The sequence below is a fragment of the Phyllobates terribilis genome, unplaced genomic scaffold, assembly GCF_046119375.1.
Source record: "Phyllobates terribilis strain yellow unplaced genomic scaffold, ASM4611937v1 Scaffold_331__1_contigs__length_2093441, whole genome shotgun sequence".
NCBI classification, from domain to species: Eukaryota; Metazoa; Chordata; class Amphibia; order Anura; family Dendrobatidae; genus Phyllobates; species Phyllobates terribilis.
The window spans coordinates 362,672-434,760 of record NW_027363091.1 but is presented as its reverse complement, the minus strand read 5'-3'; positions in this window follow the sequence as shown (position 1 = coordinate 434,760).

Here is a 72,089-nt window from a genome sequence, read left to right as displayed (position 1 = left end):
CTGACGCGCCCCCTGGGACATATTCCTTTTTGAGGGGAATACCCGGCACCGGATCAGATGGGGGGTTGTAGTCTCCGAGCGGCTGTGACCCGGCCCCGTGCCCAGGGCGTCAAGCTCAGTGTTATGTGGCAGTCCTACAGATGTTATTAAGAGTTCTTTTGTGTCGACTACGCCACCCGTTGTGATGCGGTCACTGTGGCCGCCGCTGCAGCAGGGTCCGCTGAGGCTGATGGTGGGTGCGCAGCTTGGTGGGATAACCCCCAACGGGAGGGGTATAGCCTCAGGGAGGACAGGTGCAGAGGATGGGGGTTGTGGTGGTGCAGTGCAGACGGCAATGAAGACAGAGTCGGGTTGTGCAGTCAAGGGTGTTTACTTACTGCAGATGTTGTACTGGTCACTCCAGCTCCGAGTGACCACCCGAGCCGTGCTGCGTCCACCAGGTCCTGGATCCAGCCAACCCCCAAACAAGTCCGGAGCGTGGCCCTGAGCTCTCCTTCTGTCCTTTCTCTGGCCGTCCCCACTATTGATCCACCCAGGTCCAGCTCCCTCGGGCCTTCTGTTGGGACACCCTTGGCCTTGGGTTCCCTGACCCTTCATGTGGTGTGCCTTCGGGGTGGATGTAATGGGTGACCGTGACAAACGCTGCCCACGGTCTCCGGTCTCTGGCTAGGGTGTGTTTTCTGCCCCCACCAGCTTGGGTTCCGGTACCCTGTGCCGACTCCTCACCCAGTGCTTTAATTTGGGTTCTTGGGTCCTCTCTGTTTTCCCCTCTGGGTACTCCTTCTTTGCTCCTCTCTCACTCAGGGTCTCTCTCTTGCTGCAGGCTGACTTCCTCTCTGCTTGCTGTCTGCTCCTCTGCAGCTGTCTTGCTGTCTCCAACTGACTTGTTCTCTGCATCTGACCCTGATCTTAGTTGGTGCCCACCTTATATACACCCTCTATGTGTGAGCTCAGGTGACCAGCACCCAATGAGCTCCTATCTTTACCCAGGCTGCTCCCCCTATCTGCCCCTACACTACATGGGATGTACCACCCCCCTCCCACTCCAGCCAGGAACAGGCTCGGTTGTACCTGCACATTTCTAAGTGGGAGTACCGTCGGCCTGCTCCTCTGGAATGGGATGTATGTAGTGCATGCAGTCTATCTGAGCTCAGTTCCACACTCCTTCCTTACCCGGGAGTGGAATATCACACCTCTGGGTTGAGGTGCAATACCCCTGTAGCAGCCGAATCCTCAGGGTGCTACATACCCAGTCAGTTATGTGAAATATATAATAAAATACACTTTAGTACAATATTAGTGTTTTGTCCCTTTAAATCTGCTGCTACTTCTGTCACCATGGTAACTGCATTCATACTCAGCCAATAGGATTGCTCGGTTTGAATTTGGAAAAAAAAAAAAAAGTCCTATATCGTCAGTTTGTTCCTTCTCATCTGAGTGTGAAGACAGACACCTGCGATCAGCGAGAGATTATAGGTATAAGACGTGATATAATATAACGGACGGAGCCACATCCCATCACACGCACTCAGCGACCACAACTGACAGGAATCAGCACATTTACCAGACAATAAGTTATTATTCCCCAACACATAATACGCTGAGACACCAGTGGGGGGCGCCGCACTCGTTACATCTCCCATCTGGATGGATCCAGCGACGAGATCCTGATATTTACCCCCAGCTCCGCTCCTCCATAGGGAATGGCCCAGATGCACGCAGAACGGACCGAAGTGTAATACTGCTAGAACTCTGCATGATATCACATCCTCCATATATACCACATAATAAAGGGGTGCTCCCACTGGGACAGGTCATCACCTATCCAGAGATCAGTGATAACTTGTTCCAACTAGACATCCCCTTTAATGGAAGAGATCACATCTCTAACAGTCAATACGCTATTCATTCCCAATCTTCCCTGGCCCCAGTAATGCCCCTGAGTATATCGCCAATATGAGCCAATCATCAAACCCTCTGCTGACTGTTCCCGATGTCTTATAGAGTTTGGAGACGTTGCTACAAGAGAAGATATCAGCGGACACCATGGGGGTGGAGTATTCTGCCAGCGATGGAGCAGGTAGTATCCACCAGTCTGTGATATCTGACCTTCCTCCATATTCTGCTCTTACATGCGTTTCTTCAGCTTTACCCCTTCCCGACATAACCAATTTATGTTTTTTTTCTGTTTTTTCCTCCGCTTTTTCCAACTTTTCTAACTTTTTGATATCTGTCCACATAGTGTGAGGTCTTGTTATTTTGTAGGATGAGCTGTCCTTATAAATGACACCATTCATTTACCACATAGTCCTAGAAAACGGGAAAAACATTCCAAGTGCAGTAAAAGTGCGGAAAAAAAAGCCTGACATTGTTTTTCTGGGAACGGTTTTAACGGCGCACATTGTGTGGTAAAAATGACCTGGTAATAGGATCCTACTCCTCAGTGTGATTACAGCAAGACCAAACTTCTCCAATAGTTTTGGCAAAAGAAAAAAACTTTTTTTTGATGCTGTCACCATTTTTTCTGAGACCCGAAACATTTTCAGTTTCCGGGTTGATGGAGCTGTGTGGGGGCTTATTTTTTGAAGGGCAAGAGGACTTTATTGATAACATTTTGGGACACATATGTCATGGTCATCGCTTCTTACAGGATTTTCTGCAGTATTGAGGCGAACGAAAAAATGCAATTTTGTCTTTTTGAATTTTTTTCTGTGTTCACTGATCGTTTTTTTTTTTTATATTTTGATAGATTGTATTTCTCTGAAAGAGACCATACCACAAAATGTGTATATTTTTATTATCTTTATTTTTAGTGGGAGGTGAGTTGAACGTGTGGGGTTTTAATAAATATATATATACTTTTTTTCACTGTATTTGTATACATCATCTGATTGCTTGTGCTATATACAGCGATACCACAGTAATGCTCCATATAGCAAAACCACGGTCTTCTTTACAGCCCAAATGAAGCTTTATGATGACAGGCACGGAGGCTTCAGCAGACCCCCGGATGTCATAGCAGTCCATCGGCGCCCTATGATCGCGTCACAGGAGCGCCGGTGGGCGTATGGAACGACGCGTCCCAATGCTGGCGCACTGTTAATGCTGCTGTTAGAGATTGACAGCAGCACTGAACAGGTTAACAGTGGTGGGCAGATCTTCACTCCACTCGCAGCTGTTAGAGGCAGGTCCTGGTTGTTTGTCACAGCCATTATCTGCCATGTACGCGGCGAGCTGACCCTGCTCCATACACCCGCTACTGACTTATACCATACATGTACGGCAGATGTTGGTAAGGAGTTAAAGCGGTTGTCCAGCTTTGGGGCCATTTTTTTTACTTTAATGCAAGTATTTGGGGCTAAAATCGATTTCTGTAATTGAGTTTCATTAAAAATGTTGTCTTCTGTAGCATCTGTGCTGCACTGTCTATTGCTGGCTGCAAAATTAGCTAACTGAGAATCTATCAGTGAGCTCCTTAGTCTTAAGGGAGAGTTTGTAGATCTTTAATCTGTTTTTTTTTCCTGAGTGCCTATTAGCTGATCTATGCCCAAAGAAAACACAAAACTTGAATGTGCAGGGAAACAATAAGTCTGTAATAGTCGGTGTAAAACACTTAATGAAACCTAAATGTAAAAAATTACTTTTAGTAATAAATACATGACATGAGAAAATATACACTGCTCAAAAAAATAAAGGGAACACTTAAACAACAGAATATAACTCCAAGTAAATCAAACTTCTGTGAAATCAAACTGTCCACTTAGGAAGCAACACTGATTGACAATCAATTTCACATGCTGTTGTGCAAATGGAAGACAATAGAGGGAAATTATTGGCAATTATCAAGACACACTCAATAAAGGAGTGGTTCTGCAGGTGGAGACCACAGACCACATCTCAGTACCAATTCTTTCTGGCTGATGTTTTGGTCACTTTTGAATGTTGGTTGTGCTTTCACACTCGTGGTAGCATGAGACGGACTCTACAACCCACAGAAGTTGCTCAGGTAGTGCAGCTCATCCAGGATGGCACATCATTGCGAGCTGTGGCAAGAAGGTTTGCTGCGTCTGTCAGCGTAGTGTCCAGAGGCTGGAGGCGCTACCAGGAGACAGGCCAGTACACCAGGAGACGTGGAGGGGGCCATAGCAGGGCAACAACCCAGCAGCAGGACCCCTACCTCTGCCTTTGTGCAAGGAGGAACAGGAGGAGCACTTCCAGAGTCATGCAAAATGACCTCCAGCAGGCCACAAATGTGCATGTGTCTGCATAAACGGTTAGAAACCGACTCCATGAGAGTGGGATGAGGGCCAGACTTCCACAGATGGGGGTTGTGCCCAATGCCAGACCTCATGTGACTGGAGTATGTCAGCAGTTCCTGCAAGATGAAGGCATTGAAGCTATGGACTAGCCCGCCCGTTCCCCAGACCTGAATCCCATTGAGCACATCTGGGACATCATGTCTCACTCCATCCACCAACGTCACGTAGCACCACAGACTGTCCAGGAGTTGGTGGATGCTTTAGTCCAGATCTGGGAGGAGATCCCACAGGAGACCATCCGCAACCTCATCAGGAGCATGTCCAGGCGTTGTAGGGAGGTTATACAGGCACGTGGAGGCCACACACAATACTGAGTGTAGCGCTGGCGTCCCTGCCCTCTGCTAGGCAGGGACGCTGCTCCCCTCACCGCTCTGCTCCGTGCCCGGCGTCCTCTCCCCGCTCTGCTGTCAGCGCGCGCTCCTTCCCGGCGTCCTCCTCCCGCTCTGCTCTCAGCGCGCGCTCCTTCCCGGCCCCTGTGCTTAGGGCGCGCGCGCGCGCGCTCCCCTCCTCTTAAAGGGGCCGCGCGCGCCGTCCTAAGGAGTCCCCGGCCAATGGCCGGAGGACTTCATCATATATAAGGCACCTCCTCCAAAATGGAGGTGCCCGAGCAATGTTGTTTGCACCTGTGTCTCACCTGTGCTTCAGCCCTCAGGTCCCGTTGCCAGTTACCTGCCAGTTACCTGCCAGTTTCCTGCCAGTTTCCTGCTAGTTACCTGCCTGATTCCTGCCTGAATACTTGTTACCTGTCTGCCAGCCTTAGGTCCGACGGTCTGCCTTTCTACTCCTGTCAGTCTGTCTAAAGGACCAGCCTGCCCGCTCACCTGGGAGCGCATATCAGCTACCTGCCTGCTTGCCTGAGGTCCGACGGTCTGCCTTACTACTCCGGTCAGTCTGTCTATGGACCAGCTTGCCCGCTCACCTGGGAGCGCTTCTCCGTTATCTGCCTGCTTGCCAGCCCGGAGGCTCCGTTGTCACGTGCTGTGACCACCAGCTATCTCAGAGACTCTTGCCCGCTCACCTGGGAGCGCATCTCCGTTACCTGCCTGCTTGCCAGCCCGGAGGTCCCGTTGTCACGTGCGGTGACCACCAGCTATTCCAGAGACTCTTGCCCGCTCACCTGGGAGCGCTTCTCCGTTACCTACCTGCCTGCCAGCCCGGAGGTTCCGCCGTCACGTGCCGTGACCACCTGCTATTCCAGAGACTCTCGCTTGCTCACCTGGGAGCACACATCTACCATCTGCCTGCTAGCCTACCCGGAGGCTCTGCCATCACAGGTCGTACCTACCCCTTACCCAGAGACTGCCCTGATCACTTGCCGTAAGTCCCTGTCCGTTCACCCAGAGACTGCCACCCGCTCCCTTACAAGGGCCGCCCCCTTGTATAGTAGCTCAGAGGTTCCGCCTCCCGGACCCGTTACAGTTTGCTCGGGCCATGGAACCCGGTGGCACCCAAGCTCCCTCGCTCTCGGACCTCTGTCTTGAACTGTCCCGTCAGAGGTCCCAACAGGAGGCCATCCTGGGTCACCTGCGGAATGTTAATACTCGCCTGAACACTCTGTCTGATCCACCAACAACCTCCGCCAGTGCCATATCTTGCAATCCGGCAGCTCCGCTGCCCACTAATACTATGGTATCCTACCCCGGACCCCGGCTTTCTGCACCTCCTCGCTTCGGAGGCGACCCCGTCCAGGCTCGGGGCTTCATAAATCAGTGCACCCTGCACTTTGAACTTTTGTCCCATCAGTTTAATTCCGACCGGGCCAAAATTGCCTTTATCATGTCCCATCTCACCGGGGAGGCCCTGGCCTGGCTAAATCCTCTATGGGAGAGAGGAGACCCCCTGGTGTCCAACTTGCCTGCTTTTCTCTCGGCTTTCCGGAAAGTCTTCGACGAACCCGGACGGAAGACCTCATCCGCATCCTCTCTGCTACGCCTCCGTCAGGAGGGTCTCACCGTGGGCCAATATGCCATACGGTTCCGCACCCTTGCCTCGGAGCTGGCCTGGGATAACGACGCTCTGGTATCCGTCTTCTGGGAGGGTCTGTCCGGTCGTATTAAAGATGAACTTGCTGGTCGGGACATTCCTACCTCTCTCGATGATCTAATAACCCTTGCCACCCGGATTGACCTACGGTTCCAGGAGCGTGCCAAAGAGGTCACCCGTGAGAGAAGGATTCCACGTTTAGCTCCTACTTTCCAGAAACCCGTCATTCCCTCCATCTCTCCCCAGGTACACTCTCCTGAGCCTATGCAGGTCGACCAGACCAAGATGGTCAAAACCCGTCAGGACTCACGCCGTGCCGAGGGGAGCTGCTTCTACTGTGGCAGTAAGGAGCACCGGATCCGTGCCTGCCCGGAGAGGTCGGGAAACGCCTGTGTCTAGGTTCGCTCAGAGAGGTCCACCTAGACAAGAATAAATCCTCTCCATCCCTGCTGTTGTCAGTTTCGATCATCTACGGGGAGAACCGTTATTTCGAACTAGCCCAACTTGACTCTGGAGCAGCCGGGAACCTTATTTCACAGTCCCTGGTTGAGAAATACCGCATCCCCACCAAACCTCTGGCTGTACCCTTGTCTGTCGCTGCCGTGGATGGGGGCCTCTTACCTCGCCCCATTCAACTCATCACCGAATCCATTACCCTGCAGGTGGGAATGCTGCATTCTGAAAGTATCTCCTTTCATGTTCTGCCTGGACTCTCTCACGCCCTCTTGCTAGGTCTGCCCTGGCTCCAGAAACATGCACCCGTGCTAGACTGGCAAACCGGAGAGGTCCTTCGCTGGGGACAAGACTGTCATAAAACCTGCCTGGTTCCCGTCCATCCCGTCCGTCCCTCTCCTACCCCAGCTAATCTACCTGGACTTCCGATTCCTTATTGGTCTTATGCAGATGTCTTTAATAAAAAGGAGGCAGAGACATTACCACCACATAGACCATACGACTGTCCCATCGATCTGCTACCCGGTACTACTCCTCCCCGTGGGCGTATCTATCCTTTATCCGCTGCTGAGACCCGGTCAATGTCCGAATATATTGAGGAGAATCTGGCCAGAGGATTCATCCGGAAATCTACCTCCCCGGCGGGAGCAGGCTTCTTTTTCGTCAAAAAGAAGGACGGCTCTCTCCGTCCCTGTATAGACTATAGAGGCCTAAACCTGATCACGGTGAAGAATAAGTACCCCCTCCCGCTCATTCCAGAATTATTTGATCGCCTGAGGGGGGCTAGGATCTTCACCAAACTGGACCTTCGTGGGGCGTACAACCTGGTTCGTATTCGTCAGGGGGATGAATGGAAGACGGCATTCAACACCCGGGACGGCCACTATGAATACCTGGTAATGCCCTTTGGTCTCTGTAACGCTCCTGCCGTCTTTCAAGAGTTGGTCAATGACATCTTCCGGGACCTTCTCTACTCCTGCGTAGTGGTGTACCTGGACGACATCTTGGTCTTCTCTCCGGATCTCCAGACTCACCGGAGGGACGTTCGTCAGGTCCTGCTCAGGCTAAGGCAGAACCATCTCTACGCTAAATTTGAGAAGTGCCTCTTTGAGCAGACCTCGCTTCCGTTTCTGGGCTACATTATCTCTCAGACCGGCCTACAAATGGATCCTGAGAAACTGTCTGCCATCGAGAAATGGCCCCGACCGGAGGGGTTGAAGGCCATTCAGCGATTCCTGGGCTTCGCCAACTACTACCGCCTCTTCATACCACACTTCTCTTCCCGGACGGCCCCAATTTCTGCGCTCACCCGTAAAGGTACTAATCCCAAAGAGTGGCCACCCGAAGCAGAGGAGGCCTTTCTTTCCCTTAAACAGGCCTTCTCTTCCGCCCCGGTGCTGCATCGCCCAGATGGCAACAAACAGTTCTTCCTGGAAGTTGACGCCTCCTCCTCTGGAGCCGGAGCGGTACTCACTCAAAAATCATCTTCCGGGAGGATGGTAACTTGTGGCTTCTTCTCTAAACTCTTCTCCTCCTCTGAGCGCAACTATTCCATAGGAGACCGAGAGTTATTGGCCATCAAACTGGCATTGGAGGAGTGGCGTTACCTGCTCGAGGGGGCTCTTCACCCGGTAATAATTTACACTGACCACAAGAACTTGGCTTACCTCCAGCATGCCCAGAGACTTAACCCGCGCCAAGCCCGGTGGTCCTTGTTTTTTGCTCGTTTTGATTTTGTCCTTCATTTTCGCCCGGCTGACAAAAACGTCAAGGCGGACGCCTTGTCTCGGTCCTTTCTGGTGTCTGATCTCGAGGAGGATCCGAAACATATCATCGATCCCGCCAGAGTAATGCAGGTGGCTCCCGTGAGTCTAAATCGTCTTCCTCCTGGTAAGACGTTCGTACCAGTACCTGATCGGGAGAAGATCCTACACTGGGGTCATTCTTCTAAACTAGCTGGCCACGCCGGTCAGAAAAAGACCCTCCAGCTTATTACCCGGCACTACTGGTGGCCTAACCTGCACAAGGATGTAATAGACTTTGTTTCTGCCTGTGTGTCCTGCGCCCGCAACAAAGTTCCGAGACACCTGCCGGCCGGCCGCCTCCTACCTCTGCCAGTACCTGCTGCCCCCTGGCAGCATATAGCGATGGACTTCATTACTGATCTACCCGTCTCTGCCGGTTGTACGGTCATTTGGGTGGTCGCTGACCGCTTCTCCAAGATGGCTCACTTCATTCCACTGCCAGGTCTTCCGTCTGCACCCGAGCTGGCTAAAGACTTTATCCGCCACATCTTCCGTCTTCATGGCCTGCCCCGTCACATCGTGTCGGATCGTGGGGTACAGTTCACTTCCCGTTTCTGGAGAGCCACTTGTAAATTGCTGGACGTCACCCTGGACTTCTCCTCCGCTTACCACCCACAGTCTAATGGTCAAGTGGAGCGGATCAATCAGAACCTGACCAGTTACCTTCGGCACTTCGTTAATGCCCACCATTCTGACTGGGTGGATCTCCTGCCATGGGCCGAATTCTCGTACAACAATCACGAGAGCGAGTCTTCCTCCAAATCCCCGTTTTTTGTAGTCTACGGTCAGCATCCTCGGATCCCGTTTCCCGTCTCCACCTCGGCGGACAATCCGGCTGCGGAATCTCTTGTTAACAAATTTTCCTCCATATGGGAGAGTACCCGGTCCGCACTCCTTCTGTCATCCGAGCGTATGAAAAGACACGCTGACAAAAAACGTCTGGACCCTCCTCAATTCCGCCCTGGGGATAAAGTCTGGCTCTCGTCCAAATATGTCCGGCTCAAGATCCCTTCCTATAAGTTAGGGCCTCGGTTCATCGGCCCACTGGAGGTCATCAGTCAGATCAACCCGGTGGCCTATAAATTGAAACTCCCGGCCAACTTACGGATCCCTAACTCCTTCCATGTGTCTCTCCTCAAACCTGTGGTGCTTAACTCTTTTTCCAAGTCTACAGGTACGCCTCCTGCTCCGGTTTCTGCTGAGGACGAGTTTGAGGTAGAGAACATTCTTGCCACCAAAAGGGTAAGAGGAAAGACCTTTTTTCTGGTAGATTGGAAGGAGTTTGGTCCTGAGGAGAGAACGTGGGAGCCCCGGGAGAACATCCATGCCCCTCTCATCCTAGCTAAATTTCTGTCTGGCCTAAAAAAGGGGGGGCCTAAAGGGGGGGGTACTGTAGCGCTGGCGTCCCTGCCCTCTGCTAGGCAGGGACGCTGCTCCCCTCACCGCTCTGCTCCGTGCCCGGCGTCCTCTCCCCGCTCTGCTGTCAGCGCGCTCCTTCCCGGCGTCCTCCTCCCGCTCTGCTCTCAGCGCGCGCTCCTTCCCGGCCCCTGTGCTTAGGGCGCGCGCGCGCGCGCTCCCCTCCTCTTAAAGGGGCCGCGCGCGCCGTCCTAAGGAGTCCCCGGCCAATGGCCGGAGGACTTCATCATATATAAGGCACCTCCTCCAAAATGGAGGTGCCCGAGCAATGTTGTTTGCACCTGTGTCTCACCTGTGCTTCAGCCCTCAGGTCCCGTTGCCAGTTACCTGCCAGTTACCTGCCAGTTTCCTGCCAGTTTCCTGCTAGTTACCTGCCTGATTCCTGCCTGAATACTTGTTACCTGTCTGCCAGCCTTAGGTCCGACGGTCTGCCTTTCTACTCCTGTCAGTCTGTCTAAAGGACCAGCCTGCCCGCTCACCTGGGAGCGCATATCAGCTACCTGCCTGCTTGCCTGAGGTCCGACGGTCTGCCTTACTACTCCGGTCAGTCTGTCTATGGACCAGCTTGCCCGCTCACCTGGGAGCGCTTCTCCGTTATCTGCCTGCTTGCCAGCCCGGAGGCTCCGTTGTCACGTGCTGTGACCACCAGCTATCTCAGAGACTCTTGCCCGCTCACCTGGGAGCGCATCTCCGTTACCTGCCTGCTTGCCAGCCCGGAGGTCCCGTTGTCACGTGCGGTGACCACCAGCTATTCCAGAGACTCTTGCCCGCTCACCTGGGAGCGCTTCTCCGTTACCTACCTGCCTGCCAGCCCGGAGGTTCCGCCGTCACGTGCCGTGACCACCTGCTATTCCAGAGACTCTCGCTTGCTCACCTGGGAGCACACATCTACCATCTGCCTGCTAGCCTACCCGGAGGCTCTGCCATCACAGGTCGTACCTACCCCTTACCCAGAGACTGCCCTGATCACTTGCCGTAACTCCCTGTCCGTTCACCCAGAGACTGCCACCCGCTCCCTTACAAGGGCCGCCCCCTTGTATAGTAGCTCAGAGGTTCCGCCTCCCGGACCCGTTACACTGAGCCTCATTTTGACTTGTTTTAAGGACATTACATCAAAGTTGGATCAGCCTGTAGTGTGTTTTTCCACTTTAATTTTGGGGGTGACTCCGAATCCAGGCCTCCATTGGTTAATAAATTTGATTTCCATTGATGATTTTTGTGTGATTTTGTTGTCAACACATTCAACTTTGTACAGAACAAAGTATTCAATGAGAATATTTCATTCATTCAGATCTAGGATGTGTTATTTGAGTGTCCCCTTTATTTTTTTGAGCAGTGTGTATATATAATATAAATAATTACTGCAGCTTTAATGCTATTTATTACATCTCAGGAGGAGGACGGAAGAGGAAGAGGACGGAAGAGGCGGAGGACGGAAGAGATGGAGGACGGAAGAGGCGGAGGACGGAAGAGGAGGAGGACAGAAGAGGAGGAGGATGGAAAAGGAGGAGGACGGAAGAGGAGGAGGATGGAAGAGAAGGAGGACGGAAGAGGCGGAGGACGGAAGAGGCGGAGGATGGAAGAGGCAGAGGACAGAAGAGGCGGAGGACGGAAGAGGCGGAGGACGGAAGAGAAGGAGGACGGAAGAGGAGGAGGACGGAAGATGAGGAGGACCGAAGAGGAGGAGGACGTAAGAGGAAGAGGACGGAAGAGGAAGAGGACGAAAGAGGCGGAGGACAGAAAAGGCGGAGGACGGAAGAGGCGGAGGACAGAAGAGGCGGAGGACGGAAGAGGCGGAGGACAGAAGAGGAGGAGGACGGAAGAGAAGGAGGACGGAAGAGGAGGAGGACGGAAGAGGAGGAGGACAGAAGAGGAGGAGGACGGAAGAGGAAGAGGACGGAAGAGGAGGAGGACGAAAGTGGAGGAGGATGGAAGAGGAGGAGGACAGAATAGGAGGAGGAGGACAGAACTGCACCTTAAGATCCCTAGGGGGAAAGGGATGGTAGTAATATAGTTGTAGTATATCCGTATTAGTGTAATATGAGTAATAATACTAGTGATAATAGTAAGAAAGTAATAAAATAACAGTAGTAATAGTAGTAGGTAGAATAGCAGTGTGATCCAGGGTCCTAGGACTGATCGCCTTTTCTCGGGGTCAAGAAGGAATTTTTCCCCTGTGACACAAATTGGCTGAAGGTGTCCTGGGGTTTTTGCCTTCTTCTGGATCAACACTGTAGGTATAGGGCAGTATTAGTAGTGATAGGAAAGAAGAATAATACTGTAATAAGATAGCACAATGTAATAATAACCATATCAAATAGATTTATAAAAACAAATTAAAATAACTCCAGTAGTACAATACTTAGTGTAATATTATATAACTTGTAATAACATTAATAGGTTTGATCCAGGGTCCTAGGACTGATCGCCTTTTCCCGGGGTCAAGAAGGAATTTTTCCCCTGTGACACAAATTGGCTGAAGGTGTCCTGGGGTTTTTGCCTTCTTCTGGATCAACACTGTAGGTATAGGGCAGTATTAGTAGTGAAAGGAAAGAAGAATAATACTGTAATAAGATAGCACAATGTAATAATAACCATATCAAATAGATTTATAGAAACAAATTAAAATAACTCCAGTAGTACAATAATTAGTGTAATATTATATAACTTGTAATAACATTATTAGGTTTGATCCAGGGTCCTAGGACTGATCGCCTTTTCCCGGGGTCAAGAAGGAATTTTTCCCCTGTGACACAAATTGGCTGAAGGTGTCCTGGGGTTTTTGCCTTCTTCTGGATCAACAGCTTTAGGCATAGGGATTTTAGTAATACCATTATTAGAATCACAAGATTAATAAAAAAAAATTAGAATTACATTTTTTTAATTCGTTTTATAACAGTTACAATTAATTGCATTAATGCAATAATAATAAATAGTAAAAATGGTGGTAATAATAATAATACAAAAAACTAGTCCCAGTTAGTAAGTTAGTGTAATGATAGTGTAGGGACCCATCTGAAGAGGTCGCCTTGACGTTGGCAGATGGGCTCGCACAATTTGCTCAAAATGTGCGCTAAGAACCTCATATTTCTATGTACAGGAGATCTAGCAGTAATACCATTCAGGAGATAGATATCTGTGTACACACATTTTGTTATATACTTTTGTGCAGCACACAGGGCAGGTATACAGGTACAGGGCGAGAGTGTTACAGTGATATTATAACTCGGCCTTAAGGATAAAATGCTGATAACTACAGATCCTGGAAACACATTCGAAACTAGACCTTGTAAGTAACTGGTTCCCAGCTAGTGGTAAATATGTACAGGGCAGTCCGGTACCAAGACCTGCTCTATAGGACACATTATCATCAGGCAGGTCCTTACAAGATCTGCGGCAGAAGTGTGGCTGTGTAACACAGTCCTGCTCCTGCCTCAGCTGCCCACAGTGGAGCCAACCTTGATCCTGGCAGCTTAATCCATTGTATGACACAGTAGGGGGCTTCCACAGCATTTAGGCACTTTAGACAGGAGAGGGAGGCATGATCATGGTGCCAATGAGTTTCTATGGCAGCTGAGATCTAACAATGGATCCCATGACGGCCATTTTACTGCTCCTATTAGACCCCGGCTGAGGAAAGGTCTATGAGGACACCGGTCAGACTTATGTCGCCTGCTCTGCACATATTAGAAATACCTAGGGCTGATTAGTTTGCCATTTGTAAATCTGATCCAGCAGCGCTGGGCTACCACTTACGTGATCAGGGCTATTGAGCTCCTAGATTGGGCAGAGGAGCTCAGTATTCAGCAGGAGCTGGCCGAGGAGAGCAGAGCAACTTGCATGGGGCTGCTGCACAAGAAGCAACTCACAAGGTGGAGATTTACCCAGAGACGCTGTGCTCGGGCTGTGATCTGCTGTGCAGGCTGCATAGTAGATGCCTTGAAGGACCCGAACTTCACCCCTAACAGGCACAGCAGAGCTCGGACGGCTGCAAGTGAACAGAGAGCGGCTGATTAGTAACTGCTGCGTCTCCTGCAGCTCAGATAAGAGCCGCACAGAGCGGGGGTTCAGTAATGATGAATATGGGAAGTGTCCGCCCCTCACATGCCCTAAATGCGGCCTCCAGAGGTAAAGTTTCCCCTGTAACCAGCGCCTCCTCCCACCTTCTCTGCTGGCATGCTCCATTACTTAACCCCTTAAGCCCCGGAGCATTTTTCGTTTTTGCATTTTCGTTTTTGCTCCCCTTGTTCCCAGAGCCATAGCGTTTTTATTTTTTGGTCAATATGGCCATGTGAGGGCTTATTTTTTGCGGGACGAGTTGTACTTTTCAACGCCATTACTAGTTTTATCATATCCTGTACGGGAAAACGGGAAAAAATTCCAAGTGCAGTAAAATTGCAAGAAAAGTGCAATACCACAGTTGTTTTTTATTTATTTTTTTTACCATGTTCACTGAATGCTAAAACTGACCTGCCCTTCTTATTCTACAGGTCATTACGAGTTCATAGACACCAAACATGTATAGGTTCTTTTATATTTAAGTGGTGAAAAAAAATTCCAAAATTTGGTAAAAAAAAAAATAAAAAAATAGCGCCATTTTCTAAGACCCGTAGCGTCTCCATTTTTCGTGATCTGGGGCTGGTTGATGGCTTATATTTTGCGTGCCAGGCTGACATTTTTATTGATAACATTTGGGGTAGATCCGATGTTTTGATCGCCCGTTATTGCATTTTATTGCAATTTTGCGGCGACCAAAAAACGTAATTCTGCCGTTTAGAATTTTTTTCTCGCTACGCCGTTTGCCGATCGGAATAATTCTTTTTTTATATTGATAGATCAGGCGATTCTGAATGCGGCGATACCAAATATGTGTATGTGGGTTTTTTTTTTATATATTTTATTTTGAATGGGGCGAAAGGGGGGTGATTTAAACTTTTATATTTTTTTATTTTTTTTTTATATTTTTAAAAACTTTTTTTTTTTACTTTTTGCATGCTTCTATAGTCTCCATAGGAGACTAGAAGCAGCAACTGTCCGATCGCCTCTGCTACATACAGGGGACGAGCAGGTCCCCTGCATGCAGCAGAAATGGTCCTGTGCTATGAGCGCCGACCACTAGGTGGCGCTCATAGCGACAAGATCATGACAACCACAGGCGTCTGCTGCAGACCCTGGGTTGTCATGCACGCCCATCGGCGACCCGCGATCACGTGACGGGGTCGCCGGTGGGCGGGGCTTATGACGCGCTACCCGGAAGCGCGTGTTAAATGCTGCTGTCGGAGATTGACAGCAGCATTTAACTGGTTAACAGCCGCGGGTGGATCGCGATTCCACCCTCGGCTGTTACTGGCACATGTCAGCTGTAAAAATCAGCTGACATGTGCTCCGTTCAGTGAGGGCTCAGCGCAGCAGCCCTCACTGAACGGAGGGTACGCAAATATGCGTACTAATACGTCCCCGGGGGTTAAGTGTTTTAAAGGGGATGTCTGTAGAAAACAAGTTATCACTTATCCACAGGCTCGGTGATCACTTACTGATCGTGGGGTCTGACCGCTGCGAGCCATCGTCTGATCGGGAAGGAGTGGAAAGTCAGGGATCAACTGCTGCTCCATTCATTCTCTATGGGGCTCTGTGGCACCCCAGGGGTCTGGTTTTCCACAGTAATGTAATGTTATGTCTGAGAGCAGGTGGGAGGTCCTTTGGTCAGGGATCCTGTGCATGCCACACCTCCTGCCCAGTCTTGGGAGGGGAAGAACTTCCCCTGTATAAACCCGGGGCTGAGGCAGGGTGAGTCAGACAAGGAGAGTGGAGAAGAGAAGCAGCATAGGAAACAGCAGAGTTACAAGGAGTCAGGGGCTGGCAGCTACAGAGCTCGCCCTGACTAAGAAGATTCTTTACCGGACCCGGAGTCCGAGGCTGTGGGGACTAACTCCTACCCAGCAGCAGAATCCGTCGGGCAGGGGATTTCAGGTCCTCTGGCCCAGAAGCCTGAAGGCACGGTCACACGCGTGGGACCAGCACCGCCATCGTGGAGCGGAAGCCATTAGAAGGCCCCGAGTCACCGGCCATACGGGTGAGCACCACACGGTACACTCAGGGACGTGGGCTACTTACATCAGCTTCTAGCAAGGTAGCCAGAAGAGTACAGTCAGTTTGGGAGGCCTACAACTACGCCTGGCCAGGGGAGATCCCATCTGCTCAAAGACTGACCAGGCCCCGTTTGCTAGCAAGTACTCCGGGAGGGTCTGTCGTTGTTACCAGTAAAGACCCTGAACTACACCGTACCGTCTCTGAGTGGTTCCTGCTACCCCCATCATCCACGTCGGCTGCCCTGAGGCCATACCCCTCCCGTTGGGGGTTATACTATCACGCTGCACAATCCTACCACCGGCCTCAGCGGTCTGCCCTGCAGCAGCAGCTTCCTGGCTGAACTCAACGGGTGGCGTAGTCATCAACTATTTACTACTAATAGACTGCCGTCTAGTTTGACTCCCTGGGCACGGACCGGGTCACCGCCACGAGATTACAACCCTCCACGGATCCGACTCCGGGTAAGCTCCCGCGTGCGCACCGCAGCGCGACACAGGCCCAGGGGCGCGTCAACTTTGGCGTAGTCGGCAGGATTTCGTGCCCGCAACCACCGGGTACTGCGTGCCTGAAAAGCAAAGACTGTTCAAACTTACCAGTGGTGAAGGTTTCCCGCCATCCGGCGCCATCTTCTACCTTCTTCCCGCCATCCGTGGAGTTTTCCCGCCATTGGACGCCATCTTGAGGACGCCGCGCGGGAAGAAGAGGGGCGTGGACTCCGAAAGCGCGCGAGAACTGAAGCCCCGCCTCACGTCCGGACGTTGCGTAAGGTCCTGGAAGGAGCCCAGCAGACGCCGACGTCACAGGAGCGCGACGGAAGGTCCTCAACCCTGACGATCCACTGCGGAGCCGCGGCCTACGGAAGAGGATCATCGCAAGGTAGGCCACGGTCCACTAGGGGGGAGGAAGATGTCGGATACGGAGGAGAGCTTCACTGCCTCAACCCCCGCCAGCGCTACCGCTGCTGCAGTTATGCCCTTCACCATGCCCTATATCCCGGGAGCAGCTTGGCTACCCCAGTACTCAGGGGAGTCACATACCCTGCATGACTTTAGAGAAAAGCTGGATAGCCTCTTCCAGGTGTACCCCCTCACAGAAGAGCAAAAAGTGAGCATCCTGGTGGCCCAACTAACCGGGGCAGCCAAAAGGGAAGTAAAATCCTGGCCACCTGGGAGGAAGACTGTCGCAGGGATACTAACCCGGCTGAAGGACACCTTTGATACCCGCACCTCAGCCGAGATTAAGCTTAGATTCTACGGGTGCAAGCAGCGAGCGCATGAGAGTATAAGGGACTATGCACTAAACCTACAAGAGGCCCTGAGGGCCATAAAGCAGACCGACCCTGATGGGGTGGGAAACGAGGACAGGCTGTTGACTGAACAATTTATAGAGGGTTTATATTGCAATGCCCACCGAACCCAGTTGCGGGCAATGGCCTTACAGGATCCCCATCTGGACTTTGCACAGTTCAAGGACAGAGCCATCCGGGTGCTCCGAGAACCGGCACCAGGTGGCGTTGTGACCCACAGACGCCCCACTACCACTTACTACCAGGAGGCGGCGCCCTTGTCAGCAGGGCCTGTGGGAGCTGATGCGCAGGCTTTGGACAATGACCCGGCTCCAGACCTACACCATCAGGTCCAAGAGCTAGCTAAGAGCGTTGCTGCGCTAACCCGAACTGTGCAGTCTTTACAGGTTTCCACCCCAGGGAAGATCCAGCTGGCATCCGGACCGGAGGACATCCCGTGGCGTCGACCAAGGAGGACCCCACCGGCCAGAGGAAGACCCAGTGACCGATACAGTGAGGACGGACGACCCATCTGCCGCCGCTGCAATCAACCCGGACATATGGCAAGGTACTGTTCTTTAAACGGGCACAACCTGGGGTAGAGGGCCAACCCCCAGGAAAAAGATCACCAGGCCCATCGAACTGGCGCGACAGATATGTGGGAGGACGTCCAGTCTTGCCTGTGGTACTGGATGGCATTCCCATGAGTGCCCTACTGGACACCGGGTCACAGGTCACCACCATCCCGTACGTGCTCTTCAAGCAGTACTGGAATGACTCGGATATTACCCGCTACCCCGACGACGACTTGAGTATCATCGCCAGCAATGGTCAGCCCGTGCCACAGATCGGATTTAAAGAGGTGACCATCAAAATTGGTAGAGTCGAACTGGCCGCACAGGGACTGATCATTGTAGATATCGATAAACATGAGAGTCACCCAAAAATAACTCTAGGAACTAATGTAATTGAAAATTGTCTTGCAGAGGTGATTTTCCTTTTACAGCAGGTTGCCAAGAATGCCAGCTCCGGAGAGCAGCGGGTGCTCCAGAAAGAGATCCGGGCACTGATGCAACGGCAACAAGTGGAACTCTCCGGCGGTGAGATTGGTAGCGTAAGAATGTGTGACCCTTTTCCTATTGCCATGCCCCCAAAAAGTGAAATGATGATTTGGTGCCGGGCAGCTATTGGTCTGAGAGGTAGAGATTACCAGGCAATGGTAGAACCAGTTTACTCAGACAGTAGGCCCACCATTTTGACAGCACGGGGGGTGGTCAATGTACGCCATGGGAGGGTGCCCATTCGCATAATAAATATCGGGGAGAGGGAAGTGTACCTGCCCCGGTATGCCACGCTAGCCAAATTATATACCACTAATCAAAGTTCTATACAATCTGTGGAACCCTTGCCTCCATCTCACCCGGAGGAAGGTAACGGCTCTAAGAAAGACATGGAGGACTGGTGTCAGCAACTACATTTGGGTACTGACTCCACTCCCTCACATCAGAAACAAGGAGTCTATCGGGTGGTTCAAGAGTATGAGAGAGTGTTTAGTAAACACCCGTTAGACTTCGGGCGAGTCAAGGGGGTAGAACATCGCATCCCCACGGGAGATCATCCTCCCATAAAAGAGAGGTATCGACCCGTACCCCCTGCACATTACCAACACGCCAAGGGGATGCTTAGAGATATGAAGGAGGCTGGGGTAATCCGGGATAGTTGTAGCCCCTGGGCAGCCCCATTAGTTTTAGTCAAAAAGAAAGACAACACCATGAGGATGTGTGTAGATTACCGGAAAATCAACCGTATCACACACAAGGATGCGTACCCCTTACCAAGGATAGAGGAGTCATTGGCTGCTTTAAGATCTGCTAACTTCTTCTCTACCTTGGATCTCACTAGCGGGTACTGGCAGGTTCCTGTAGCAGAGGCGGACCGGGAGAAGACCGCATTCACCACCCCGATGGGACTTAGCGAGTTCACCTGCATGCCGTTCGGACTCTGCAACGCACCAGGAACCTTCCAACGCCTAATGGAGTGTTGTCTGGGCCACAGAAACTTCGAGACGGTCCTGTTGTACCTGGACGATGTCATCGTATATTCCAAGACGTATGAGGACCACCTGAAACACCTGGCGGAAGTGTTCGAGGCTCTGGCGAGTTACGGCCTAAAGGTGAAACCCTCCAAGTGTCACCTCCTGAAACCAAAGGTGCAGTACCTGGGACACGTGGTGAGCGCTGACGGAGTGGCTCCCGACCCCGATAAGATCACCGCAATTAAGGGATGGCCAAGCCCCTCCAGCGTAAAAGAAGTGCGGCAGTTCCTCGGGTTGGTAGGCTACTACCGAAGGTTTATTCCCGGTTTCACCAAAAAGGCAGCACCTATGCAGGACCTCCTGATAGGCCAGTCCCGGAAGGCCAAGAACCAGAAGCCGCCCTTCAAATGGGAAGAGCTGGAAGAAGAGTCCTTCCGCCAGCTGAAGATGGCCCTCACGGGGGACGAAATCCTGGCGTACCCGGATTATAGCCAGCCCTTTATCCTCTACACCGACGCCAGTAACATCGGGCTAGGAGCCGTACTGTCCCAGATCCAGCAGGGGAAGGAACGAGTAATCGCCTACGCCAGCCGAAAACTGCGACCCACCGAAAGGAACCCCGAGAATTACAGCTCATTTAAGTTAGAGTTCCTGGCCGTAGTATGGGCAATCACTGAGCGCTTTAAGCATTACCTCGCTTCTTCCCGGTTCACCGTGTACACGGATAACAACCCGCTGACACACCTGGACACGGCAAGACTCGGTGCCCTGGAGCAGAGGTGGATGGCCCATCTGTCCAACTACGAGTTCACAATTAAATACCGGGCAGGACGCTCCAATACCAACGCGGACGCCCTGTCCAGGATGCCCAACCTGCCGGACGGAGGAGAAGATCCGGAGGGACTGGAAGAAGTTGAACTCCCTGCGTTCCACCGTCATGGGACTATTCAGTATTCCCACCGGGTAAGGAGTAAGCAGGCTGCTACGTTGAACCCCTTACCCCACTACAACTGGGCGGAAACGCAAGACAGCGACCCTGCCGTCCGACTGGTGAAGGAGATGCTGACTCGGCCGGAGGCTCGCCTTGAACCAGACGCTCCGGAGGAAGCCAAACAACTATGGGCAGAGAAGAGTCGACTGTTCCTTTACAAAGGGAAGTTGTGCCGCAGAATGGTTAACTCCCGGACGCATGAATTACTCTGGCAAGTAGTGGTGCCACGAAGAGACGCAGCCATGGTGATGGAGGCATACCACGACGGAGCTGGACACTTTGGGTGGAAAAAGCTGGAGTTCCTGCTGCGCGAGCGGTTCCACTGGGTAGGCATGAGGGGAACCATCGAGAAGTGGTGCAGAGATTGTGGCCCGTGCAACCTGAGAAGGAAGGACCGAGCCAGCCAGAAGACTCCCCTGCAGTCCATCGTCACCCGGCAACCGTTGGAACTGGTAGCCTTGGATCATGTAAAACTGACCCCAAGCAGAAGTGGCTACGTCTACACGTTAACCATCGTGGATCATTACTCCCGGTTCTTGGTTGTAGTCCCCGTCAAGGACTTAACGGCTCAAACAGCAGCTAGAGCCTTCCAGCAGCACTTCTGCCGTCCACACGGGTACCCGGACCAAGTGCTGATGGACCAGGGACCTGCCTTTGAAGCGGAGGTCTTTCAGGAATTCTGCAATCTGTATGGCTGCCGGAAGATAAGGACGACACCCTACCATCCGCAGACTAATGGACTTTGTAAAAAAATGAACCAGGTGGTAATGGATCTTCTAAAAACGTTGCCCCTGGAAGAACGCAGTCTGTGGCCTGAAAAGTTGCCCGATCTGGTGGACCTATACAACCACATCCCGGTAGGTTCCACCAACTGTACCCCGGCTTACCTAATGAGGGCAAGACCTGGTAAGTTACCTGTTGACCTGGAAATGGGAGTCCTGACCCCCGAGGACACTTCACCAGAAACAGACTGGGACACAGAGAGGCAGCAGCAGTACCGGAGAGTACAGGAGAGCGTGGAGCGAAGTCTCTGTCAGGCTAGGGAAAGACAAGAGAAAACTTACAACCAGTATGCTCCCGCTGTTCCCCTGGTACCCGGAGAGCAGGTCTTGAAGAGGAAGAGACGGCTCCACAAGTTGGACGACCAGTGGGAGAAGGACCCGTACACCGTACTGCCCTCAAGCCACGAGAACCCGAAGGTCTGTACCATCAGTAAAGACGGAGGGGAAACCACAGCCATTGTATCCCGGGACCACCTGAAGAAGTGTCCCGAACAACTGAGGAACCCTGAAGAGGAACAAGAAGACCATCGACCCGTGGGAGAAAGGGAAGATATGGTTAGTACCGTGCTCGGGGACTTCCCTCGGTCTTGGACTCAAGTCAATGGTGCAGTTGTGGTACCCGTACTCACCTTCCTCCAACCATCATTCCAAGAACCTACGGAGCAACGGGTAGAGCTGGAAGAACAGCCGGTCCAGGAGGCAGAAGACTCCACACGAGTAGAACAGGAGAATCAACCCTCTGCTTATAGTGAGCCTGCCGTACCCCTAGTGAGACAAAGAGCCGGTAGACAGCTGCCCAGTTTACCCTTGACAGCTCCTACACCCTGTAGTTCAGGGCCAGACAGTCAGCTCCGTAGGTCCACTAGGGCCACTAGAGGCCAGTTACCCGCACGCTGGAGAATTTGAAGTGTAAAAATAGTTTTATTTATGTTTATCTGTGTATTGTTGCTTGTGTATAATTTTGTGTTTCCAGTTGTTTTTAGGAAACCTTGGTGGATTTACCGGGAATCCTTGTATATAGTTGGAGCGTAACCCAGGATGGACTAGAGACTGTTAAGGACTCGGGGTAGGACAGACCCCTACCTGGTTACGTCTCCCTGTGTTGGTGAAATGGACACCTTGCTCTCTTCAGAGACTGCACCCGGTTGCGGACACGCCGTAACCATCTTTATATGTTTTCTTATTGTATTATTAATGTTTTTGCCTTGTTATGTTTTTCTAAATGTGTTTAGTCCCGGAGTACTAAATTTCACTAGGGGGGAATGTGGCACCCCAGGGGTCTGGTTTTCCACAGTAATGTAATGTTATGTCTGAGAGCAGGTGGGAGGTCCTTTGGTCAGGGATCCTGTGCATGCCACACCTCCTGCCCAGTCTTGGGAGGGGAAGAACTTCCCCTGTATAAACCCGGGGCTGAGGCAGGGTGAGTCAGACAAGGAGAGTGGAGAAGAGAAGCAGCATAGGAAACAGCAGAGTTACAAGGAGTCAGGGGCTGGCAGCTACAGAGCTCGTCCTGACTAAGAAGATTCTTTACCGGACCCGGAGTCCGAGGCTGTGGGGACTAACTCCTACCCAGCAGCAGAATCCGTCGGGCAGGGGATTTCAGGTCCTCTGGCCCAGAAGCCTGAAGGCACGGTCACACGCGTGGGACCAGCACCGCCATCGTGGAGCGGAAGCCATTAGAAGGCCCCGAGTCACCGGCCATACGGGTGAGCACCACACGGTACACTCAGGGACGTGGGCTACTTACATCAGCTTCTAGCAAGGTAGCCAGAAGAGTACAGTCAGTTTGGGAGGCCTACAACTACGCCTGGCCAGGGGAGATCCCATCTGCTCAAAGACTGACCAGGCCCCGTTTGCTAGCAAGTACTCCGGGAGGGTCTGTCGTTGTTACCAGTAAAGACCCTGAACTACACCGTACCGTCTCTGAGTGGTTCCTGCTACCCCCATCATCCACGTCGGCTGCCCTGAGGCCATACCCCTCCCGTTGGGGGTTATACTATCACGCTGCACAATCCTACCACCGGCCTCAGCGGTCTGCCCTGCAGCAGCAGCTTCCTGGCTGCACTCAACGGGTGGCGTAGTCATCAACTATTTACTACTAATAGACTGCCGTCTAGTTTGACTCCCTGGGCACGGACCGGGTCACCGCCACGAGATTACAACCCTCCACGGATCCGGCTCCGGGTAAGCTCCCGCGTGCGCACCGCAGCGCGACACAGGCCCAGGGGCGCGTCAGCTCCGGAAAAGCCGAGCTCAGCGCTTGAATGCCACATAGGGAATGAATGGAGCGGATCCTGGAGTAATAACATGCCCTCCTCTCCTCAGCTTTCTGTCTGTGTAAGTGGCTCAGCCCTTGTCTCCCCTTCTGCTCCGGCTTCTGTGCTGGTCCTTGTGAGGAAGAGGAAACCCTCTGCCCTTCTGCTCCGGCTTCTGTGCTGGTCCCTGTGAGGAAGAGGAAACCCTCTGCCCTTCTGCTCTCAGTCCTCTGCGACTTTTCACAATCGCTCAGTGCACCCATTATATGTAATAAGGATCATTCTTCATCCCTTGTCCAGCTTTCATCCCCCCCAGTCTGACCAGCGGACAAGATAATAAACATGTGAGTGGAAGGTTCACAATTATTAGATGTGTTGTGAAAAGTCTCCACAGCATTATCCGGAGAAAACTGCAGGGTGACCGCTTGTGAAACCAGCACAAAATCCAGCGGACAGCGCTTCCCTGCCCCCCGCCGGTCTCTGTATCCTGGCATTCAGCTATTCCATTTGGTGCTTATTCTGGAAGGAAAACAAAAATGTGATGTTCTTACACAGACGCCTGAAGACGCAGCTTTTCATCATCCATGTTGGGCTGTTGTATGACGTGTGGATTACTCTGCTTGCTGGATTCTTGCATTACCACAAACACTGCCTTTATTTTGTGATTTCTGTGCCGCTTCCCACTTCTATTGGCACTGTGATATATCAGCACGTGAGGGCTGCCACAATCATGTGTCAATAGGTTATTGCTGGAGCCTGTGATATAGAGACCATCCTGGACCAGGGAAGACTTGGTACAGAAGCACCTAGAGAGGGGGGTACAGGGGCTTCATTTCAATTTTAAACTTAGCTGGATTGTGTTTAGCTACAAGAATGGAAAGTAAAATAATAAAATCTTAATTTTTTTTTTCTATTTGGCAAAATCGTCCATCAGAGGTTTGGCCACTACCGAAAAGTTTTTCATGAACTTACAGTAGTAGCTGGCGAAACCCAAAAAACTTTGTAATGCCTTTAAGTCTTGAATATAATACCAATCCAGTACCGTCCGGACTTTGGCCAGATCCATGCAAAAACGGTGAATGATAAGAACTAACCCTGAATGGAGAACATACATTTCTCTGGTTTGACAAATAATTTATTATCTTTGAGTATCTGTAAGACCTGCCTGATATGTACCTGATGTGACTGGAGGTAAGTAAATTAATATGTCATCAAGATTGGTTTGTTGTGATCTACCTGCCAGATGACTAAAAATGGCACTAACAGTGTTGAAAGAATGCGGGAGCATTAGTCAACCCAAATGCCATCACAAGCTTTTCATAGTGCCCCTCAGGAGTATTGAAGGCCATCTTCCACTCATCTCCTCAATGTGAATGAGATTATAAGCCCCCCTGAGGTCTAGTTTAATCAAATCGTAGGAGCCAAATTTTTTTCTAAAGAGGTCGGGGATGAGAGGGAGAGGATATGCATCCCAGACCGTGATCCGATTAAACTCGCGAAAATCAAGGCGGGGGCGCAACCCCCAGTCTTTTTTTTTGACAAATAAAAACCCCACTGCAACGGGAGATGAAGAACGTCTTATAGGGCCCAATGGTAGACTGACTGACCATTCTGTTCTGAACTGCCACCCTAAGATGGCTTCCCATTATATACCTACTGTATAAGTACTCCCTCTAACGGCTTCCTCCACCCACACCCACTACTGGTTCCCCCTACATTTGGGTTCCCCCCACTCCAGCCAGGGACAGGGCTCAGCAGCTGCACTCTGCATGTTGGATGCAGGTGTTTTGGGGGGTTCTGTGCAGCACTCCCATCTTACCTGAGTGAAGGGAGACACCACACCTCTGGGTGAGGTGCAGTACCACTGTGGCGACTGAACACTCAGGGGCGCCACATTCCCCCCCCCCGGTAAAACACAGCACGTCCGCGGGCTGGAACAGAGCAAAACCAGGCATAACTGACATGCAAAATTTTTAAGATGCATCAGCATATTTGACCATAAAACAACATTTCTTCCCTTTATGGGAGGCACATTTCTTTTAACGTTACTGGTTACATTATAAAACATCATAAGAGTATTGTCATATAAAACAATTTTCAAGACAGTTCCAGCACCAGGGTGCAACAGTAGCAGCATGAGGGACCCGTCCACAAACCCTCAACGTAGGCCCTGGGCATGGCTGCAGGGCATAGACGATCCAATCCTGGACCTCGTCTTCCGCCACGCCAAACGGGTTTTTGTTCTGAGGTATATTTGTAATTATAAAACCAATAGGATGCACTTTAAGAAGTGCTAAACTATGTACAATGTCAACGTCCGGCTTCTCACAGTCCTCAGCCTTCCGGGCAACTTATGTACAGTCCAGTTAACTAAAACAGTTTAACAGTGGGGCCCCCTCCGGGGGAACCCCTGGTTTCTGCAGGCTGACCCAGCCTGGTCATCAGCCTCAGGCTGCAGGGGTCCAGGGATGGAGCAGCGCCAGCCGCATTTGGGACAGGGACATCACTCCGACCTGCTCCCGCGACTGCGTCAGCTCGGCCTGACACCTCCCGGTCTTTACGCAGCTTCTCTCCACCGCCTCTCCTCTTTCGGGGGCGGTCCCATGGCACTTTGCTGTCGGTCACTCCCTGTGTCGGCCTCCCCGCTTTGACGGACACATCTATGCGGACAGTCACTGTTGCAAGGGGCAGGGCCTGCTTTTGGAGCCATTCTGGGACCCGGCCCACGACGGGAGGTTCCATTCTGTTGTTCTTTAGCACGCACATAATGGCGCCCGTTCTTCTGGGGCGGGCGCCACATTCAAGGCAGAAAACACTTCTTTAGGCGCACATTACCCGCAGATGGCAGGCTGGTCACGTATCCTGTTCGTGACGCCAAGTGGTGACTCGCTGCCCCCTGGGCCGCGGGGCACACGGCAGCCGGGCCGTATGGCTGCTTTGGGGAATATCACGGTGGCTGGCCCGGGGCGGTCAGTGCAAAAGGGATTATTTATAGGATTTGTCGTGAAGCCACCTGTGGTGTCTGGTGAGGATCACCAGCGCTGCAACAGTCCTCTGAGGCAGATGTTAGGGCAGCTAGAGATGGAACGGCTCCCCACAGGTGGAGCGGGCCTCAGGGCAGTGTAAATAGATGGAGGGTGCGCTGGGCGTTGTAGTGCAGGGAGGGAAATGGCACCAGTGAAGGAATAGACGGAGGCAACTCAGTGCAGTCGTCCAAGATTTTAATTCACAGTTCTTCAGGAAACACAAAAGTGCAAGTTACAGGTGAAGGCCTCCCACGTTGCGCCGTGTTCACCCTGGCAGGGGTTCAATCCTTCCTCAGGAAGTTTAGGAATGCTTGGCAGAACCCCACTTTCTCGTGTTCCTACTTTGACCGTCTTCACACTAGGTCCTTCTCCCTGCTGCCCTGCGCTGCCCACTCTCAATCCCGCTCGGGTATGCTGAAGTCCTTCCTGTACGTCGGATCCGGGACCAACCTGACCCCCTGGAGATTAGAATGGGGCAACCGATCCCTCTGTCTTCTGACAGATGCGGGGCGTATGGGTGCTGTCCTGCACGCCCCGTACCCCTGGGATCCCTTCTTAGAATGGAGCCTACTCCCTTCTCCCCTCCGGGGCCTCTATCCCGGGCCCTTCTTGTGGAGCAGAGCTCCTGCTGAGCCTCTGCTCCCAGACAGTCCTCACTGACCGTCTGTACTGTACTGACTGACCATTCTGTTCTGAACTGCCACCCTAAGATTGCTTCCCATTATATACCTACTGTGTGCTCCTTCTAACTGCTTCCTCCACCCACACCCACTACTGGTTCCCCCTACCTTTGGGTTTCCCCCACTCCAGCCAGGGACAGGGCTCAGCAGCTGCTCTCTGCATGTTGCCCTTCCAGCCGGTCTGAAGCAGTGTAATGTTGGATGCAGGTGTTTTGGGGGGTTCTCTGCAGCACTCCCATCTTACCTGAGTGAAGGGAGACACCACACCTCTGGGTGAGGTGCAGTACCTCTGTGGCGACTGAACCCTCAGGGGCGCCACATGCCCACGATGCAGAAATGCTCCGGATTTTTCCTGAGTGTTTCTGCATCTCCCTGGCAGAAAAAAAGCATGCAGATTTTACATGCGTTTTTCCTGCCAGGGACAAACGTAAGTGAAGCATTTTTCACATGCATGTCCGCATGCGGGTTGTCAACTGCTTTCCAAGCGATTTTAGCATCACTTGGAAAGTGCTTGACAACTTGGTCACACTATATAAATCCTTGCAACCGGCATGTATTTATATAGTGTGAACAAGTTAATAGTTGAAAAAAAGAATAAAAATGGTAAAAAAAAAAAATAGAATTAGACTTACCGGTAATTCTGTTTCTAAGACCCTCCACGACAGCACACCTGGAGGTAGCCTCCCCATCCTAATTAGGGACAGGAAAACAAGATGTTAAATAGCCCCTCCCTGCTACAATCCCCAGTGTTTTCAAAGGACCACACAGTATGAATGCTCTAAATATTTATTAACACTAAGGATTTTTCCAATCAAAGAAATGGAGGGAACTACCCATGCTGTTGTGGAGGGTCTTAGAAACCGAATTACTGGTAAGTCTAATTCTATTTTCTCCATTCCCCTCCATGACAGCACACCTGGAGTAATACCAAAGAATGAATTTTAGGGAGCGACAACAGCCTGAAGGACTTTCCTTCCAAATGCTAAGTCTCTATTAGATATTACATCTAGTCTATAATGTTTAGCAAAGGTATGGACAGACGACCATGTAGCTGCCCTGCAAATCTGCTCAATGGATGCACTAGCTTTTTCCGCCCAGGAGACCCACATAGCTCTAGTAGAAAGAGCTTTCAAGGATTTCAGAGGAGGCAAATCTTGAACTATGTATGTTTCACAAATTGCTTTCTTAATCCAATTTGCTAGCATATTTTTGCAATTTTCTTTCCTTTATTGGGGCTTCCATATTGGACAAATAGGTTCTGATCCTTCCTCCAGGTTTCAGTCTGCCTCAAATAGCGGATTATAGTCCTTCTTACATCCAACGCGTGGAATTCTTCTTCCTTGCTATTTGATGGATTTTGACAGAATGACGGAAGAATTATTGGCTGAGACATATGAAAATTAGACAACACTTTAGGTAGAAAAGAAGGATCCAACTGGAGGATGATCCTGTCCTCCAAAATACGACAATAAGTCTCTCTGATAGACAGGGCTTGGATTTCACTCACTCTTCTGGCTGTAGTCAGAGCTATAAGCAATGCCGCTTTCCAAGACAATTTGTCTATGTGTGCTTCGGCTATTGGCTCGAAAGGATGCATAGTTAGGCCTCTAAGAACTACGTTGAGATCCCAAGGTGGAACTATTTTAGCTCTTGTTGGATTAATCCAAGAAGCAGCTATCATGAACCTCTTAATCCATCTGTTTTGGGCCAAATCAGCATCAAAATAGGAACTTAAAGGCGAGACTTGGACCTTCAGCGTGCTTGGTCTTAATCCTTTAGACAGACCGTTCTGTAGGAAATCCAAGATTCTGGCCACGTCAGGCCGAAAGGGATCTAATGGACGAGGCTCATACCATAGCTTGAAAGCTTTCTAGATTTTTCCATAGATGGAAATTGTGACTGGTTTTCTGCTTTTCTGCAGTGTATGTGACTCGCCCCCAGGGGTGTCGCGGGGCACCCGGCAGCCGGGCCTAAGACTGCCTGCGGGGATTATCGCGGTGGCTGGCCCAGGGCGGTCAGTGCCAAAAGGAATTATTTGTAGGGAATTTGTTGTGACGCCACCTGTGGTGTCTGGTGAGGATCACCAGCGCTGCAACAGTCCTCTGAGGCAGATGTCAGGACAGCTTGAGATGGAACGGCTCCCCACAGGTGGAGCAGGCCTCAGGGCAGTATAAATGATGCAGGTTGCGCTGAGCATTGTGGTGCAGGTAAAGCGATGGCACAGCAGGAGTAACGGACAGAGACAGGGGATTTGCTTCATTTCCTTTACTGGTACAGCTGTTAGGTACGGTCCAGGGTACTCCAGATGAAGGGCGCACTTTTGGACTTCTCCCCAGGGAGCAGGTATAGGGCCTCCTGATCCGTGTCTGTCCCTATGTATGCTCCTGGCCAGCCTGCAACTGGGCCTAGCTTATGTGTCCTGCTTTTACATCACCAGATGCTCAGAAATAGGACCTCTGGTTGGTAACCACTTTCCCTGGACGTCGGGGCCTTCGTGGTTCCTGATCCTGTGTGTGTCTAGCCTTCAGGTTTGTCAGGGACTTGTAGTCCTCCTGGGATTCCGGTTATCCCCACTGGGTGTAAAGGGTCCCTGTAGGCGCGGATCCGGTGTCCGGTAGATATAATGGGGTGAGCTTATTGTGCTCCTCTGCCCCCTTGGTTTCACTCCCCTTTTTCTCCTTGCCGTCGGCCACACTCGGGGCCCTCACTACTAGGCAGCTGACGTGCTGCGTCTTCACCGCTGAGTGTCGGCACGCTCTCAGGCTCTCTCTCAGCCTGCCTGCTCTGCTCTGACTCTGAGCACTCACTAATCAACTGAGCTGCCTGGCTCCACCTTCCCTATATATATCCCTATCTGGGCTCCCTCTGCTGGTATGAGTTGGAAGGTAGAGGTGTTTGTATCTAGTGAGGGCCTCTTGTGGAGAAATCCATCCATGCACCCTTCTGGGTTCTGTGGCACCAATGCACAGCAGGGCGCCACATTTGGATCACCTGTACTGAGAAGCCTCTGGCTTTTCAGAGGGCGGTCTCAGAAGCCAAGCTGCTAGAGCCAAATTCTGAGGGGCCGGATGGAAAATCTGGCCCTAATGCAGCAGATCGTGGATTCGAGGAAGCATCAATGGATCATCCATTCTTAGACTGCTCAATGTTCCGAACCATGCTCTTTTTGGCCACATTGGAGCTATTAGGATAGTCTTGAGCCCTTCCGACCTGATTTTTTGTAAAGTCCTTGGTATTAACAGAATCAGGGGAAAAGCATTAGCGAGCCCAACTTTCCAAGGGTGAGCGAATGCATCTATCCCTGTTGCTGAATCCTCGGGTTTCAAAGAGAAAAAGGCTCTTACTTTTGCGTTTTCCTGGTTCGCAAACAGGTCCACATCTGGGTATTCCCACTTTTGAACAATCATCTGAAATATCTTCGAGTTCATGCTCCACTCCCCTGGATGAATGTATTTTCTGCTCAGAAGATCTGCATGATAGTTGTCGGAGCCCCTCAGATGCAGAGCCGATAAGGATAGTAGATTATGCTCCGCCCAGTGGAAGATCCTTTCGGAGATCATCTGTAACCTCCTGTTTCTTGTACTTCCCTGATGTCTCAAGTGGGCTATAGTTGTCATATTGTCCGAGTAGACTCTGACATTCGACCCCTGAAGCACAGTAGTGGCTGCCCATAGGGTTTCTTCCACCACTTTCATTTCTCTTAAGTTTGAGTACTGCTCTGCTATTTCTTGCGACCAGACCCCTTGGAAGGCCACGTGGGAGACTACTGCTCCCCATCCTCTTTTGCTTGCGTCTGTTTTGACGGATAACAAGGGAAGTTGAATCCATGCTGAACTTTTCTCCAGATTTCCTGGACAGAGCCACCAATTTAAAGATGCTTTCACCTTCTCTGGCAGATGAATTCTGTTGGAGAGGGAACTTGGAGATCTGTCCCAACAGGAAAGGATGTAGTTTTGAAGGACCCTTGAATGCGCTTGAGCCCAAGGTACCGCCTAAATAAATGAGGTCATGGACCCGAGGACGGACATGGCGAATCTTAATGACACTCCTCTCTGGTTCTTTAGTGCATAAACTTTCGACCTCAACTGAATCTGCTTCTCTTTTGGCAGAAAAGAGGCTTGTTGCTGAGAATCCAGGAGAATTCCCAAGGAGGTCTTCCTGGTGGAGGGAATCAGATCTGACTTTTGGTAGTTTATCAACCATCCCAAGGATTCCAGGATCTGGAGGGTCATCTGGAGGTCTCTTTCCAAACTTGAAACCAAGGGAACCATCACCAAAAAATTCTCTAAATATGGGACGATGCAGATATTCAGTTTCCTTAGATAAACCTACTACCTCTGCCATGATCTTTGTAAACAGGCGGGGTGCTGACGAAATGCCGAAGGGGAGTACATTGAATTGAAAATGAAGTACCTCTCGGTTCTGAGTTACAGCAAATCTGAGAAATTTTCTGTAATCCGGATGAATTGGCACGTGGTAGTAAGCCTCTGGCTGGTCTACTGTTGCTACGACAAATCCTTTTCCAATCAATAAGCTGCCATTGAGGAAGGAAGCTCGCAATTCTGCCTCCTACCTTCTTGGCGTCATTGTCTGTCCTGCCTAGAACCTTGAAAGATATTCCTACCTCTTCCCCCTTTTGTGTAACTCCAGCGACCAGTTTTACCCTTGCCTCTGTACTGAAATGCTTGCTGCTGTTGTTGTTGAGGGAGAAGAAATGGTCTCTTTCTGAAACTTTTTGGATTCTTTGGCTCTGGCAGAGACTTCTTCTTGTCGGATGCTTTCTCCAACAACTCGTCTAGCACCGCCCCAAACATATACTCTCCTTTAAATGGAATGGAACAAAGCTTAGATTTTGATGCGTTGTCCCCACTCCACATCTTCAACCACAGAGCTCTTCTCATAGAATTTGATAATGCTGCCGATCTTGCCGCAATCTTGACCGACTCCGCCAAGGCATCCGCTGGGAATCCAGTGACCTTCTGCAGAAAAGGAAGAGATGCTAGGAGGTCCTCTTGAGTGGTACCTTTCCAGAGATGTTCCTCTAGTTGTTGGAGCCAGAGGAACATGGAACGAGCTACACAAGTTGAAGCGATATTAGTCTTCAGTGAAGCCGCCGATGTTTCCCATGCCTTCCTTAGAAGGCTGTCCATCTTCCTATCCATAGGATTTTTGAGCTGTGACGAGTCTTCAAAGGGAAGAGTTGTTTTCTTCGCAACCCTTGCCACCTGTACATCAACCTTCGGGACTTCCATCCATAGCTTAGCCGCCTTTTCATCTAGAGGGAATCTATCCTTCATTTCTCCTGCCATACTAAGCCTTTTCTCAGGTGACTCCCATTCATCCAAAATAAGACTCCAAATGTTGTCATGCACAGGGAACACTACCTTCTTCTTGGATTTCAGACCGCCAAACATTTCATCCTGAACTGTACGGGTTTCCTTCTCCTCTTCCACCTGCATCGTGTCTCTCACCTGCGACAACAATTCCTCCATATTCTCAGACGAAAAGTAATATTTCCTATCTTCCTCATGATCTTCACTTAGGACCCCTTCTTCCGGTTCCTCCATAGACCCTAATTCTGAATCAGAGGTCTCCCTAACCGTATATTTTCTCCTTTTGGGGGGAGATGGACCTTCAGCTCTGGCTTGTGAGAAGGAGGCTAGGGAAGATTGTATTTCCTGCCGAACCATTCCCCTGACTTCTTCCATAAGGGAAGGCTGTTCTTCCTTCACAATGTTGTCAGTGCATTTCCAGCATAGGGGTTTCTTATGCCCTGAAGCCAGCTTTTTTATACAGATGGCACATTTGCGAACTGTAGTGCTTTCTCCCACTGTCGGTGCCGGATCCTTGTCTCCCTAAATTAAAAATAAAAAAAGGGGAGATTTAAAATATATTTAGGATCCTGCTCAAAAGAGAGTGGGGAATAACCTAGGACCTAGTACTTACTGGGGCCGGGTTAGCGCTGGGCTCTGCAGACGCAGGCTTTGGAACAGCACCCTCCATAGTAGCAGAATATTCTGTCCTACCTTAATGGAGTCTTCTCATCTGGGTCTTTTATAGGGGAGACCGAGATCCAGTGCCAAATTTTCACCTATCTGGTGAAGGATCCTCATTTTCAGGGCAAACCGCGGCTTCTCCTTTTGAATTTCCCGCCGCGGCCCCATGCGTTCCACGGTGGAACGCGCCAGAAGTGACGTCCCGCTGGCCAAAAGCCTGACTTCCGGCACGCCGCCATGGAGGACAGAGGAGACTCCGGCCGGGGAGCTACAGGAGGCCCCCAGCCCCCAAAACCCTACTCTGCTTTACACGCAGGCGAGTGTGTGTGTGGGGGGTCCCGCTCTCAAGGAGACACGGGAGCTGCAAAGAAAGGAAGGTCGGAGGCGATCGCTCCCTGCAGCCCGGCAGGTAAATTTAATAGGGCCCTGCTTGCCGGCTGCAGGCACCCCAGGTAACCTCTTCATCCCATAGGGACAGGAAAACACTGGGGATTGTAGCGGGAAGGGGCTATTTAACCTCTTGTTTTCCTGTCCCTAATTAGGATGGGGAGGCTACCTCCAGGTGTGCTGTCATGGAGGGGATTGGAGAAAATAACATTATACTTACCTTCTGATGGCCCCCGGTCTTTTCTCCACTGCGTCCGGTCTCTTGTACGGCTCGCGGTGGTGTGAAAGGACCTTCCATGACATCATTTAGTTATGTGACAGGTCACGCGACCGCCGTGACCAGTTGAACATCCGCAACAAGACCACAGAGAAACAAATCAAGAAGAAACGTCACACTCACCGGAGTGTTGATCAGGTTCAGGAGATACTTTTTTCCCTCGTAAGTGTAAAACAGAGACGCAGTCAGGGCCTTCACCGTAATCCCGCACTCCCTCTCCACCTGCAGCTTGTCCAGAACTTGCTTATTGGAGGAGGCTTTTGGCATACAACCTGAGGGAAGGAGCGAGACACCAGAATCCACACTGTTAGATCGTAGTGGCAGTGTCTCCCTCCATACTAGTCTGTCAATGGTAGCTTGTTTCTGTGTTTTATATATGTATTTTAGGTGTGTAAACCCTCTTCATGTGTACAGCAGCCTGGAATGAACGCTGCTTAAAAAATAAATAATAGAGTAAGGCCTCATTCAGACTTTCATCAGCTTTGTTTTGCATCCGAGAAGCTCTAAACTTTGATTTGGATCAAAGTCCGACAGGTCAACGTGTTTCGGTGAAAAATACGCGGTCCACAGAAATATGTGAACAGCCCTAGACTATAATAGATATGAGCTCTGTGAAAAACATGGATCGAGCTCGTACGAAATCCAACATTTCATTCTATAAATCTACATAAATTAAGTAACGTGCCAAATTGCTTTTTTTTTGGTTTATGTTTTGTTTATGTACGGAGGGAAAGTTCCCAGTGCTAGTGTCTAGCTCACTGATTTTCCTTGCTTGGTGCCTGACGTCCCAAAAAACTGACAGTGAGCTATCAATCAAGATACAGAGGCTGGTGCTGGGCAGGGAAGCAACCTTGGAAGGCTGAGGCTTGGTTAGTGCTCCGTTACACCCAGAGCACTCAGAAATGCAGCAACAGATAAAAGATATAGAGGTGTCTATGGATTTAGCTTTCCAAATCCTGCATGGTCATGAATGGGAATTGGAGGGAGGGGTATATCTGATGGATACCCTTAAATTGTTAATTGGCAATTGCAGTTCACATAGTTGCATATTACTTAATCATTAGAGCTACAAAAATTTGCACTTCAAGCACCAGTAAAACAGAGGCCAAAAAAGATTCCTTAGAGGCATCTGGTCACTATTAGTGATGATCGAGCGTGTTCTATCAACCCCTTCGGCGAGCACGTTTAGGTGCTCGCCGAGTATTTTGGCATGCTCAGCATTTCTTTTAAGGTCGCCGTGCCTGCAAGTGTCACGGCTGTTAGACAGTGTGCTCGCTGAATGGGTTCATAGAACACGCTCAATCATCACTAGTCACTATACATTAGTATACAATAAAAAAACACATATCACATAGTGAATAACACAGACACTATTCAATACAGCAGGGTTGAGGTGTACTTTGTGGGACAAAATTACAGCATTTTTGAAAGACGCTATTCACTTTACTGTGCAACATATAGAAAAAAAAGGGCAATGAATTCCAAATAAAGTGAAATGGTGCAGAAGAAAACGAAAACATTTTACTGCTTTTAAAAAATTCTAAACTTTGCAAACAAATTGTTTGGCTTGTGTTTCAATTTTCTAAGACCGTTTTTAATACCATTTTGGGGTACAACTTTTTGATTGCTCCATCAAATGTATAGTCGTAAGTTACTTACCGGTAACGGGATTTTTCAGAGACAGCACCACGAGAGAGGGGATCCGCCCACCAAGGAGAGGAAACCTACAGGCTTAAAAGGGCGCCACCTCTCTCCCGCCTCAGTTGGGATTACAGAGCATTGAGAGGACTGCCAGGTTAATAAACACAGCAAACAATCACAAAATTGCCATACCAGACGACACCTATTGAGTGTGATATTATAATTAATAAAAGGGGAGTGTTCCCACAAACGTGAAAGGAGGAAATATAAGGGTGCTGTCATGGTCTCCGAAAAATTCCATTACCGGTATGTAATTTAAGATTTTATCGGTCGACCATGACAGCACCACGAGAGAATTACAGAGATGAAGTAATCTATTGAAGGACCACAGCCTGGAACACTCTTCTCCCAAAGGTGAGGTCAGCCGATACACCCATATCTAACCTATCGTGTCTATGGAATGTAAAGGGACAGGACCAGGTAGCAGCCTTACATATGTCTTCTATCGAGACACCTGTCTTCTCAGCCCAGGAGGGGTGGGGTGGGATGAGCCTTCAGCCCTTCTGGCACTTCCTCGCCGCTAGATGTACAGACCAAAAGTTTGGACACATCTTCTCATTTAAAGATTCTTCTGTATTTTCATGACTATGAAAATTGTACATTCACACTGAAGGCATCAAAACTATGAATTAACACATGTGGAATTATATACTTAACAAAAAAGTGTGAAACAACTGAAAATATGTCTTATATTCTAGGTTCTTCAAAGTAGCCACCTTTTGCTTTGATGACTGCTTTGCACACTCTTAGCATTCTCTTGATGAGCTTCAAGAGGTAGTCACCGGAAATTGTTTTCACTTCACAGGTATGCCTTGTCAGGTTTAATAAGTGGGATTTCTTGCCTTATAAATGGGGTTGGGACCATCAGTTGTGTTGTGCAGAAGTCTGGTGGATACACAGCTGATAGTCCTACTGAACAGGCTGTTAGAATTTGTATTATGGCAAGAAAAAAGCAGCTAAGTAAAGAAAAACGAGTGGCCATCATTACTTTAAGAAATGAAGGTCAGTCAGTCCGAAAAATTGGGAAAACTTTGAAAGTGTCCCCAAGTGCAGTTGCAAAAACCATCAAGCGCTACAAAGAAACTGGCTCACATGAGGACCGCCCCAGGAAAGGAAGACCAAGAGTCACCTCTGCTTCTGAGGATAAGTTTATCCGAGTCACCAGCTTCAGAAATCGCAGTTTAACAGCAGCTCAGATTAGAGACCAGTTCAATGCCACACAGAGTTCTAGCAGCAGACACATCTCTTCAACAACTGTTAAGAGGAGACTTTGTGCAGCAGGCCTTCATGGTAAAATAGCTGCTAGGAAACCACTGCTAAGGACGGGCAACAAGCAGAAGAGACTTGTTTGGGCTAAAGAACACAAGGAATGGACATTAGACCAGTGGAAATCTGTGCTTTGGTCTGATGAGTCCAAATTTGAGATCTTTGGTTCCAACCACCGTGTCTTTGTGCGACGCAGAAAAGGTGAACGGATGGACTCTACATGCCTGGTTCCCACCGTGAAGCATGGAGGAGGAGGTATGATGGTGTGGGGGTGCTTTGCTGGTGACACGGTTGGGGATTTATTCAAAATTGAAGGCATACTGAACCAGCATGGCTACCACAGCATCTTGCAGCGGCATGCTATTCCATCTGGTTTGCGTTTAGTTGGACCATCATTTATTTTTCAACAGGACAATGACCCCAAACACACCTCCAGGCTGTGTAAGGGCTATTTGACCAAGAAGGAGAGTGATGGGGTGCTACGCCAGATAACCTGGCCTTCACAGTCACCAGACCTGAACCCAGTTGTTTCACACTTTTTTGTTAAATATATAATTCCACATGTGTTAATTCATAGTTTTGATGCCTTCAGTGTGAATGTACAATTTCCATAGTCAAGAAAATACAGAAAAATCTTTAAATGCGAAGGTGTGTCCAAACTTTTGGTCTATACTGTATATGATAGAGAAATGGCCTCCTAATTCCATCTAGCTATGGTGGACTTCGTGACCTTAGACCGTTCCTAGCCCCTTGGTAGGATATAAACAACGAGTTATCTTTCCTAAAGCTTTTGGTAACTGAATGGTACCTAACCACACATCTCTTCACTTCTAACGTATGTAACTCCACCTCTTTCTGGTTACTAGGATGTGGACAAAAGGAGGGTAGGAGGACTTCCTGAAGTCTGTGGAAACGAGTAGCTACCTTAGGGAGAGAGAGTGATTTTTAGACCAGATCCTGCCTATCATCCAGAATTTGAGTAAACGGCGAGGTCATAGACAGGGTCTGGATGTCACTAATGCTCCTGGCCGAGGTTAAAGATATTAAAGCGGTCTTAAGAGAGAGGGATTTAAGGGTTGCTGACTATTAGCTCAAACGGCGAGCTAGTCAAGGCCTTTAGAACCAAATTTAAATCCCAGGGAACCAAGCTGCTTTTAATAATGAGTCTAGATCTAAAAGCTGCCTTAATGAACCGAGAAACCCAGTAGCTACAAGCTACATCACAGTTATATAGGGCACCCAAGGCAGAAATCTGTACTTTAAGGGTGCTGGTGGATAACCCTAGTTCAAGACCTTTTTGTAAAAACTCCAAAGATTTGTCCTATTGGCACCCCTTCCCCATCAACCCCAGAACCAGAGAAAGACAAAAACTTTCTCCAACTTGTGGCATAAATCTGGGTTGTAACAGGTTTTCTGCTGTGCAGGATGGTTACTAGACCTTTGGAAAAACCTTTCTGATTTGGCAGTGTCCTTTCAAGTTCCACACCGTCAAGTGGAGGCCAGTTGCTTGAGGATGGAATATCGGACCCCGGAGAAGGAGATATGGAATCTCTGGAAGAACCCAAGGATCAGAGATGGACATGTTCCTCAGGAATGAGAACCAGGGCCTCCTGGGCCAAAAGGGTGCGATCAGCAGAACCCTGGCCTTCTCCTCCCTGATCTTTCTTATTACCATGAGAAGAACAGCCAACCAGGGGGGGAGGAGTCATACGCCAGGCTGAAATACCAACGTATCAGGAAAGCGTCCACAGCTAGAGGATTTAGGGAACACAAGATCTTTGTCTTCCGATTTAGTTTTGTGGCAAACGGATCTACTTGACCGGAGGCCCCCCCATCTTCGGCTATTTGGGTAAAAATTCCTTGATTTAGTTCCCATTCCCCTTGCATCAGAGGATAGCAGCTTAGGAAATCTGCTCTCATGTTTTCTTTTTCCATTATATGGAGGGCCATCAGGGAAAGGAGGTGACTTTCTGTAATCTGGAAGAGATGATCTGTCACTCTCATCAGCGATCTTGACCATGTATCCCCCTGGTGGTTCACATATGCTACCGCAACTAGATTATCCAAGAGGATCTTTACATTCTGGCCCTGAAGGAAAGGTAAGAAATTATTCACCGCCTTGTCTACCGCCAGAAGTTCTTTTGAATTGGAGGAGAGACCCTTTTCAATATCTGACCAGGTCCCCTGGGCTACCATATCTCCCAGATGGGCTCCCCACCCTCTCGGACTCGCATCTGTGGTAATTGTTCTAGTGACCCTAAGTACCCAGGGAACCCCTCGAGATAGCTTAGGCTCATCCTGCCACCACTCTAAAGATTTTACTGACCGGGGTGATAAGGACATCTTCCAAGTGCCGCTTAAGAGAAACTTCATTATGTAGCACATCCCACTGTAGAACTGTGGCGCCCCTGAAGGTTCGACCGCCACAGGGATGCTGCACTTCTGTAATGGAGTGTAGTGTTCCTCCTCCGAGGTAAGAACAGCGTGATGGTCGGGACCCAACCTTTGCATCCAACACCACATTTCTCCACCAGGGGGGCTAGTATGCACCAGGTGCTGCCCTCCTGGTTACAGGGAGACTGGGGAACCAAGAGTGAGGGGAACCAGTTAGTGGGTGAGGGTTGAGGACTTACAATTTAGTGACACTTTAAATTTCATATTTAATAAAAAGCCATCTTTGGTTTTGGTCTTTGTGCTGTTAATTACTGTGAGGTATTGTGATCTCCCACCCTGAACGTGGATCCTGTGTGGACCTGCAGTGGATGGAGACACAGCCCTCATACCCCAGCCTTGGGACGGGGGGCAGGTTGCAGACGAGGAATGTCTCAACCCGGTCAAGGACCACGACCAAGAAGGCCCGGAGCTTAAGAGTGTAGCTCCACAGCTAATGGATCCCGGGGAGGATGCAGACGGAGCAGTGTACGCCACCTGTCCTCACCATCTGATATATTCAGAGGGAGTCCGGCTGCAAGAGGGGTACCGGCCCCGACACCCGACCTTGCTTCTCCATATCCTGGTTGGTAAAGCCTGGTAGGCCCAGAGGATCCCATCGGGTATCGGAAGGAGCGGAGCTGCCACCCGTGCCCTTGTTCTGAGAGGAGTTCAGAGGGAGACCCGGCCTATCTACACACACAGACAGGAGAGGATACGGTCTGTAGTTCAGGAACACTCTGGTGCGGGGTCCCGATTGAATGCTGGACTTGCTCGGAGGTTGTCGGACCCCCATCCCTGGTGACTGCAGGACTCCGTGGGGATCAGGGAGTCGCCTTCCTTCTGCCATCTCTAATGTGAGTAAAGCCTTGGAAGTTCACCCCTATGGCCTCCGGACTGTTTATTCTGCGCTACACCGCGCGACGTGGCATCCGTTCTTCCTCCACTACTACCCCCTCCATCCTTCCTGTCCCTCTGCCCTGAGGCCTTGCTCCGCCTGTGGGGAGTAGTAATAACTCTGGCCGCCGTAACACTATGCCTCAGCGGACTGCAGCGGCGCTGGTGGCCTTCACCAGGTGCCACAGGTGGCGTAGTCGTAAATCAGCCACTCAACCCGGATAAGCCCACACCATCTCTTTTAATGTGACGGCCCTGAGCACGGGTCGGGTCCGGGCCACGGCTGCACCCCATCTCTCCATCACAGGACCCGACTCCGAGTCCCCCATCTCCCAGGGTAAAGAAAAGGGCTTTTTCGAGTAAGAGACGTCACGCTATCACTTGTGGGGGGTTTCTGCTGTTTTCGCATGTCAGGGGCTCTCCAAATGTGATATGGCATCCACTTTTTTCATATGGCATTTTGTTTTCATAATGGCATTACGGCATTCATTTTAATATGGTGATATGGCATTCAGTCTTTTTTGCGTTCAAAAAGTCGAAACGGTGCTCCTTCCCTTCCGAGCCCTGTCATGTGCCCAAACAATAGTTTTCCCCCACATATGGGGTATCAACATGCTCAGTAGAAATTACACAACAAATTTTGTGGTTCATTTTATCTTGTTACCCTTGTGAAAATAAAAAAATTGGGGCTATAGTAAAATTTTTGTGAAAAAAAGTAAAATGTTCATTTTTCTTTCCACATTGCTTTAGTTCCTTTTGGGTATTTTCTGTCATAAAGGCCCCTCAAAGTCACTTCAAATGTGATGTGGTCCCTAAAAAAATGGTTTTGTAAATTTTGTTGGAAAAATTAGAAATCGCTGGTCAACTTTTAAACCTTCTAACTTCCTAACAAAAAAAATGTTTTAAAAATTGTGCTGATGTAAAGTAAACATATGAGAAATGTTATTTATTAACTATTTTGTGTGACATAACTCTCTGGAATTAAAAGTTTGAAAATTGCAAAATTATCAAAATTTTCACCAAATTGTCGTATCAAAATTGGTTACCACTATCATGAAGTACAATATGTCACTAAACACAATCTCAGAATCAGTGGGATCCATTGTAAAATAAGAAGAAAATAATAAAATCCTTATACTCACATGTCCTATGTGTCCCTAGCTGTAATTCTCTGACCGCTGACGCTGAGGAGCCGAGGAGAACTCAGGAGCGGTGTCCTGTCACTCAGTGAGCGCAGCTCCGGGGCCACTATCCGGGGAACACTTAGGACCATAGGCAGATTATAATGAGGGCAATCTGGGCTACCGCCCGGGGCCCCGGGGCTCCGGGGAGCCCCGGGGGGTCCATGGCCAAGCTTAAAGGATCCCTCACTTTACACACTTAACATCTTTTATCCATTGTTAAAAAGCGTCATAGATTTCAAGCTTTTTTCATAGTGTTTTTCACCCTTGAATTTGTTCCAGAAAATGAAGTATTGCTCCTGGAAAATTAATGTAATTACACATGTGTTGGTATAGATATGTTTATTTCATTTGTATGTAATGGAACAACACAAAAAAACAAACAAAAAAGGCAAATTGGACATAATTTCACACAAAACTCCCAAAATGGGCCAAACCAAAATGTTGGCACTTTTCCAAAGTTGTAGGTAAACAACTTTGTTTCAAGCATATGATGCTCATTCAAACTCACCTGTGGCAAGTAACAGGTTTGAGCAATATGAAATCATACCTGAAACCAGATAAAAAGGTGAGAAATTTACATATTCTTTGCATTGTATGACTGTGTGTGCCAAACTAAGCATGGAGAACACAAAGAGGAGAAGAGAACTGTCTGAGGAGTTGAGAACCAAAATTGTTGAAAAATATCAACAATCTCAAGGTTACAAATTAATCTCCAGAGATCTTGATGTTCCTTTGTCCATGGTGCGCAACATTATCAAGAAGTTTACAACCCATGGCACTGTAGCTAATCTCTCTGGATGTGGACAGCCGAGAAAAATTGATGAAAGGTTGCAACGCAGGATAGTCCAAATGGTGGATAAGCAACCCCAATCAAGTTCCAAAGATATTCAAGCTGTCCTGCATGCTCAGGGTGCATCAGTGTCAGCGTGAACTATATGTAGTCTTTTGAATGAAATGAATCACCATGGCAGGAGACCCAGGAGGACCCCACTGCTGACATAGATACATAAAAAAGCTAGACTACAATTTACCAATATGTGCGTGAGTAAGCCTAAATCCTTTTGGGAAATCATCTTGTGGACAGATGAAACCAAGATAGAGCTTTTTGGTGAAGCACATCATTCTACTGTTTACCAAAAATGGAATGAGGACTGCAAAGAAAAGAACACAGTACCTACAGTCATATATGGTGGAGGTTCAAAGATGTTTTGGGGTTGTTTTGTTGCCTCTGGCACTCATTGCTTTGACTGCGTGCAAAGCATCATGAAATCTGAAGATTCCCAAAGGATTTTGGGTCACAATGTAGTGTCTATTGTCAGAAAGCTGGGTTTGCGTCCTAGGTCATGGGACTTCGAGCAGGACAATTACCCCAAACATATTTCAAGAAGCACCAAGAAATGGATGGGAACAAAGTGCTGGAGAGTTCTGAGGTGGCAGCAATGAGTCCGGATCTAAATCCTTTTGAACACCTGTGGATTTAGATCCGGACTCATTGCTTAGTCCGGATCTAAATTGCTCTTAAAATTGCTCTTGGGAGGAGACACACTTCACATATGGGAGACCTGGGACAGTTTGCAAAAGAAGAGTGGTCTACATACTTTTATATATATATATACGGTATATATATATATATATATATATATATGTATAATACTTGACACCTAATGGGAGCCAAAGGCCAAAGAAGGGGGCATTGTCCTAAGTAGGGGCCACAGAGGGAGACATTATTTTAATTGGGGTCCAAGGAGGGGGACATTATTTTAAATGGGGGCCCCAAGAGGGGACATTATTGTAAATTTTGTCTAAAAAGGGGGGCATCATACCATGGGAGCAAAAGGGGAACATTATGATAAATGGTGGCCAAAGAAGGGGACTTTATTCTAAATGAGGACCAAAAAGAGAGACATTGTACTACAGGGGGCCAAAGAGAGTTATATATAATAATATTTTTTATTTAATTTCTATATTTAGTAGAGACATGTACAAACTGAATAAGACAATACAGATTATCACATAATTCATGACATACTAAGAGGAGTGAAGGCCCTGCTAACAAGCTTACAGTCTATGAAGATATAGGAGTGACACAAAAGATAAAAAGGTGCTTGTCATGTATGGTCCGGCCATGATTATTATAAACAGGGGAATTCAAATACCATTACATGAACCAGTCATCAGCCAGAATCTGTATAAGTACAGATACAAGGAGCTGTAGAGTGCATGGAGGCTGTGGATACAGATGAGTGAAGGGACCAGATTCTGGAGAAAATTAAGGAAGGGAGAACAGGGCATAGTTAGATTAACCATATTCTGTGGGATAGTGCATTCCAGAGAACTGCTGCAGCACAAGAGAAGTCCTGAAGATGGGGGTAGAAGGTTTTGATTACAGAGGATGCTAGTCTTAGGTAGATAGTTGATTTTACATTTCTGGATTCTGTAGATTTGTGATTTGTATTAAACAACAAAAAAAAAACAACAACAATCCGAGGTGTCAGTATTCTTTAATGAGGACATAGCCCTCATGGTTTGTAATTCCAGTGTGTGATGATTAAATAAATGTTGTGATTAAGGTGCAGTTACTGCAGTATATCACAGATCAATTAATCCACAGTCACACTAGCTATGTATACGGATGTCCCCCAGGCCGATACCCCAGCAGTTGTTTCGGGATGCCTTGGCTTCTGCTGCTTTAGAAGATGCAGGTCATCCTTGTACATTTATCTGTATAGAAATAAATGGTTCGAGGCATGGTCATTAATTTTCCACAAAGCACTCTGCTACTATGCAAGCCAAATAATTTGTCCCTTTTTCCTTTCTGTTAAATTTGGGAATTATACAATAGATAACAGTCACATATTATCCTGTATATGATATCTGACTTCTGTAATCACTGTATACCATATACCAGTCATATATTATCCTGTATACTGCAGGTGCTATACTATGTGTATAGACATCAGATGATATATAGACTCCTTCATCATATCCTATGAGCTTTATTTATTGTTGTGGAGTTCAATTGTTTCCCATGGTATTTAATGGGTATTTTTAGAAATTACTTTTGTTATGTTTTTATATTTATTTTTAATAAAGGCATTTTTTTATTGCTTCAGTTGTACGTTGTTATTGTGGCTACTAGAATGGGAGTAACACTCAATCAGGTCAAAGAAGTATAGATGCACAAGTTTGATAAAAAGATTTGGAACTTTTATTGAATTATTTAAAAGAAATTTATAAAACACACATAAAGGGGAAGTGAACCAATGAAGGTGCCTGCAGTGCTAGTAACAAGGGTAGTCAATCATTTATTCTGTTTAACAAGACTTACAAAAGGAGATCATATCAATGAACCCAGTGATAAATACATGAAGAATTAAATAAATAAATAAGTAAAAGGATCAGTATCCAAAATTCATTCATCTAGTAAGCATTAGTGGATAACAAGTACATACCTTAAAGTATCCAGCATAGATAAATGTAGTCAAAATGCCATGAAAGTATATATCTATAAATATGTCAATAGGTCATATAGAGAGAAGCCATAAAGCCCACAAGTGGTAGACAAGTGTCAATATAGGGCAAAGTCAATCATGGCCCACAAAATACAGATGGTATCACCAAGCATAGAGATAAACAGAATGTAAATAAAGACAATACAACCTTTCAACTGCAGGTAAGGACAGCTGTATTGTCTTTATTTACATTCTGTTTATCTCTATGCCTGATGATTCCATCTGTTTATCTCTATGCTTGGTGATACCATCTGTATTTTGTGGGCCATGATTGACTTTGCCCTATATTGACACTTGTCTACCACTTGTGGGCTTTATGGCTTCTCTCTATATGACCTATTGACATATTTATAGATATATACTTTCATGGCATTTTGACTACATTTATCTATGCTGGATACTTTAAGGTATGTACTTGTTATCCACTAATGCTTACTAGATGAATGAATTTTGGATACTGATCCTTTTACTTATTTATTTATTTAATTCTTCATGTATTTATCACTGGGTTCATTGATATGATCTCCTTTTGTAAGTCTTGTTAAACAGAATAAATGATTGACTACCCTTGTTACTAGCACTGCAGGCACCTTCATTGGTTCACTTCCCTTTTATGTGTGTTTTATAAATTTCTTTTAAATAATTCAATAAAAGTTCCAAATCTTTTTATCAAACTTGTGCATCTATACTTCTTTGACCTGATTGAGTGTTTGTTGAATAGAAGTATTGTACCAAATAGGCTTTTTACTTTTTGGACTAATAGAATGGAAGTATTAGTAGGATATTTTGCAATTATTGGGCTTTTGTTTTGCAGTATATGACAACGCCCCCCTGAGGAAGCGATAGGTGAAACACGCATCAAGCTGTGGGTGGCTGCCCGATCTCCATCATTTCCACTTGATCACATTTGATTGATCTTTCTCATTGTGTACCTAGTGGGCACTTATGATTTTGGTTACTTAGTCCCACTTTGGTTTATGCCCACTATGGATAAAATGCACATTACTTCTGTTATACTATAACTGGGCTGCAATCCTCCTCCTCCTCCTAATCTTTGTGCAGTATCACTTCTAATTGTATATCTATATATTTTTATGCTCTAATAAAGATTGTTATTTTCCATGGATTTTGTATCGTTCACCTTATCCGCATTGTTATACATAGTGGGGAAATCTGTCTGTCTTAGGGGATATATACAGTAGACATTATCCATTATGGAGTGTATAGGATTGTAGTGTTATAGGATTGTATTTTGCAGTGTATAGTAATATAGGAATGAGGCTTCAGATTCAGGATTGGTTATTACTTTCTATGGACGTCGCTGTATTGTACAGATCTGTAATACTATAGTGTGCAGGGGCCCTGATGCTTTTTAGTCTAATATAAATATTTGTTAAAGTAATCAAATTATACAGATCAATACATTGCTGGAGCTACACAATACATCTCCGTATATTCAGAAGAAAACAGAAGAAACTTACAAAAGTCACCAACAATATAAATAATATAAATTACTACTTAAATAAAATAATCTATGACGATGTGTAATGTGAAGTGTAACCACCAGATCTGATGTTACTATGTAACCATTAGTGTCATTTACATTAGATACAAGGGGGCGGAGCTATTACCACTGACCCCTCCCCCAAATGTAGTGTCCCAGTCCTATATAAAGAGGCCTCTTCCATCTGCTCCTCACTTTTTACCTGTAGTCATACAGAAGCGAGGACCACCATGCAGGCCACTTACCTTCTCCTCCTCTGCTGCGTGACCCCCATATTTTCTGCACCTCGTAAGTCCAGTTCCTTTATCTATTGTCTGATTTCTTACAGCTTCTTAGTATATGTAATAGTTATATCATAATATCTTATGCTCTAGTGGTTTAATCCTGTAAGAATCTAAATCCAACATCAATGTCTTCAATTAATTAAACACTCAAATGCACAATGTTCCATTATATGTATCTATTGTCTGACTTCTTACTGCTTCTTATTATATGTAATATTTGTATGGTAATATCTTATGCTCTATTGTTGTAATCCTGTAAGAATATAAATTCAACATCAATGTGTTCATTTAATTCCACTATTAATTACAGACTCTTCTATGGGGAATCCCTGGGTAGACCTTACTTTGGGCACAGCTTAGGCGGCATTATGTGTCTTTATGTGTGATAGCATTCTTGGACACACAAACCAGTTAGATATTTCTATCTGTTGATGAATCTTGCTACAAGAACGGCTTCTGCGATTGTCGCCCTCCACATAATGTAGATAGTTTACATTGTGTAACTTATTTTCCAATAATTCTATTGGTCATTACCATAGGTAATAGTAATAGTATATACAGTTATATGAAAAAGTTTGGGCACCCCTATTAATCTTAAGCTTATTGTTTTATAAAAATTGATGTTTTTGCAACAGCTATTTCAGTTTGATATATGTAATAACTGTTGGACACAGTAATGTTTCTGCCTTGAAATGAGGTTTATTGTACTAACAGAAAATGTGCAATCTGCATTCAAACAAAATTTGACAGGTGCATAAGTATGGGCACCTCACCAGAAAAGTGACATTAATATTTAGTAGATCCTCCTTTTGCAAAAATAACAGCTTCTAGTCGCTTCCTGTAGCTTTTAATGAGTTCCTGGATCCTGGATGAAGGTACTTTTGACCATTCCTCTTTACAAAACAATTCCAGTTCAGTTAAGTTTGATGGTCGCCGAGCATGGAGAGCCCTCTTCAAATGATCCCACAGATGTTCAATGAACATGATGGAACCTCCACCAAATTTTACTGTGGGTAGCAAGTGTTTTTCTTGGAATGCTGTGTTTTTTTGCCGCCATGCATAACGCCTTTTTGTATGACCAAACAACTCAATCTTGGTTTCATCGGTCCACAGGACCTTCTTCCAAAAAGAAATTGGCTTCTCCAAATGTGCTTTTGCATACCTCAGCCGACTCTGTTTGTGGCGTGCTTGCAGAAACGGCTTCTTTCGCATCACTCTCCCATACAGCTTCTCCTTGTGCAAAGTGCGTTGTATAGTTGACCGATGCACAGTGACACCATCTGCAGCAAGTTGATGCTGCAGCTCTCTGGAGGTGGTCTGAGGATTGTCCTTGACTGATCTCACCATTCTTCTTCTCTGCCTTTCTGATGTTTTTCTTGGCCTTCCACTTCTGGCCTTAACAAGAACTGTCCCTGTGTTCTTCCATTTCCTTACTATGTTCCTCACAGTGGAAACTGACAAGTTAAATCTCAGAGCCTGCTTTTTGTATCCTTCCCCTGAACAACTATGTTGAATAATCTTTGTTTTCAGATCATTTGACAGTTGTTTTGAGGAGCCTATGATGCCACTCTTCAGAGGAGATTCAAACAGGAGAACAACTTGCAAGTGGCCACTTTAAGTAGCTTTTCTCATGATTGCATACACCTGGCTTTGAAGTTCAAAGCTCAATGAGGTTACAAAACCAAAAAAAGTGCTTTAGTAAGTCAGTAAAATGTAGGTAGGAGTATTTAAAACAAGAAAATGATAAGGGTGCCCATACTTATGCACCTGTCAAATTTTGTTTGAATGCAGATTGCACATTTTCTGTTAGTACAATAAACCTCATTTCAAGGCAGAAACATTACTGTGTCCAACAGTTATTACATATATCAAACTGAAATAGCAGTTGCAAAAACACAAATTTTTATAAAACATTAAGCTTAAGATTAATAGGGGTGCCCAAACTTTTTCATATAACTGTATTGTAATCGTAATAGTATATATTATAATATTTAGAGTATTCTAAACATAATTACTGTATATATTATAGTTTACTGCTAAGAACAAATGTAATAATTTAACAAGTAATTACAAATTTATAATGTGATATATATTAACTTGATGTTCATGTGCACACTATCTATGAAGTGGCATAAGGAACAAAATGGCTGAATTTTTGCATTTCTACCATGGTTGCACATACACCAATGTGATACATTTGCTGCAATTAGTGACATTTTTAAAGACTAGTAAATTCATGCCCTCTCTCTGATAATTTTAATAAATATCCCAAATTGAGCTGTTTTATAATCTAATTCTTCCCACGTGAATAAACCCCAGCGCGTTGTGTTCCTTAACACACAAAGTTGCTCTTGGATACTAATCTGCTTGTTCTTTTGTAGTTTTAATATTTTTTTGCTGTTTAGTAACTAATTATGAAATTGATGGCTGCTAACTATTGAATTTTTTAGTTTTTGAAGGATCTGGATTAGGATCTGGCGAGGAATTTGTCACAATAATCGGTCAAGATGAAGGATCTGGCATTGTCATCACTCCAGAAGGATCTGGCTCTGTAATCGGTCAAGATCAGGGATCTGGCATTGTCATCACTCCAGAATAAGGATCTGGCTCTGTAATCGGTCAAGATGAAGGATCTGGCATTATCATCACTCCAGAAGAAGGATCTGGCGCTATAATCGGTCAAGATGAGGGATCTGGCATTGTGATCACTCCAGAAGAAGGATCTGGCGACATAATCGGTCAAGATGAAGGATCTGGCATTATCATCACTCCAGAAGAAGGATCTGGCACAATAATCAGTCAAGATGAAGGATCTGGCATTGTCATCACTCCAGAAGAAGGATCTGGCGCAATAGTTGGTCAAGATGAAGGATCTGTCATTGTCATCACTACGAAGAAGGATCTGGTGCAACAATTGGTCAAGATGAAGGATCTGGCATAATCATCACTCCAGAAGAAGGATCTGGCACTATAATCGGTCAAGATGAAAGATCTGGTATTGTCATCCCTCCAGAAGAAGGATCTGGCACAAAATAATTGATCAAAATGAAGAATCTGGCATTTCAATCCCTCCAGAAGAAGGATCTGGCACACAATAATTGATCAAAATGAAGGATCTGGCATTTCAATCCCTCCAGAAGAAGGATCAGGCATTAGTTCTTTCTCTAAAAAATAAACTGGTTGAAAATATATACTATTGGGAAACCAGATCACTTTTGGACATTAAGGAGATGCCCCATCACATGTTTGTTAGTGTGATTTCTTCTTTTAGGTGCTTATTTTATGAACTTAATTCCACAAAGCCGAAATAAGGCAAAGTAATCCAACCTGCACTGTATTCATGCATTTATCTTGTGCCTTGTATCCAGTTCACAGTTGAATATCAGTATCTTATATTTTTTTCAATAATAAAAATAACTTTTGCAACATATTTCACTTCATTTCATATGAATTCTATTAATATTACAATGAGAAAATTAATTTAAAAAACTCCATTTGATCTCTGTAAACCAGGGCCGGACTGGGACAAAAAAGCAGCCCTGCAAGACAAACCCCACCAGCCCACATACTGTAACACTCATTACCCCAGATCAGTAAATTTGGCTTTACTTAGTCGTGCCCCTCATCACTCCCTTTAAGGAGTTATTTGATGAGCCACATGTGAATAGTGCAGCAGTGTGTATGATCCACCATAGCCCCACTAACATGGTGCTCTTCAGAGCTCTGGATCTCGGGATTATGGGGGTCTCAGTGGACGGACCCCCAGTGATTGGAAAGTTCTCAGGATAGGGGATACTTGGGATGTTTAAATTAGTTTTCCAATATTTATTCTTATTTTATCATAGGAATATTGAAAATAATAAACCAATATTAACCCAACCAAAGTCTAATGTTGCCTCACGACAACAGGACACAAAAAGTGGTACTGTGCAGTGTATATGTATATACAGGAAACAAGAAGTGGTACTGTGCAGTGTATATATACACAACAGGAGAAGTGGTGCTGTGCAGTATATATATATACAGGAAAGGAGAAGTGGGACTGTGCAGTGTATATAAACAGGAGAAGTGGTACTGTGCAGTGTATATACACAGGACAGGAGAAGTGGTACTGTGCAGGAAAGGAGAAGTGGTACTGTGCAGTGTATATATACAGGACAGGAGAAGTGGTACTGTGCAGTATATATATATACAGGAAAGGAGAAGTGGGACTGTGCAGTGTATATAAACAGGAGAAGTGGTACTGTGCAGTGTATATACACAGGACAGGAGAAGTGGTACTGTGCAGGAAAGGAGAAGTGGTACTGTGCAGTGTATATATACAGGACAGGAGGAGTGGTGCTGTGCAGTGTATATATACAGGAAACAAGAAGTGGTACTGTGCAGTGTATATTTACACGACAGGAGAAGTGGTACTGTGCAGTATATATATACAGGAAAGGAGAAGTGGGACTGTGCAGTGTATATATACAGGAGAAGTGGTACTGTGCAGTGTATATACACAGGACAGGAGAAGTGGTACTGTGCAGTATATATATACAGGAAAGGAGAAGTGGTACTGTGCAGTGTATATATACAGGACAGGAGGAGTGGTGCTGTGCAGTGTATATATACAGGAAACAAGAAGTGGTACTGTGCAGTGTATATTTACACGACAGGAGAAGTGGTACTGTGCAGTATATATATACAGGAAAGGAGAAGTGGGACTGTGCAGTGTATATATACAGGAGAAGTAGTACTGTGCAGTGTATATACACAGGACAGGAGAAGTGGTACTGTGCAGTATATATATACAGGAAAGGAGAAGTGGTACTGTGCAGTGTATATATACAGGACAGGAGGAGTGGTGCTGTGCAGTGTATATATACAGGAAACAAGAAGTGGTACTGTGCAGTGTATATTTACACGACAGGAGAAGTGGTACTGTGCAGTATATATATACAGGACAGGAGAAGTGGGACTGTGCAGTGTATATGTAGCACCCTGAGGGCTCGGCTGCTACAGGGGTATTGCACCTCAGACCAGAGGTGTGATATTCCACTCCCGGGTAAGGATGGAGTGTGGACCAGGGCTCAGTAAGCTGCATGCACCACACACACCCCATTTCTGAGGAACAGACCAACGATGCTCCCACTAGACAGAGTGCAGGCACGACAGCTTCTGTTCCTGGCTGGAGTGGGGAGGGGGTGGAAAACCCAGTGGTGTAGGAGCAGATAGGGGTGAGTTTCTGGGCATAGATAGGAGCCCATTGGTTGCTAGTCACCTGGGCTCGGGTGTCAGAAGGAGGTATATAGGGTGGGCACCATCTTAGAACAGAGTTCAGTTCAGCCAGTGCAGTGAGAGGAGAAGACAGGAAGCAGAGCCCCTGCATGGGCTCTGCTCTGCAGGCAGGCCTTGTCAGGAGGCTGGAGCCTGAGAGAGAGAGAAAGGAGAATGAACAGAAAGGACAGTAAGAAAGGAAGCAAGGAACTGGAACACAGAGAAAGGCCCAGAGACACGAAGGCAGAAGGAACCCTAAGGACCCAGGAGATTGCGGGTGACGGGTTGGCAGAACAGGGTACCGGAACCCAAATTGGTGGAGGCAACAGATTCCTCAGCCAAAGACCGGAGGTTGTTACCACATCTTGGTGCGACCCCTCACTACATCCACCAGAAAGGCATACCGTATAGGGTCAGGGAAACCGGGAGAGGTTTCGCCAAGAGAAGGCCCGAGGAAGCTGGACAAAGGTGGGTCACTGGTGGGGACGGCCAGAGAAAGGGAAAAGAAGGGAGCTCTGAACCACACTCTGGAATTGCCTGGGAGTTGACCGAGTCCCTCACCTGGTGGACGCAGCACGGCTTGGGCAGTCATCGCCTGCAGCATTGACCTGAACAACAACTGTGAGTAAAGCATTGAAAACTGCAACTGCTCGTCTCTGTGGTTCCTCGCCGCACCAGCACCATTAGTACTGGGACGCTCACACCATCACTCCCATCATCTCTCACATTAGCTGCCCTGAGGCAATACTTCTCCCGTGGGGAGTCATCCCAAACTTAGCTGCGCAAACAACATCAGCCTCAGCGGTCTGCAGCGCAGCGGCGGTCCCCACTGACCGCAATCCACGGGTGGCGTAGTCGGACAATTATAACACCAATAGACTGCCACTGGTTTGACCACCCTGGGCACGAACCGGGTCACCGCCACGGAGAACTACAACCCCCAGCGATCCGACTCCGGGTATCCCCTTGCACACCACAGGCCCAGGGGGCGCGTCATATATATACAGGAGAAGTGGTACTGTGCAGTGTATATATACAGGAGAATTGGTACTGTGCAGTGTATATGTAGTGCCCCGAGGGTTCGGCCGCTACAGGGGTATTGCACCTCAGACCAGAGGTGTGATATTCCACTCCCGGGTAAGGATGGAGTATGGACCAGGGCTCAGTTAGCTGCATACAGCACACACACCCCATTTCCGAGGGACAGCTCAACGGTGCTCCCACTAGACAGAAGTGCAGGCACGACCGACTATGTCCCTGCCTGGAGTGGGGAGGGGGGTGGAACACCCAGTGCTGTAGGGGCAGATAGGGGTTGGTTCCTGAGCGTAGATAGGAGCTCATTGGTTGCTGGTCCCCTGGGCTCATGGCTAGAGGGAGGTATAAAAGGTGGGCACCATCTTAGATCTAGGTTCTGTCCAGAGAAGAGAAGACAGGGAGTAGAGGCTCTGTAGGAGCTCTACTCCAGAGTGGGCCTAGTGAGAGGCCGAGGAGGAGAGTGGAGAGAGTGAGAGAGGAGGTGAAGTGGAGCTGAGATTACGTCTCATCCCAGCTCCACGAGAAAGGAACAGAAAAGGAGAAGAAGAGAGAGAGAGAGAAACAGAAGGGCTCAGGAACAAGAAGGTGGAAGGGACCCTAAGAACCCACGAGAATCCAGGGTGCAGGGTCAGGCAGATTAAGGGTACCAGATCCCAAGTTGGTGGAGGAGAAACAACCCTCAGCCAAAGACCGAAGGTCGTGATCATTTATTGGTGCGACACCTCATCAAACCTGCTAGGAAGGCACCATATAGGACAGCGGAGGACGGGGCCCACGTTTAACCGCACAAGTCCGCGGTAGCTGGACAAAAGTGGGTCACTGGTGAGGCAGGCCAGAGAAAGGACAAAAGGGGGTCTTGAGCCATACTCCTGAGCTGTCTGGGGGTTGACCGAGCCCCTCACCTGGTGGACGCAGCACGGCTCGGGCAGTCATTCCCCGCAGAAGTGACTTGGATATTAATCGTGAGTAAAGACCCTGGACTGCAGTACGTTGTCTGTGTGCTTTTTCACTCCTCCGGCATTACCGGTACTGGGACTCTCACCACCATCACTCCCACCATCCACTACACTGCCCTGGGGCCGCACTCTTCCCGTGGGGAGTCACACCATCCCAGCTGCATACATCATCGGCCCCAGCGGTCTGCCCTGCAGCGGCGGTTCCTAATAACCGCAATCCACGGGTGGCGTAGTCGGACATTATCTAAAACATCTAAAAGACTGCCACTGGTCTGACCACCCTGAGCCACGGGACCGGGTCGCCACTACTACCCCCATCGTCTCCCTATTGCCCGGTTCTGAGTGCCCCACGGCCCAGGGGGCGAGTCATATATACACAGGACAGGAGAAGTGGTACTGTGCAGTATACAGTATATACAGGAAAGGAGAAATGGGACTGTGCAGTGTATATATATAGGACTGTGTATATATATAGTGTATATGTACAGTGTATATATACAGGACTGTATTCAGGACTGTATATATACAGTCTATATATACTGTATATATACAGGTATATATACAGGACTGTATATATACAGGACTGTATATATACTGTATATATGTATATATACAGGTACTGCAGTGTATATACTGTATACAGGAGAATTGGTACTTTGCAGTGTATATATACAGTACACAGGACAGGAGGAGTGGTGCTGAGAGTAGCACCTGCCTCCTGAGCTCAAGCACTTCCAGGAGGAGGGTCGTCGTCTGCCTCTCTTCTCCCTAGGGAGAGGCAGGCCTACTGGGAGGCCGGCATGGCTTCCCAGCCTCCTATCCCCCGGTCTATGCCGGCGGGGGAGAAGGAGCCTCAACAACCGGCCCAGAAGGGAGTGAGGAGATCGGGAAGGGTGAGGAAGAGTACATCCACCTACTCCAACCCCGAGACTGTTCACCGCCCGCCCAGAGAGGGAGACCGGGGCACCCCAGGCCCCAGGAACAAGAGCCCAGCAAGATCCTGGGGGGAGATGAGCTCTTGCGAGTCCACAAGTTCCTTCTCCTCCCGAGTGGTCGCCACGTTGCGAGAGTACGAGGACGCCGGCAAAGCACTAACCCAGCTGAAAGAGGAGCTGAGGGAGGCCTGGGTCCTGAACACCCGGGCGTCCAACAAGGAAAGACCCGCGACCTCCCAGAGGTTTAAAGCCCTCAGAGACGAGGTGGTCAGGTTAGTGCTCCTCCGGGAGGGGATTGAGAAAAGCGCAGGTCCCTTCCTGGAAAGGTTTAAGAACCAGCGGTGGTTCTCAGAAATGAAGGGGTTAAACACCTCAGGAGAACCGCCAACCGGCATCCTTAGTGAAGAGGAGGAGGAGGATGAAGAGGTGACTGGAGTTTCAGTTGCTGGAGCCAGTGAGGGGCAGAGCCGGAGCCCAAGTGGTCTCCCTGCAGGGCAGAGGACTCCGACAGCAGAGGCTGGAGTGTTGGGGGAGGAGGAGGAAGGAGGATTGCTGAGGGAGATCCGACTGCTGGAGTTTCCAGTGGACCTGACGTGGTTTTCCTTCGGTGAGAACAAACCAGTGGAGGAGACCAAGAGGAGGAAGAGGAAGACCGGAGGAGCCGCACAGGAGGTGGTGAGTTACAAGTATGTACCAATGTCTGATGTTGTGCCTGCCACCTTCTGTTTAAACCCCACCAAACCTAAAGACACGGGCTCTGCAGTGGGCTCGAGGCAGAGGCAAGGTGGGGAGAGGAGAAGGATGTCCGGCGATGCTGCCATCTGTGCAGGGAACAGTGCAGAGGGCGAGGCTGTGGAGGTACTCACAGCGCCGGACATAGGAAGTTCTGTGGAGTTTCCCTCCTTGCCCTCTGCGGCTAAGCCAGTTATCACCGGGGCTGGGGGGGCCGGGAGGGATGTGAAAAACACATCTGCGAGGAAAACTGGGCACACTGCTGCGACAGGGGGGCAGTGTGCCCCAGCGCCCAAAAAGGACACTAAGACCCCAAAGTCTGTGGGTGCAGGGCGGGCAGCGGTGCCCAACAAACAGTCTGCCCAGCACAAGGACCAAAATGCTGCAGTAGGGGGGCAGGGCGCTCCAGGAGACGACCTGCAGAAAGCCAGCAGCAACCAAAGGGAAAAGGGTGTGGTGCTGCAGGGAAAGGAGTCTCTGGAAGTGCTCCCCTCCCCCGGCCCAGCAGGTGTGAGTGCAGAGACACCAGACACAAGGGAGGAAGGAATGGAGGTGACTGTGGAAGGTGCAGAGAACAGCAGAGGTAATGGGGTGACAAGTAAAGGGAATGGAAGTAGTGGTGTAGTGAATGATGGGAGTAGTGGTGGAGCAGATGGTGGGAGTAATGGTGTAGCAAATGGTGGGGGTAGTGGTGGAATGAATGCTGGGAGTAGTGGGAATGGTGGGAGTAGTGGTGTAGCAAATGGTGGGGGTAGTGGTGGAATGAATGGTGGGAGTAGTGATGCAGCAAATGGTGGGAGAAGTAGTGGAGTGAATGATGGGAGTAATGGTCCTGCGAATGGTGGGAGTAGTAGTGAAGTGAATGGTGGGAGCAGCACTGGTGTTGGTGGGGGGAAAGTAGGTGCTGGTCCCGCTGCCCCCCCCAGCATTGGTGGGGGCTTCAGCCCAAAGCTATTCAGGAGCTGTCAGTGCTGGGGGTAGTAGTGCGCCCTCGTCTGGTGGCCCTGGGGATGGTGACTTGCAACAGCAGCTCCTGGACGCCCTGAGGAGAGGGGAGAGCTCCATCACTATAGAGGGGAGGGAGGTTGATCTGTCTTTCTGGATAGAGAGACATGGTCTTTCAGCCTTCCGAGATAGAGGGGCAGAGACTGTCTGGTCTCTGTCGACAATGGGGCAGAGGAGTAACCATAGGAACGTGGTCCGTCTCCAGTGGGTAAGCAAGGATGCCTGTCCTGATAGGTGGAAGGTGGTTGAGCTCCTGCTGGGGATGGGCTTTGCGGCATATGACATCTTTGCCTTGATCCATCCCTACGGGACCTCCTACTTCGATGTCAGCTTCGTGAGACCGGAGGGCCTTGAGCTTTTCTGGTCTCGCCATGAGCTGGCTCGGAGTCGCCCCGAATGGCATGGTCTCTTTCCCCTGGCAATAACCGGCCAAGATTCAGTCAGGAAAGTGACCGTTTTGACTAGTAACGAGTCGCTTTCCTGTATGGACATTACGACCTGGGTGAGTCGATACGGAGAGGTCACCAATATTCCCGAAAAGAATCTGAATGGCCATAGTATCTGGTCAGGAGCCTGGACCTTCATGGTGAGATTGAAGGTTTCGGGAAACACTATTACCCATATCCCCTCCTCAACCTTTTTGGGGAGGGATAGGATCTTGATTTTCTACCGGGGGCAGCCTAAGGTCTGTCACAGGTGCGGTAGCCCCACACACTTCAGTGCGCAGTGTACCACCCAGAAATGCGCACTGTGTGGGGACCTTGGTCATCTTGCTGCTGCCTGTCGCAGGATTAGGTGTAACTTGTGTGGTGACCTCGGTCACCCGTTCAGTCGCTCTCCACGTTCCTTCGCCAATGCTGTCCTGAAAGCGGCGAGTGCGGGACAGGCGAAAGCCAGGACTAATCTTGCCGGTGAAGGGACCAGTAGAGGCGGGGAGGCAGGGAACCGGTGAGGAGCAAGCTGCCGCCATCCACCATCAGGCGGCAGGAGCAGCGCCGTGGGGACAGGGGGCAGGGAGTAATGTCCCTAAACTCTGACCCAGGTACTTCACTTGCAGCTGAGGATCCTAAAGACAGTGAATTGAGCGAGGAGGTCAAGAGACTTGAAAGGGAAGAGCGAGAGGACGCCACGTCTTCCCAGGAACCCTCTTCTGGTGACAGTCTAGATGAGGGAGAGGGGGAGTGGTCACAGAAAAAGAAAAAGGGTAACAGGAAAACGGCCAGAGGTAGGAGGGGGACCAGGTCTCGAGCTGCCTCTTTGGAGTGCGACCCCTCTGACTCTCTGGCCGTGATCCAAGCGCCATTGGAGGGTTCAGCCGCCCCCCCTCTGGTGGATCTCTCCAACCGGTTCGGGGCTCTCCAGGACCTCCCTCTGCAGGGGGGAAATGGGGACCCGGGGCCGGAGGTTGCGGACAAGGTGGTTGGGGCTCAGGAGATGGCTGGGTCTTCCTCTCGGGGGCAAATACAAAGCCCTCTGGGGGGACGACTAACCCAGGACCACCAGACGGGGGCAAGAATGTATGTAAGGAGAGAATGGACGAGTCTGTTTGTCTTAAGCGCACTAAAAACCCGTCATTATCGGAGGAAGAGGTTGGGACTGTCAGTGGTGGGAAGAAAAAGGCTATCTAATTCAACCATTCATGATGGCGGCACCCACCCCGTTGACGTTGGCAACTATTAATGTTTGCAGCATAAAGTCAGATGCGGCAAGGTACACGGCCTTTCATTTTCTCGGCCAACTTGACGCCGACATTTTATTTTTGCAGGAGACCAGGTTGACCGATATATCAACCTTGCATAAAGCAAGGCGGGAGTGGAGGCATGGGCCCTCCTACTGGTCTCTTGCGGCCGAGCCGTATAGCGGGGTGGCGGTCCTTTTTAAGACCGCAGTGGTTGAATGCAGACGAGTGATCGAATTAGAAATGGGGAGATGCTTGATCCTAAATGTCTCCATGGGGGGACAAGAGCTTCGGCTCATTAACATCTATGGTCCCCAGTCCAAGTGGGACCGTAAATGTCTCTTCCTGAAGATCAAACCTTTTTTATTTTCGAGTCGGCAGGTGGTCTTCGGAGGGGATTTCAACAATGTCACGAGATCCTGTGATAGAGGAGGTTCCGGAGACCGGCTGTCTTATGACTGGGTCGCGTTAAACAGGATAGTGAGTGAGGCTCGCCTGGTGGATGTCCACATCCGGCACAACCCGGGCAACACGGGATTCACCTTTTCTAGAGGTAGTCAGTGCAGGTCTAGGCTAGACAGGTTTTATTTGAAGGAGGAGGCCGTCTCTTCACCGTTGTCGGTTGTGGAGGTGGAGTTCTCCGATCACTGTTTGATTATGTTTTCTCTGAACGTTACAGAGACTCCTCGGATGGGAAGAGGTTATTGGAAGCTGAATTCGTCACTCCTTGAGGAAGAAGCTGTAAGACGTTCTTTTGAGGAATTATTTCAGAGCCAGGTACCATTGCTGGGCCTAAGTAACACTAAGTCAGAGTGGTGGGAGATGTTCAAAAATCGGGTGGCGAGATTCTTCCGGCAGCTCTCGAACTTCAGAAGCCTGAACAGGGATCGCCTGTATCAGAGCCTGAGGAGGAAACTCGAGCATCTTGTCTTGACTGGAGGTAGCCGCGAGGAGATCTCCAGAGTGAAGTCCTTGCTGAAGAGGTGTCAGTACGATAGGCACGCATCTATGGTTTTCGAGAGGGACTACGGGAAGTACTGCTCGCCCGACCCTTACAGAAACTGTAAGATGTCAGTGAATAGTAAGATAGTGACGGGGCTGGTGGACAGTACGGGGTCCCTGAGAAGGTCCAGGTCAGTGATCTTGGAGGTCGTCAGTTCCTACTACTCGCACCTCTTGGGAAAGAGGGAGCTTGATCGTGACGGGATGTCGGCTTTCCTGACTGAATCTGTTCCTGAGCCAGGGGCTGACCTCTCGCTGGGCGATTTGGCAGAAGCGATCAAAGAAGAGGAAGTGAGACTGGCGATCGATGGGCTTAGGCCCAAAAAGTCGCCAGGTCCGGATGGCTTAACATCCGAGTTCTTTAGGACCTTTAGGGACTCTTTGGTCCCCCTCTTGACTCAGGTGCTTAACGAGTGTCTCTCCTCGGGCACTCTGCCGAGATCGTTAAGGAGGTCAGCTTTGATCATTTTGTCAAAGGGTAAGGATCCGTCACGCATTGAGAACTGGCGTCCCATAGCACTTCTCAATGTGGACAGGAAGATTTTGGCTAAGATACTTTTCAACAGGCTGGTGAAGTTTGCACCCCGGCTCCTTTCGGAGGTTCAGCACTGTTGCGTTCCTGGCCGTAGCACTTTTAGTGCTGTTCTAGGTGTCCGAGAGGCCGTGGAGCAAGGCAGGGCGGGCCTCTGGAAGGGGTTCTTGCTGACCTTGGATCAGGCAAAAGCCTTTGATCGGGTTAACCACGAGTACCTCTGGTCCACTCTTTTGAGGTATGGTCTGCCTGGAGGGTTTGTGGACAGGCTTAAGACCTTATATGCAGGGGCTGAGACTTTCCCTCTGGTGAATGGGTGGATTGGACGACCTTTCGGGGTAGGATCCGGTGTCCGTCAGGGCTGTCCTCTTAGCCCTTTGCTTTACGCGTTTGCAATCGATCCCTTCCTCAGAAGGATCGATTGTGGACCGTTGGCGGGGGTGCGGATGGGCGGGGCGGCATCGGAGGCTATCCTGAGGGTGGTGGCCTACGCGGACGATGTCACCGTATTTGTTTCTTCGCAAGGGGAGGCAGTGAGTGGAGCGCTACTCGGAGCATCCGGGTCCAAGGTCAACCAGGATAAGTGTGAGAGTCTCTGGCTGGGAGGCGGAGATCCCGGGTTTGATCTTCCGGACACCCTCCCCGAACCCCAAGAACATGCCAAAGTCCTGGGCATCGAATTCGGCCAGGGTGATTACTCCACGAAAAACTGGGAAGGCAGAATCAAAGGTGTCGCCCAAAGAGTGGACCAATGGAGGGGATGTTCTTTGACCCTGAGGGAAAGGGTTGGCCTGTGCAAAGCTTTCCTGCTCCCCTTGCTAATCTACCTGGGCAGCGTCTGTGTCTTGCCAGAGCCTCTCTGGACACGGGTCTACAGTCTGTTCTTCCAGATGTTATGGGGTAACAGACTGAACCTAGTCAAGCGGGAGGTCACTTACCACACGAGGAGACTAGGGGGTTTGAATATGGTGAACCCCGTGGTGTTCCTAGTGAACACCTTCTTGAAAGTGAACGTGTCAAACCTCTGGAAAGAGAGGGCTCCTCCGTGGGTATTCTCCTGCAAGGGATGGTTTCAGCCTTTCTTCCAGGAATGGGAGACAGGGGGAAGATTGAAGGATCTTCGCACACCACACGGGCATCTCCCGGCTTATGTTACCCCGGTTCTGAAAATAATCCGCCGGTGGGGTCTGGGAATGTGGGAGGTGAGGTCCCTCCCGAGGAAACTCCTCGATATGAGGGTCTTGGTTTCTCATTTTCAGAGTCCATTGGCCCTCAAAGACTGCCCAAGTCGGGATCTGGAGGTTGGGTTGAGTTTGTTAAATTCTAGCAGGATCCCCGAGAAGTACTGGGACTTGACTTGGCGCTGCTTCCATGGTAAGCTGTATGTGAGGGACAATTTGAAGTACAGGAGCTCCGAGGACAGGAATTGCCCCCATGAGGCTTGTGCTAACGTGCTGGAAAGCATGGAGCACTTCCTGCTTCATTGTCCCTTTAATACAGAGGTGTACAACAGGGTGGGGACTTCCATTGGTTGGCTGCGGCTGGCTACTCTGTCCTACCCCGGGTGGGCCTATGGAGCGTTCGGAGACCTTGGGAGAAGGGACCGAGACACTTTATTCATAGTCAGCGCAGTGGTCAGGTATTTCACGTGGAATAGTAGTTTCGACGCAGAGTAAAATCCTCCATGTAGATGAAGTCTGTAGGAACATCCTAGGTGACCTGGTGAAGGTACATTCTCTGGAGTATGAAAGACTGGGTGCCCGGAGGGCGGCCCGTCTCTGGAGGGGCTTTTCCTTCAGGGTGCCTTAGTCCGGTAGTACTCCTATATCCTGGTGGTGGGCTGATGTCTTTCCACCCTAGATTTTTGTTTTGTATTTCTGTCTCCTGAATAGAAGGTTTGCCGGCATCGAACTTGAGCCTTGGATGGTGAGTGTGTAGGTTGTGTTCTGTATATATTGTATATAATATATAATAGGGGGTTTTAGTTAGGTTGGGTGGGGGATTTGGGGAAGTTCTTCATCAGCGGTGATAAGAGGACTGATCTGGCCTGGTCCAGGCCCCGCCTGGGGAAAAACTTTGGGGTCTGATCCTAGCTCGGAGTAATCCTGAACTTTGTGGCCAGAGCTGGATCAGGGGTGGCGGGATAGTTAGTGTAGGTGTGTGTTTTATATATATATTAAAAAATTACAAAAAAAATATTAAAAAAAAAAAAAAAAAAAAAATTGTTCATGTCACTATTGTATATATTGTTATTTTTGTTTTTCTGTGGTGTGAATGAGGTGCGGTAAGGGGGTGACTGTAAGGTCAGGCAGTGGGACCAGTAGGTTAGTGTTAGTGTCCGGTTGTATATACGTTATATTAGGTTTAGTGTTTTATTGTATATAATCTTGTATATAGGACGGTGTTTTATGTGTATATAGGACGGTGTGAGCGTTGTGTGGGATTGTATATAGTAGTATGAATGAAGCTGGGCCGGGGGTTTTATAGGTTTTATAATATTTATTTCCTGTATATATATATATATTCCTGCGGTGATTTATTTTGTTTCTATTTTCTGTGATTTGTCGTCTTGTTTTGTTCTTATGTTCGGTGTCCTGTAATGTATTATTGTTCTGTCATGTACTGTACTTATTCTATCAATAAAAAAAAGACCTGCAGTGTATATATACAGGACAGGAGAAGTGGTGCTGTGCAGTGTATATATAGAGGACAGGAGGAGTAGTACTGTGCAGTGTATATATACAGGACAGGAGGAGTGGTACTGTGCAGTGTATATATACAGGACAGGAGGAGTGGTGCTGTGCTGTGTATATATACAGGACAGGAGGAGTGGTGCTGTGCAGTGTATATATACAGGACAGGAGGAGTGGTGCTGTGCAGTGTATATATACAGGACAGGAGGAGTGGTACTGTGCAGTGTATATGTACAGGACAGGAGGAGTGGTACTGTGCAGTGTATATATACAGGACAGGAGGAGTGGTGCTGTGCAGTGTATATATACAGGACAGGAGGAGTGGTACTGTGCACTGTATATATACAGGACAGGAGGAGTGGTACTGTGCAGTGTATATGTACAGGACAGGAGGAGTGGTACTGTGCAGTGTATATATACAGGACAGGAGGAGTGGTTCTGTGCAGTGTATATATACAGGACAGGAGAAGTGGTACTGTGCAGTGTATATATACAGGACAGGAGAAATGGTGCTGTGCAGTGTATATATACAGGACAGGAGGAGTGGTGCTGTGCAGTGTATATATACAGGACAGGAGAAGTGGTACTGTGCAGTGTATATATACATGACAGGAGGAGTGGTGCTGTGCAGTGTATATATACAGGACAGGAGGAGCGGTACTGTGCAGTGTATATGTACAGGACAGGAGGAGTGGTACTGTGCAGTGTATATATACAGGACAGGAGGAGTGGTGCTGTGCAGTGTATATATACAGGACAGGAGGAGTGGTGCTGTGCAGTGTATATATACAGGACAGGAGGAGTGGTACTGTGCATTGTATATATACAGGACATGAGAAGTGGTACTGTGCATTGTATATATACAGGACAGGAGAAGTGGTACTGTGCAGTGTATATATACATGACAGGAGGAGTGGTGCTGTGCAGTGTATATATACAGGACAGGAGGAGCGGTACTGTGCAGTGTATATATAGAGGACAGGAGGAGTAGTACTGTGCAGTGTATATATACAGGACAGGAGGAGTGGTACTGTGCAGTGTATATATACAGGACAGGAGGAGTGGTGCTGTGCAGTGTATATATACAGGACAGGAGGAGCGGTACTGTGCAGTGTATATATAGAGGACAGGAGGAGTAGTACTGTGCAGTGTATATATACAGGACAGGAGGAGTGGTACTGTGCAGTGTATATATACAGGACAGGAGGAGTGGTGCTGTGCTGTGTATATATACAGGACAGGAGGAGTGGTACTGTGCAGTGTATATGTACAGGACAGGAGGAGTGGTACTGTGCAGTGTATATATACAGGACAGGAGGAGTGGTGCTGTGCAGTGTATATATACAGGACAGGAGGAGTGGTACTGTGCACTGTATATATACAGGACAGGAGGAGTGGTACTGTGCAGTGTATATATACAGGACAGGAGGAGTGGTACTGTGCAGTGTATATATACAGGACAGGAGGAGTGGTACTGTGCAGTGTATATATACAGGACAGGAGGAGTGGTACTGTGCAGTGTATATGTACAGGACAGGAGGAGTGGTACTGTGCAGTGTATATATACAGGACAGGAGAAGTAGTACTGTGCAGTGTATATATACAGGACAGGAGAAGTGGTACTGTGCAGTGTATATGTACAGGACAGGAGGAGTGGTACTGTGCAGTGTGTATATATACAGGACAGGAGGAGTGGTGCTGTGCAGTGTATATATACAGGACAGGAGGAGTGGTGCTGTGCAGTGTATATATACAGGACAGGAGGAGTGGTACTGTGCAGTGTATATATACAGGACAGGAGGAGTGGTACTGTGCAGTGTATATATACAGGACAGGAGGAGTGGTGCTGTGCAGTGTATATATACAGGACAGGAGGAGTGGTACTGTGCAGTGTATATATACAGGACAGGAGGAGTGGTGCTGTGCAGTGTATATATACAGGACAGGAGGAGTGGTGCTGTGCAGTGTATATATACAGGACAGGAGAAGTAGTACTGTGCAGTGTATATGTACAGGACAGGAGGAGTGGTACTGTGCAGTGTATATATACAGGACAGGAGAAGTAGTACTGTGCAGTGTATATATACAGGACAGGAGAAGTGGTACTGTGCAGTGTATATATACAGGACAGGAGAAGTAGTACTGTGCAGTGTATATATACAGGACAGGAGGAGTGGTACTGTGCAGTGTATATATACAGGACAGGAGAAGTAGTACTGTGCAGTGTATATATACAGGACAGGAGAAGTAGTACTGTGCAGTGTATATGTACAGGACAGGAGGAGTGGTACTGTGCAGTGTATATATACAGGACAGGAGAAGTAGTACTGTGCAGTGTATATATACAGGACAGGAGAAGTGGTACTGTGCAGTGTATATATACAGGACAGGAGGAGTGGTGCTGTGCAGTGTATATGTACAGGACAGGAGGAGTGGTGCTGTGCAGTGTATATATACAGGACAGGAGGAGTGGTGCTGTGCAGTGTATATATACAGGACAGGAGGAGTGGTGCTGTGCAGTGTATATGTACAGGACAGGAGGAGTGGTGCTGTGCAGTGTATATATACAGGACAGGAGGAGTGGTACTGTGCAGTGTATATATACAGGACAGGAGGAGTGGTACTGTGCATTGTATATATACAGGACAGGATGAGTGGTACTGTGCATTGTATATATACATTTGTACCCTGCAGATGCCAGCCTCTATGACGACAATTCAGTTCCATAACAGAACATGAATCCGAAACATAACCACATGGGCTAATAAAGAAGAGTCCTCCATTTTTTTGACAATTAATCAGATTGTTGAGATATATATATTATTATATTATGCGTGTATGTATGTACACACACACGCAAACATAATAAGAGCAGATACTGAGAATGACACCATGTATACAGGGCAGGGGAAGTATACAAATCATACACAGCTCCACAATATATTCTACAATCAATTATATACCCAGCTCCACACTATATACTGTGCAAAAGAATATAGAGTCGAGCTGTTTATATACTATATATATTCTATAGTGTAGGGATGTGCCAGTGTATATAGTGTGGATTCCAAACTATATACTACACTATGTACACAGCACCATACTATATAAACATCTCTACACTATACAGTACAGACCAAAAGTTTGGACACACCTTCTCATTTAAAGATTTTTCTGTATTTTCATAACTATGAAAATTGTACATTCACACTGAAGGCATCAAAACTATGAATTAACACATGTGGAATTATATACTTAACAAAAAAGTGTGAAACAACTGAAAATATGTTTTATATTCTAGGTTCTTCAAAGTAGCCATCTTTTGCTTTGATGTCTGCTTTGCACACTCTTGGCATTCTCTTGATGAGCTTCAAGAGGAAGTCACCGGAAATGGTCTTCCAACAATCTTGAAGGAGTTCCCAGAGATGCTTAGCACTTGTTGGCCCTTTTGCCTTCACTCTGCGGTCCAGCTCACCCCAAACCATCTCGATTGGGTTCAGGTCTGGTGACTGTGGAGGCCAGGTCATCTGGCGTAGCCCCCCATCACTCTCTTTCTTGGTCAAATAGCCCTTACACAGCCTGGAGGTGTGTTGGGGTCATTGCCCTGTTGAAAAATAAATGATGGTCCAACTAAACGCAAACCGGATGGAATAGCATGCCGCTGCAAGATGCTGTGGTAGCCATGCTGGTTCAGTATGCCTTCAATTTTGAATAAATCCCCAACAGTGTCACCAGCAACGCACCCCCACACCATCACACCTCCTCCTCCATGCTTCACGGTGGGAACCAGGCATGTAGAGTCCATCCGTTCACCTTTTCTGCGTCGCACAAAGACACGGTGGTTGGAACCAAAGATCTCAAATTTGGACTCATCAGACCAAAGCACATATTTCCACTGGTCTAATGGCCATTCCTTGTGTTCTTTAGCCCAAACAAGTCTATTCTGCTTGTTGCCTGTCATTAGCAGTGGTTTCCTAGCAGCTATTTTACCATGAAGGCCTGCTGCACAAAGTCTCCTCTTAACAGTTGTTGAAGAGATGTGTCTGCTGCTAGAACTCTGTGTGGCATTGAACTGGTCTCTAATCTGAGCTGCTGTTAACCTGCGATTTCTGAGGCTGGTGACTCGGATAAACTTATCCTCAGAAGCAGAGGTGACTCTTGGTCTTCCTTTCCTGGGGCGGTCCTCATATGAACCAGTTTCTTTGTAGCGCTTGATGTTTTTTGCAACTGCACTTGGGGACACTTTCAAAGTTTTCCCAATTTTTCGGACTGACTGACCTTCATTTCTTAAAGTAATGATGGCCACTCGTTTTTCTTTACTTAGCTGCTTTTTTCTTGCCATAATACAAATTCTAACAGTCTATTCAGTAGGACTATCAGCTGTGTATCTGACTTGCCCCCTGGGCCGTGGGGCACTCGGATCCGGGCAATAGGGGGAACGATGGGAGTAGTAGTGGCAACCCGGTTCCGTGGCTCAGGGTGGTCAGGCCAGGGGTAGTCCGTTATGTGTTGTTGATTATGTCCGACTACGCCACCCGTGGATTTGCGGTCATTAGGAACTGCCGCTGCAAGGCAGACCGCTGGGGCTGATGATGTGTGCAGCTGGGATGGTGTGACTCCCCACGGGAAGAGTGCGGCCCAGGGCAGTGTAGTGGATGGTGGGAGTGATGGTGGTGAGAGTCCCAGTACTGGTAGTGCTGGAGGCGCGAAGGAGCACACAGACAATAGGTTGCAGTCCAGGGTCTTTACTGAAACAGGTAAACTGACTCATAAACAGTCCCAGCTAGGAGGGGACCTGGATGTCTGAGAGCAACGGGGAAATTGGCCCTGGTCAGGGTGAGGGTGTAGGCCTACCGTGCTTTCTGCGCTCCTTCTGGCTATCTCCTCGTTATAGGGTAACAGCCCATGTTTCCGAGCTTTCCGTGTATTCTCACCTGTTTGGCCTGCGACGTGGGTTCCTTTCTGCTCCCAGCCTTGTACGGCTTTACTGGTCCCTTCAGTTGTGGCAGGGCCTCCAGGCTTCTTAGGCCAAGGAATATACAGTCCCTTGTGGACTGGTTATCTGCTGGAGGATGTAGAATCCTCCCAGCCTCAGACACCAAAGTCTGGTAAAGTAAGTCTTTTATCTGCCAAGACAGGCTCTCTTCGCCTCTTGTCTCTGGCTTGTGGCTCTCCTCCTGCCACACTTCCTCTTAGGTGCAATACAACTTTCTGTCCCTGCTCTGCTCTGGGACAAGTCTCAGTGCTGAGACAGGCCATCCAGTTCTCTCTAACCCTGCCCCCAGTAACAGCTTTTATAGGGGCAGCCTGCTCCCCCTACTGGCCTGAGACAGGAGGTACTGCATGCTAATGTTCCCCTGACTAAAGAACCTCCCCCTTGCTCTCAGACACAGCTTTAATTACACTTGTGGCATCCAGGCCAGGGTGACACATATCCACCAGACTTCTGCACAACACAACTGATGGTCCCAATCCCATTTATAAGGCAAGAAATCCCACTTATTAAACCTGACAGGGCACGCCTGTGAAGTGAAAACCATTTCCGGTGACTACCTCTTGAAGCTCATCAAGAGAATGACAAGAGTGTGCAAAGCAGTCGTCAAAGCAAAAGGTGGCTACTTTGAAGGACCTAGAATATAAGACATATTTTCAGTTGTTTCACACTTTTTTGTTAAGTATTTAATTCCACATGTGTTAATTCATAGTTTTGATGTCTTCAGTGTGAATGTACAATTTTCATAGTCATGAAAATACAGAAAGATCTTTAAATGAGAAGGTGTGTCCAAACTTTTGGTCTGTACTGTATATACACAACTTTACATTATAATTAAGACCACATTATACTATATTATGAAACACACATCACAGGAGACACATATACATCACATAGGACACACAGCAACTGCTGAATATGTATCACAGATCCATAAACACATCAGTCAGCCCCGGAAGTTAGTAGTCAGCCCCCAGCCCCATAAGTAAGCCTCCAGCCCCATAAGTAATCCCCCAGCCCCAGAGGTCAGCCCCTAGCCCCATAAGTAAGCCCCCAGCCTCAGAGGTCAGCCCCCAGACCCATAAGTAATCCCCCAGCCCCAGAGGTCAGCCCCTAGTCCCATATGTAAGCCCCCAGCCCCAGAGGTCATCCCCCACCCCCCACCCCTGGGTACCGGAAACATGTTTTTTACTGGCTAAACAACAGCATACATCATCATGCCACTGTACTCACCCAGGTAGGAGCAGAGCTGCAGAGATCCGCTTCCTGATTCGGTACGGCACCGGGCTGCGCTGCACCAACAGCTGCAGCCGGTGTTGTAAAGGCGGGAGAGAGGATCGCGCTCTCCTCCCACAGAGAACGCTGATGTGTTCTTATATGTGACGCATGCAGCGGTTCAAATAGTGAACCCTGCGTGCAGGCGCAGAGCGCCCCAATCCCGGCTGTGCCTCCAGATTTAAGGGGCCAGCGGCCAGAAAAGCGGGTCGGTGGCCGGATCAGCGGGCCGGTGGCCGGATCAGCGGGCCCCGTGGCCTACTACAATGCACACATCCGTGGACCACTGGGAAAATGCCCGGTGCGCCAGATTAGCAATTCTGGCCTGCTGTAAACTATTAATATGGGCATATAGGTTATGGACTGCAGAGGAGAGTGATGCCTGTATGCCTCATATCTGATGCCTTGTTGTTGATAAATCATCTTTTATCACTTTATGTAAATGACCTCTTCCTGGCTCTGGGGACGACGCTGCCTGGAAGATAACTCTGCCTCCTTATCTCACATGAAGGGGAGTTCCCAGTGTGATGTGTGATGGCCGCTCTCTGCTCTCCTGATCTCACTGCAGAGCTGTGTGCGCTTATAACTGACACGTCTGCAGCTTCCTCTCAGCTTCCATCTCACAGGCAGACAGGGCTGCAATATAGGACAACAAATGTCACTACTTACACCAGACATGATGGGGAAATTCAAAGAACCATGATTAAACTACAGCAAAACATTTCATATCGATGTAATCATCCAGAATTATGATAGAAATAAATACCTTAAATGAAAACGGCAGAAACAATAATAACAATTATAAGAATCAGTCACACTCTAAATGGAGATGCCCCTAAGTGAGGGACAAACCACTTAGTAAGGAGCAAGCATTGTTCAAAACGCTGGTTTCACTGTTATCTTGACGTGTAATCAGGCTGCCAATCATTCCATAAATCAGTAAAACACTCATTCATCGGGGGAAATTATATTTTGTGCAAAACAAAAGATCATCATTCTCAGCTTGGCATCGTCCTGGATAAACAGGTCTCACACTGCCGAGAACTATGATCGATCACTCAGTTTTCATCGTTTGCTTTGGTCTGCCTGCGTAAACTGCCACTGATACAACCATTGATACTTAGTTTATTGATCAGCGTTCATATAGTGCCACTGGCCAGTTCATGTAAACGGACCTTTAGATTGCAGAAAAGCTACAATTGGCCCTGTGTGGGGCTTCTGTGTGTCAGACCCCAATCACTCTTACATTGATGACCTATTCTAAGGGCTTGAGCAGACAACCGTATTATCAGTCCTAGTGTGATCCAACAAAACATAGGATCGCACTTAGATCATTATTATTGTATAGGGCTGTGCAAATGTCAGATTTTTTTCTCAGACAGAGCTGGTCCGAGGAAAACAATTGCAGCATGTACTAGTTTGATCCAAAATTCGGAGCGCACTTGGCAATGCAAGTCTATGAGTCGAAGGAAAATATTGGACTGCACTCAGATTACATTTGAGTGCAGTCCGATTTTCATGGACTGACATAATGGAGAAGATGGAGAAATTTTGTTCTCCATCTTCTCATCCAACAGAATCGGAACACACTATGATCATGCTCTGATAAAACTCTAATTAGAGTTTTATCAGAGTGTGATTTGTCTAATCGACCCAATTCCCTTGGATGAGACATATATGCTTGTTTGACCCTAGCCTTAGGAAAGGTTATCTGTTTTACTACAGTGTAATACATTTAGGGATATAATGGTTATGTTATATAAATTGTTTCATTATTATTATTATTATTTCATAAGTCATCTGTTGATGGAGGAAATAATCATCCTTTGTTCGCATCACTTGTCTGTGCCTTTACTACTCTATACTTTCTATACTGTACCCACAGTTCAGATTGCCATTGCATTATGATAGACACATTCATAAATTCCAATACATCACATAATATAAACAAATTTGGTTCTTCTCACAACTATACCTAAGTGTGCAATGCATGTCTGCATTTCTGCTCATTTTGCAATGATTTTGCAATATTCCCCATCCTGGCCGCTTTCTTTAATATTGTCCCCCATCTTGACCACCATCCTGTAATAATGTCCCTCTGTGGCGCCCTGCTGTGCACTAGTGCCACAGAACCCAGAAGGGTGCATGGATGGACTTCTCCACAAGAGGCCCTCACACATTCACACACCTCCACCCTACCACCTCAGACCACCAGAGGGAGTCCTTCAGGGATATATAAAGGGAGGGTGGAGCCAGGCAGCTCAGTCTAGTTAGTGAGTCTCTCAGACACAGAGAGGGACAGAGCTCAGAGTTGAGCAGAGAGCGTGCTGACGCTCAGAGAGCAGCGAAGAGGCAGCAAGCTGGCTGCTGTGCTTAGCGAGCCAAGGCCTACAGCACGTGTGAAGGCCTAGTGAGGGCCCTGAGTGTGGCCGAAGGATAGAGGAGAAGGAAGAAGTAGCCAAGGGGGCAGAGGAGCTTACCAGGCTCACCCCGAGATATATACCGGACACCGGGTCCGCGCCTACAGGGACCCTCAATACCCAGTAGGAACCACCGGAACCCCTGGAGGACTACAGGTCCCAGGTTCACCAAATACTGATTGCAGTACCAGGGCTAGGAGTCACGGAGGCCCCAGCATCCAGGGAGAGTGATCTGCAAGAGTAGGCCCTACCACCAGGTCAGCAGGTGCAAAAGAGAGACAGCAACCAAGCTAGGCCTAGCTCCAGGCAGGTCAGAAGCTTAGCGAGTAAAGCCACGGATCAGGAGGCCCTATACCCGCTCACTAGGGAGAGTCCAAAAGTGCGCCCTTGTCCGGAGTACCCTGGACCGTGCCTGCAACATCACCAGTAAAGGTACAGAAGCTTACCCCCGTGTGAGTGTCCTTCTTTCCTCCGGGACCATCCTGCCGTCTCTCCCTGCACCACTATCCATTACACCTCACGCTGCCCTGGAGCTAGCTCTACCTGTGGAGAGCCACACCATCCCTGCTGCCGTAACACCAGCTCCAGAGGACGGCTCCAGAACTTTCCAAATCCCCTATACATATTCCCCCTTTTACTGACCACCCTGGGTCACGGACCGGGCCAGCCACCGTGATATCCCCCATACCGGCATCCATAGGCCCAGCACCTGGTACCCCACGGCCCAGGGGGCGCGTCACCTCCACCTACACCTCTTCCTGGTATAATTTCCTCCATCCTTTGCCTCTTCCTATTACAACCCCTGGAAAAAATTATGGAACCACCGGGCTCGGAGGATGTTCATTCAGTTGTTTAATGTTGTTGAAAAAAAGCAGATCACAGACATGGCACAAAACTAAAGTCATTTCAAATGGCAACTTTAGGGCTTTAAGAAACACTAAAAGAAATCAAGATTAAAATGTGGTACTCAGTAAGGGTAATTTTTTTCAGACCAAGCATAATTTTTGCCAGGGGTT